At 37.9% G+C, this 71,193-nt stretch overlaps 7 protein-coding genes across 8 annotated transcripts; 6 read left to right on the top strand and 1 right to left on the bottom strand.

The window, feature by feature from the left end:
• Positions 1–10,120: 10,120 nt before the first annotated feature.
• Positions 10,121–13,784, top strand: LOC140748314 (uncharacterized). Of its 2 annotated transcripts, none has more exons than XM_073081152.1 (6): positions 10,121–10,198; positions 10,956–11,082; positions 11,662–11,868; positions 12,096–12,332; positions 12,786–13,072; positions 13,280–13,784. In XM_073081152.1, the coding sequence occupies exons 1-6, from the start codon at positions 10,186–10,188 to the stop codon at positions 13,681–13,683; spliced, it is 1,275 nt and encodes a 424-aa protein (XP_072937253.1). In that variant the 5' UTR covers positions 10,121–10,185; the 3' UTR covers positions 13,684–13,784. The 2 variants fall into 2 exon arrangements, with proteins under 2 accessions (XP_072937253.1, XP_072937254.1); XM_073081153.1 differs by lacking the exon at positions 10,121–10,198 and adding an exon at positions 10,546–10,686.
• A 6,357-nt stretch (positions 13,785–20,141) lies between these two features.
• On the top strand, positions 20,142–32,516 carry LOC140748315 (uncharacterized). Its single transcript, XM_073081154.1, has 4 exons — positions 20,142–20,342; positions 22,075–22,311; positions 26,889–27,175; positions 32,082–32,516. The coding sequence occupies exons 1-4, from the start codon at positions 20,182–20,184 to the stop codon at positions 32,483–32,485; spliced, it is 1,089 nt and encodes a 362-aa protein (XP_072937255.1). The 5' UTR covers positions 20,142–20,181; the 3' UTR covers positions 32,486–32,516.
• A 16,257-nt stretch (positions 32,517–48,773) lies between these two features.
• Positions 48,774–52,367, top strand: LOC140748152 (dynein axonemal intermediate chain 2-like). Its single transcript, XM_073080885.1, has 7 exons — positions 48,774–49,114; positions 49,575–49,722; positions 49,814–50,554; positions 50,635–50,813; positions 50,976–51,108; positions 51,268–51,372; positions 52,051–52,367. Exons 1-7 carry the CDS (start codon positions 48,918–48,920, stop codon positions 52,240–52,242), a joined length of 1,695 nt encoding a protein of 564 aa, XP_072936986.1. The 5' UTR covers positions 48,774–48,917; the 3' UTR covers positions 52,243–52,367.
• A 1,464-nt stretch (positions 52,368–53,831) lies between these two features.
• On the bottom strand, positions 53,832–57,813 carry LOC140747839 (uncharacterized). The gene is made up of 2 exons (XM_073080457.1): positions 55,828–57,813; positions 53,832–53,948 (listed from the first exon to the last, which is right to left on the bottom strand). The coding sequence occupies exons 1-2, from the start codon at positions 57,811–57,813 to the stop codon at positions 53,832–53,834; spliced, it is 2,103 nt and encodes a 700-aa protein (XP_072936558.1).
• A 2,157-nt stretch (positions 57,814–59,970) lies between these two features.
• On the top strand, positions 59,971–65,448 carry Fbw5 (F-box and WD repeat domain containing 5). Its single transcript, XM_073081059.1, has 11 exons — positions 59,971–60,489; positions 60,837–60,994; positions 61,321–61,501; positions 61,780–61,928; positions 62,256–62,329; positions 62,530–62,638; positions 62,767–63,071; positions 63,828–63,983; positions 64,327–64,492; positions 64,927–65,001; positions 65,337–65,448. Exons 1-10 carry the CDS (start codon positions 60,261–60,263, stop codon positions 64,954–64,956), a joined length of 1,557 nt encoding a protein of 518 aa, XP_072937160.1. The 5' UTR covers positions 59,971–60,260; the 3' UTR covers positions 64,957–65,001; positions 65,337–65,448.
• LOC140747837 (uncharacterized) lies at positions 65,401–67,632 on the top strand. Its single transcript, XM_073080456.1, has 4 exons — positions 65,401–65,435; positions 65,674–65,756; positions 65,852–65,910; positions 66,092–67,632. Exons 1-4 carry the CDS (start codon positions 65,401–65,403, stop codon positions 67,559–67,561), a joined length of 1,647 nt encoding a protein of 548 aa, XP_072936557.1. The 3' UTR covers positions 67,562–67,632.
• A 52-nt stretch (positions 67,633–67,684) lies between these two features.
• Positions 67,685–70,037, top strand: LOC140748274 (uncharacterized). Its single transcript, XM_073081060.1, has 3 exons — positions 67,685–68,807; positions 69,234–69,307; positions 69,819–70,037. Exons 1-3 carry the CDS (start codon positions 68,669–68,671, stop codon positions 69,993–69,995), a joined length of 390 nt encoding a protein of 129 aa, XP_072937161.1. The 5' UTR covers positions 67,685–68,668; the 3' UTR covers positions 69,996–70,037.
• Positions 70,038–71,193: the final 1,156 nt, after the last annotated feature.

Below are 71,193 nucleotides of genomic sequence, written 5' to 3'. Positions count from 1 at the left end.
GAATAATTTTTGTTTACAAAAAATGCTTAATTTTCATAATGGCATAATATAATGATTATTAACATTAGTCATAATAATTAAATGTAGTAAAATTTATTTTACTTATTACAGTAATTGTGACTATGAAAGATTTTGTACAATTTTTCATGTTATAAAAATAATAAGTGAGAAATAACTCTATTCTGATTAAACGTGAACTGGACAGACGCTCCAGTCCCTATAAGTGTATCGTGTGACTTTTCAACCGTCTGTCTTTTAACGTTTTCAGGGTCCTGACTGTTCATATAGAGGTATTATCTTTGGTGTTGACGTAGAGAATGAACTGTAAAGTGGTATGAAACGGTCGAAGTGTGATCGTGACGCCCGGAGAGCACTCGGTTAACTTTATGGCGCGATCCTGTTCGCGCGCCGGCCGCGCTCCCCCGGGATCCACGGGCATCGGAATTGGATTGAAACTGCGAACAAAAATTCGAAATGACTCGAAACTGCGCGAAGTGTGGCGCGCGGAGATCGTAGTTTAACGTAATTGTCCCCGAACTGCACACACCGCGTGGTTCGCAACGCTCTCTAGCTGATGAGGCGAATATTGTATATGTATAAGCTTTAAAATATTTTTAACGCATATTATTAGTAACTCTAATTTTAGAAGGTGGTAGAACCCTTTGTGGTTCGACTCCGGCGACACCACCGCCACATCTATTTCTGCCTAATAACAGCAGTGTTAGGCGCTGCTGTGTTCCATTTTGAAGGGTGTGGTAAGGGAAATTCACTTTTCGGAGGCGTTCCAGCTTAGTCCTCAAGGGTAGTGGCACATCTGTGACCAACCTCAGGTAGGAATATCTAATCCTATCTGGGGTTGATTACAGATGTCCATGGGTGGCAGTAGCCACTTACCATAAGGTGGACTGCATGCTCGTCTGCTACTCCTATATTATATAAAAACAAAAACCACTTTATGAATTCGAAGTCATAATTTAGCATGTAATATACCTGATAGGATGTGGTCACTGCAGCCCATGAACTTGAATAGTCAACCGCAAATACGATTGGAGTCTTCCTCGTCAGACGTCATCGGACACAGTTGCGATGCTGCTCCTGAGCTCCTGAGGGCTGAATTTAACGCTTCATATTAGTACCTTATGGCTTACACCCTTAAAACCAAAACTAGATGTTTATAGACCATGAAATGGGCGTTGAGAGCTCAAAAAATCTCATTAAAATGTTTTTATCTGAACATAGATAAGAAGTTTATAAATATTTTGACGTAAATCAAATGAATACATTTTAATATGGGCATTTTTTGTTGATATAAAATGCATTAGACTCATTATTTCGAGTATAATATATCCTTATAATTACCATTTAATTGGAATAGAAGAATAGAATAATTACAGTAAATTGTTTTGATTTTTTCCATTTTATTAAGATGTTTAAGCTTTTTGTGAACACCTCGAGTTACAACTTTTTGTAAACAACTCGAGTTACACTTCCAAGAACTTAAATGGATTTCCGCCATTTTTATAATTATTTCTATTTTACACGGTAGCCGTGTAAATAAAATGCGTACTTTTTATCATAATCAGAAATAATGCCCAACGTTTCACTATTTATCCATAGCAAGTCTTTTTATGATTGTTAATTGACGAAAACAGTAACACAAATTTGAAATATCACGCAAAACGTTATTAACTTCCTACATTTACGGTTCAAATTAAACGGAAACAAATGTAAACATCTCACAGTAAATGTTATTGTTTGGGAAATCTCTCAACATCATCTCAGACAAACGGCCGGAGTAAATTCCCGGCCATAATGTAATTTGGTTGTAAATGACAAAGATTGATGTGTTCCTCCGGGACAGCGAGCCCCGGGCCACTGTCCACTCTCGGACAACTTGGTGACGTCACTCACTAGTCAAACAACCGGGAACGGCTGACACGTCTGTCATCAAACTACTGTTGTTCTTTAAACTTATGAGAGAAATGAAATCGAACTGCACAGATTTTATAGTCTGAAATCCGAAAAAGTAGTTTATCAATTTTATCGTTACGGAATTAAATGCAACACAATTTTAAGCTATATAGTTCTGGAAGTCCGAAAGGAATAGAAAGAAACCAATGCTAAGTCTACGAATTAGGTCAAAATTTAAAAATATAAGTCTATCATAACAATATCAATGTAATTAATATAAACTGTGTCTATTCTGGAGGGTTCAAAGTAATTTATTATGTAGGTCAAGAACTGCAATACATAATACAAATAAATATTAATCGACTGTCCGTGATATCATGAAAATAATACATCCACAAACTTTTAGAATAATTCCGTAATAACAATAATTAACATGTATGTGGTCACCCAGTCAACACCAGCTCATTTTTTAAGCTTTTTGGTAACTAAATAGTTAAGAGTTTGGATTTTTAATATGTGTTAAATCCCTTGTGGTTTTAAATAACAGCTTAATAAAGCGCGATTTGTTCTAGAATGAATGAATTAATGAATGGGTGTGGTAACGGGGACATACTCGAACTTACTTAACTAGACGTTCCAACTTAGTCATCAGAGGTGACAATGCATCCGTGGACGATCTCAAAAGGATTGTTCGTCATATATGAGGTTGATTGCAGTTTTCCATAGACGGCAGTACCCTGATACAATACATCGCTTTTTTTAAATATAGGAGTAGCAGATGAGCATCCACCAGATGGTAAGTGGCTACTGCCGCCCATAGACATCTGTAATAAACCCCAGATAGGACTAGATCAAACAAAGTGTATCTCAGTGGACTATACATTATAAATAGAAAACAAGTTCAATTACTAATGTTATTTAGTTGCCCACTATTGTGAGTCACATAAGAAACCCCGACAGCATTTTGTTTATTCAGTGCAATGACATTTCCAGTAGCAAGGCCTGGGCGTGTTGGCGCGTCGCCAGCCGCCGCCGAGTCAATGCTGAGCGTGTCCACCGTATTTATGACACCACGCTCACTTGTTCACGTGTTTCGCTTTCCAGGTGAGATAAGGGTTTGATGAAGCGGTGCTTAGTGAAAACGATGGTGCTATGGTAATCGTGGCGTTTTATTTTGTAGCAAAGTGGCGTCTACCTGACGTTGAGGTTACCATCTACTGCAAATTGTATCTAAAACACCTACTTGATTTTTTTTTTTATTTTTATGACGTTAAAGTAGAAGATAAGCATGCACTCCACTTGATGGTAAGTGGCTTCTGCCGATCATGGACATCTGCAATCAAACCCAGATGAGATAAATCTTAGCTTACTTAGAGCACAGATGCGTTGCTACCACTGATGACTTAGTTAGAACGCTTCGTATCTCTCCCTTACCACACCTTTCAAACCGGAACATAGCAGAGCTAAACACTGCTGTTATTAGGCAAAAATGGTGTAGGAGCGGTGCCTCTGCAATCGAATCATCAAAGGTTCTACCTTCAAAGAAGTACTATTACTACTTCTCAGACTGAGTTGAAATGCCTAACGACTTGACTGACCTAATTATGACTGCAAGTGTCCTCCAAGACCGTGCACTGGCCCGCGTCAAGTGATAAAAGATCACGTGACCTCGTTATCACATCGCACTCAGTGTACCAGTTAATTATAAGTTGTGTTAAGACAATACGATCCTTTAGGTATAAGTGCCATTAAGTTTTATGTTCTACAATAAATCTATCAAGACATTTATTACGACATTTTATCGCATAAAGTTCGCTTACATATTATACAAATGAAAGTAGGTCTGCATCTTCTGACCATACAGTTCCACTGTGATGCTGCAGGCTAACAAACAAAACTTATATCTAAGTATATTTACCTTGAATAAGATATAACTTACTGACCCGTGGCTTGGGTAGATCGTAGTTTATCTTATTTATGATGTAGAAGTAGCAACGGAGCAAGCGGCCCACCTGCTGGTAAGTGTCTGCTGTCGCCTATGAGCATCGTAACGAACCCCAGATAAGATAAGACTCTTACATGAGGTCGGCCACAGAAAGTATATGCAAGGCCTGAATGGTTGTCACTTGCTTTCGATTCCTCTAGTGATTAAAGTTATTCGAGCTATGTGCTTCTAGAAGTATACGAAGCCGGTTTCTTCACTTTCATCACTTCGCATAACAGCGTAGTAGAATTGTGAGAAATAATCTAGGACTCAGTTACAAACAAATGCTGGAAAAAGTATGTCACATAAAGTGACCCTCAGCAGCCGAATACTATAAAGGTAGCGGCGTCCGATTCAATATAAATGCAAATGGACCGCAAGACAAACAGATTGCGCGAAATATTAATGTACACGGAGACGTCACCAACCCCTCCTCCCTCCCTCGCTCCACGCACCCCTCTCCCGCATATCTCGTCACTCCGCTTACTTTCGCCTTTCGTTTTGTTATAGGGTTACCGATATATACTTTTGTTAATTACAGTGTTTGCAGCCCGATCATCATCAACCCCTGCAACTTATTGTCTGACTCGACTTCAGGCCACCTATCCCTTTTTTATTTAGAATTAGCAATTATAAGTGCCCACTGTCGCCCTGGGCATCTGTAAGCAACATCAGATACGATTAAAGTATTACCTAAGGTCGTAGCAAGGTTGCTATTCTGAAAATCAAATTGGACTGTGAAGACTAATTTGAGATGACATAGTCCACAAACCATGTGTGGATTGGAAGACTTCACATAAATACCTCTTGCACCTCTCAGGCTTGTAAGTTAAAACAAGAATGTAATTAATTCCTAAGACGTAACTTCGTAAAATCAGCCTGTAATTGAAGCTCGGACCCATCGTGGGAAATTTATAGGTATAACTAATCCTACCAGCTAAACAGATTAAGTGGTTAGAGATTAATCAAAAATATATAACTTGCAGGAAATCTCGTTAAAATTGTCTATTCGAAACATGCTTAAATTTGATAATTCGACAGAATAATTGTTATTTATGTATGTGCGACAACCCTATCCGCCGTGGCCCTAAATGAATTTATAAAACTTGTAACTCAGTACAATTTGCTTCGGGAATGTTGCGTTTTATTAGAATTGATTGACGCCGACACGGATTTTTCATTTGGGCCGCTTAACTCGATTTTACTTGCAGATATTTCATTTAACTTTTTTTATTATAATAATAAATGAATGCGATGACGACTTAAGCCACTTTAGACTTTCTTGACGACGGAGCCGGTGCGCGGCGCCACGTGGTTCACACTTTTTAACGTTTATCGAAATCGATGTCTACCTACTTAAAGTTTTTACACCATAATGAGAAAAACATGCACCGTGATGCACCAAGATGATGATGTACCGTGATAGCTCCAACAGCATCCTGAACATGATAAGCAATACAGTAGTGAGTAGACTGTAGATTTATTTCTCATTGCAGTTTTGTACATTTAAAATTGTAATGTAACTTAAAATTGTAATTGTAATTCAAAAATAGGTCTTTGTTGATAATAAATAATTAAATTATTATTATAAATTATGTTTCTAGCAAATTCATAAATGCTTAAGTGTTTTTTTTGTCAGTCAATTATTTTCAAGCAGTCAGTTTTTGTTTTTTATATAAATATGTTTACTAATAATCTTGATACGAAATATTAAAATACTAAACTGTAAATCATAAAACTATAAATCACTTTTTAGGGTTCCGTACCCAAAGGGTAAAAACGGAACCCTATTTCTAAGACTTCGCTGTCTGTCCGTCTGTCCGTCTGTCACAGGGCTCTACCGCTTAAACCGTAATAGATAGACACATGAAATTTTGACAGAGGAGGCATAACGGTGGCAGCTGTAACAACAAATACTAAAAATAAAATAAAGTTGAATATTAAAGGGGGTCTCCAAACAACAAACCGGATTTGTTCGACATTTTTCGATCTAACTGTTAAACTGTTCTAGGAAGACGGTTGAATTTTTTACAAAACGTTTACTACTTTAACTGGTATTATAATAAATACAAATAAGAACCATAAAACACATTTTAATATAGTTATTTTAATTTTATTATACGTTGATTACGTACAATCGTCGTCCCATCGTCACCCCAACGCCAATTTGTGTGTTATATAACTAAGTATTGTTGAAAATCATAAAATGAATAAAAATAACGAACATTCGGTAGTACGGAAGCCTCCATGTGCGAGTTCGACTCGTACTTGGCGAATTATTACATTATTTTATTGATGTGTACTTCGTTGCTCGGATATTAACATTTTAGAAGTGTTTAAGCGGACGTCTGAAAGCTATTTATGATATAGGTACCTATGATTTGTCCCTGTAGTTCCGGGACCAGAATAGGGCTACGGTATCCCCTGCCTGTCTTAAGAGGCGGATACAAACTCACCTGGGCGGAGCCCGACGGGCAGTGCGCTGAGAGGACTCCGGTCGCGATCCTTTGGAGATCCCGGAGTCCTCTACGCAGCGCCGAGGACGGCCACCAGGGGGTTTTTAGTGCGGTAAAGTCCCACATAACCCCGTGTCGCTCCCACGGCACGGGTTACCTTTTGAAGGTTTGCCCCACGAGAAAAAAAAGGTACCTATGATTGTATGTGCATTAATAAAACATATAAAAGGTATATTTACCTTCATTATATTCATTTTATTAAACGAATTAAATGTTTATGAAAATGTACGCCCAATAAACCTGCATAAATGCATAATTAGAAGCCAACGCCACATATCCTAAATTAAAATATTTTATTATTCGTCCGAGCACATAATGCACATAAAGACAAAAAATATACTGCGGTATGGTATTCCAACAAAAAGCATATAGAGGTTATTAATAATTGCAAAACAAGATTTGTTCCAAAAATATTCCAATAACCTTGAAAGTTCGATGGATGGATCTCTATGGCCTCAGGTAGTTTAATTAGTGCGTTATAAATTACCTAATAGTCTCTTTTCAGCAATTATGTTTCAAGATAAAACAATGATTAATTAGCGATAATATTCCGTTCATACCTAATTAAAATTTAATTAGGCAATAGCTACATTTATTCTAATGATTTTCTTATACACATTATTCACTTTCATAAAAAAATAATATAATTTGTCAAATAAACTATATACGAAGTAACATGACATGAAAAAATTATACCTACTCACAGAATTAAACTAATGCCAGACACATCAAATATAGAACCATGTTAGCTTTGACTTTTGTAGTTTTCTAGAAATAACATATATAATTACTTAATAAAAAGAAAACAAATAAAGAAATCCCATATATTTGATGCTGCATAAAATTTAATTTTCCTAATTACTGCCCAAATTAGTGTAGAGTAGATGTTTACCGTAATTTTGGTATACGAAAATAAAATAGAAAAGAGCATATATTCTTCTATGAGTAAGTTTGACTGTTGCTACTTACATCTTAAATCAACATAAAATAGGATTATACTCCTGAAGTCCACAAGATGCATTACTATTCTAGAGGGCTACCCTTGTTATATGGTACCCATGTTATTCTTCATTGTTTACAAGTGGATCGAGGAGGAATAGCAGAATTTTGCTTTGGCTCCTGTATGTCTAGTGATATAGAATGTCGCAAACAAGTTTACATTAACTTGACCTGAAGATTTAGGGCGTAGTCTCTTAGTACCGCCGCGGTATCAAATAGCAGCTATAGTCCTATGATGATTTAATCATTCCTAATTAGAGAATTGCATCCCTACAGTGAAATAAGAAAAAAGTAAATAATAATGTAACAAACTTGTAAATAAATTCGTATTGATAAAGAACTCTTATGGAAATGCCATCCAGAATGTAGTGGCGCTTAACACTGCTCCCATGAGGCAGAGATAGATAAATAGAATACAAAAAATATTGTTGACGTAAATATAATGGAAACTAAATTAAACCAAACTTTTAATCGTACATTATTAAGGTTAATTACTTTATTATCATTATTCTTTAATTGAATAATAAAGCAGTTTATTTCCGTATGTATGTTTATAAATTTAATATATAGCATTTTAATAAAATTGAACGACATGAGCTAAAATTATTTTTTATATTCAAAGTTATTTGACAGAAGAGGCTAAAATATGGTCCACCTAATGTATAAGGACTTATGTTTGAGTCGATAACTACTCTAATTACTAAATTGGTACGGCTCGTACCAGTTTAGTAATTAGAGTAGTTCAATCTCAGAATGAATACGATTTCTGTCACCTTCTTATTTTTTAAGTCTGAAAATAGTGTAGTTAAGTAATACGACTTTATGTGCCAAAAAAGCGCACTAGGCATGCATCGAAATCGTTGTTCGCAGTTACAAAAGCAAAATGTAATTATGCGCAGATTTCTTTGGTTAGCAGACTACACACGAGCTATAATAAAAATTTAAATACTCTAGATATTTTTCATACTATACAAGTACAGTTTTAAAAAAGATGTATGCAAATGACAGTGACCACATAAATAAAAGTTGATTACCTAATACACTTTATAATATTACCGTTTCTTATTTACATACTCGTATATTATAATAACTATATATTTATTTATCTTATATATATAATATTCATGGAACTATTTATATTTAAATTATGTATACTACAATATATTAAATAATAAAATAAAATAAAATGATAAAAAAATATCCTATATGTTTAATTATGTAAAGGAAGAGTAGCTGCAAAACACACCCATTAACACACACACACACACGCACGCACACACACACACACACACACACACACACACACACACACACACACACACACACACACACACACACAAACACACAAAGACGCACACACACGCACACGCACGCTTGCAATGTTAATGTTATAAAAATAAATAAATAAATACTACAATAAATAAATAAATACTTTTGAAAGAAAGTATAGACCGAGTATGGTTCGGCCCGAGAGGAGAATTATACGTATACCTATTTCTAACGCGAAGGAGTTCTGCATATCGGTGGAAAAGTGTGTCTACCGGCTGTCTTAGATATGAACATCTACTGAGGACTTCTAGTCTCTACATGAGGACTACCTCAAGGACATTTATCATCGTTTTCAGGTAAAACCCCTTTCCATATGGACTGTTACAAATGTCCGTCCGTGGGAAGCAGTTGCAACTTCAGATAGACTGGTTATTCACTTGCTCTTTCAACCCTATAAAAGAACTGAAAGATTTGTAGATTTATTAAATAACTCACCAGTAGTTGTTTACCCTTTTACTTTAAATGTAGTCACTTGTATATTGGACTTTAAATTTAATATATTGATATTTTAACTCAAATCGTCACATGCGTCGCTACTACGGAGAACATGAAACACCTTCTTCTATTACCCATAAACTACGTGATAAAACAATTGAACAGACAGGTGTACATGCGGTGTCACGGATAATAAACTAGGTAATAACATGCATATAAGTACATTTTAATCGCCCTTAATGAAGTTTGATTATTTATTTATTAAAGGCAAACATTTTTGGTAATATCTATCGTCCCTAACCAATGTTTATGACTAAACATAAAAAAAATGTGAGAGAAACACGGAAACCCCGCACCAAGATGGTTAAGTGGATAAGTATTTTGCCTGTTTGTTTGCATCTAGTCTTTAGTAGTTTATACTTATAAAACACTGTCATAATATTACACATTTTATCGATTTATACTTCTAAACCACAGAAACATATTTAGAACTCCCGAAGTTCTGGAAATCTCTTTTGTTGTTTCCTAAAACATGAGCTTAGTTGTGCCTACTAGAAAATAGGCTGTTTACTCTGGACAGTTCATAAGAGAGATAGAGAGCCAAATTAGAATATTGTCAATAATAATAAAAAAACGGGTTGCGGGCTTTATTAAAAAATAATTATAATAAATTGTACGTGTATTATAACAAAATTACATATATGCTACTAATATATAGGTATTTTATACCTATATATTAGTAGCAAATTCGTATCATTGCGTATGATATGGTTCATATTATGGTATATAACTATATAGGCTTTTGTAGTGTATTATACTTATTGAAACACATTATCGCTATATACTAGTATTATTTTATTAGGCACGAACGAAGTTGCGGGCTCAATTAGTATTTCAAATAATAAATAATTAAATTCATGTTTCCGCACATGTACTCAGTGTAGTATAAAATCGAGTTTGCAGGCCATATCCTTAGTAGTCGCCTTCTGTTTACTACGTCCCACATAAGTAATGGATTTAGGAGGTAAATTGTAAAATTAATTTAATAAATATTGACTATATTTAATTAATTTAAATGTATTAAAATTCAGCAAATACATAGCACTAAGAAAAAATCCATACTTAAATATAATTTCCAATATATCCAATATATATAAATCCATACTTAAATTAATATTTTCCTCAATTAAAAATGTCTCATTTTAAAATTGTAACAAGTCTTGAAAATAAAAAATATAATCATGCAGTTGTGAATTCCAGGGAAGTTAACGAAATATTTTAAAAATTGTAATATATATTGTCTTTGTTGACCTGAGACTTTATATTTTTTTATTATTGTACCCGCCTATTTTAAAGAAAAGAAACATTGCATTTCTGTGTTACTTAATTTAGTATTAGTTTCGAGTGTATAGTGGTAGTGCCGTAATGGTGGTGGTATTGGTAACAAATGATAGTCTGTTCAGTTGTATCAGTGTATTATTTATTTTACGGATTACGGAAACCAAAAAAAAAGTGAGTGTATGTAGGTAGGAGATTTATTTGCGGTTCGATTCCGGAGGTGCCATAACCACATTTCTACCTAATAACAGCAGTGTTTAACGTAGCTATGTTCTGGTTTGAAGGATGTAATCAGTTCCGACTTAGTCCTCAGACGCACAGCACCTGAGGCCTACCTTAAGTAGGACTCTCATCTTATCTGGAAATTATGGCAGATATCCATGGGCAGCAGTAACCACTGATAAAGATGTTTAAGTTAAAAGAGCAATCTGTCTACATTCCAGTGAACGAGTTCGTGGACGGCCTCCTGAGCGAGGGCGCCCACCAGAAGCCCTCCGACAATGGCCACGTCGCCGACCTGCAGCACAAGATGCGCCTGCCTGAGTGGTTCGACGAAGAGAAATATGACAAGTAAATGTTTAACAGTATTTTGCTTTAAATACGATTAATTCTGTTCCATGGAACACCTGTCATAGTAAGGAGGGCGTAAGTTAAATCCGTCCCTGCTGGTTGCTGCGGCACACATTATTTGTTATACTTTTAGGCAAATATAATTCCGCATAATATGTTTCTATACTTATGGAGAGTAATAAGCTAAAATAAACGAAAAGTACATTATTCATACAAATTTTTTAACTTTAAGAGTCTGCTCTAGTACCGCACAGATTATTACTCGTGTTAATGACCGCAGGAGATAAATAAAATTATCGACGTAGGAATACTTATGCTGTTATCAGTCTCCAGGCTTACCGAGAACACAGAGTATGCAAATAATGCATATGAAATTTGAAATGAAATGAAATTTATTTATTGCATTCTTTTAAATATTCATCAGGAACCTGTTGTTTGAAACCAAATTCTTGAAACTAATTAATTCTTACTCATTCAAGAAACAGGGAAATTAATTATTCAACATTACAAAATATTAAATTGTAATCATAATATCAGACGACTTATACTGCGTTATTAATATTTTCCTATCTTCTGTAGTGGGCGTCGCTTCTTCTGGAAGTACTGCTTCGGCTTCGGGCAGAGCATGACGCTGGGACTGGCCACGGTGTTCGCGGTGCACTCGGTGCTAAAGGTGCTGATGGGCACGCGCCGCTCCAACTCCACATACACCTCCTACAACCGCTACAGGTCCACCATGATGCACGTCATGGCCTGGCTTCAGTACGAATTAAAGCCTGGGACACTGTGAGTACCAAACAATTTTTGTCCTCTCCATGGACTAAAATTTACTTTGCTATAATTACAATTGGTCGAAAACGTAACGATGCTTTGGATTCCTCTGGACCAGTACAAGGTTTAAAATTATATTTATTTCAAATTGTTGTTTAACAACGATGTGTTGACGCTTACACATTTTTTCTTCTTAATTGTATAATTGAATACAATGTACGCTTTTGTTTTAAATGAACTAGGTCTTGGCGTTCTTTGCACGCAGTGCGCGGCCGGCACGTGCGCGCCGGGAAGGCGGCCGTGGCTAAGGGCCAAGGGATCGTCTCGCAGCGCGACATGGCTCTCACCATGATGGGCCTCGTTGGTTTTGCTGTGCTTAAACCGGATAAGTTCTCCATACGCCAGAACAAGAGCGGCGATTGGGAGGGCTTCGTCCATTTCTGGAGGACCGTAGGATACATGCTGGGCGTAGAAGACAGGTTTGTTCATTATTTATTACTATTAAAAAGTAACAGGTAATGCTACATGAACACAAACAGTATCAACGCAGTCAGTGAGACTCGGCCTCTCAATCGAAGATCCCAACTTCGAATCCTCGACACACGCCTCTAATTTTTGGCATATTAAGAAAATATGATCACGTTGCTGGACCGGTGCAGGTAAACATTACTAGGAAACCTTAGAGAGATCTTCAAAAAAGTGTTTTCACGGCGTATGAAATCTAGCAATCTGCCCTTGGCCAACCTAGTGGGCAATGGCATAATCCTCTTCTTTCTGAGATCGATTTCTCAGAAAGAAGAGGATTATGCCATTTCTGAGAAGATCCATACCCAGCAGTTGGACACTAATAGGTTAATGACAATGATGAATACGTCTCTAACAAACCGGCCACTTCTAACAATCTACAATTACAAATGCCGTTTAATTTTCAGATACAACATATGTCGGAAGAACATAGACGAAACCCGCGAGGTGTGCCGCATGATCCAGGAGCGAGTGTTCGCGCCGTGCCTGGAGAACGTGCCGGAGTACTACGAGCACGTGGCGCGCGCCATGCTGGAGGGCCAGAGCATCCTCAACGCACACATCGAAACCAGCTCGTCGCTGTTTTGGATAAGATACTTAGCCGATGTCCCTGGATACATATATACCGAGGCAGATAGAATTGCCTTCCAAAAGAAACTTAGGGAAAATCAGGATGGACAATCAGATGATAAAGGTAAGATGTTTTTATTTATAAGTGGACCCCGATAAAACCTACCTACTTCAGTTACTGGAAAAACGTCTTTAACTTTTAAAAAATAACTTGTAAATATTGTACCAAACTCAGTATTTCGAACAAAGACCAAAGAATAAGCTCTAAACCCAGTAAATCTTTTTTTATATACCCTGAGATTTTCACATGTAATCTTGCTATCTGTTTCAGGAGTGGACACAGCTAAGTTAACGTACAAAAGCGCTATAGAAGGTCTTCCAGACTTGCCGCCGCGCTTCCTGCACGTTAAAGAGTTCGACACCATCGAGACGACTCCGGCGTACAAACAACTGAACTTCGTAGCGAGATACCGATTAGCGCTGAACAGCATCGAAATGGCATTTTATAATACTGAGTTAGGCCGCTTCATCCTTAACTTGATGTACCGATGGGACAATTTCATCGATTATTATTTCCCGTTTAAGGCATTCTTAAGGTTCGGTATCAGGAAAGCCTACGTGAACATGTTCGAGGAGGACCCGAAGGACGAGACGAAGCCGCGGCTCAACGCGGAGTTCACCAAGCCGACCACGTCAGACACGTGGTACGGGAAGCTGTTCAGCATATTATGGTGACACTCATGAGGAATACCTTCAGATAATAAAGTATACGTGTTTTATTTTAAATAGAACCTTAGTTGTTGAGTAGTAGTTATATTTTTAAAGTAAACTATAATAAAAAAATATAAAACTTATTACGAAATTCCTCATTATTTTCCTACAGAAATTTTAGGCATGTAATTAAAATAAATTAGTTTTTAATATAAACCGACATTAAGAGAATATTTTTATCGTATGCTCATATTATTATCATGGAAATACAGAAATGGTAGTAATGTGTATATGTAAAACGTGTCATGAAAAGGTTTTGAAGGTGATGGAACCCACTGTGGTTCGGATCCGGCAGCACCACCGCCACACCTAGTTCCTACACTAATCCTGTATTAATCCTCTATTATTTATTTTACTCAACATGAAAATAAATAATATTAGTAAATGCCTTCAAAACGCGAATTACAGTGTTTAAGTAATTTACTAAACCACCTAATTGGCTGTGGCCTTAACGATTTATAACTATCAATTAATTTGATTTATCAAACTTCTATAATAACTTGCACGAAATTATAAATACTTATCCATTTATTAATTATCTTCATGTTTGTCCTGTTTTAGGCTAAGTTTGCGAAAAAAAAACCTGATACTAATAAGTCTTAATTTGTCGATTTTTAAGCTGGTTTATATGTTTAGCTCGATCAGCTCAATTTCTTTTTAACACGCTTTTATTAGCTTGGGTTGTATGTAAGCATGTAACGGAATCTTTGAACCCCAATTCTATCCACTTTGAACGTTCATTTTAATTCAAAATTTTGAAGAATTATCAAAAACCGATGACAATACACGATTTTAATAATTTTGTACCATTGTCCTTATTAACATTCTCAGGATGCATGATTTTCAAGGCGAGATTGTTCGAGCGCCTTCGAGAAAGTTCATCGCAAGTTACTAGATTGATTTGTAGGGTTCCGTACTTACGGGGTAAAACGAAACCCTCCGCTGTCTGTTCGTGTATCACAGGGCTTTATCTTTTAAACCGCAATAGATAGACACTTGATTTTTTATAAAGCATGCATAATGGTGGTCGCTATAATAACAAATACTAAACATTAATATAATAAATAAAGTTTAAAAATTAAAAAACTTTTCGAAAACTGATAAATGGAGCACCCCACGCTTTTTTCACAATTATACTATTTACTAGATATGCGCCGAATAGTGGTTTCACCGAATAACCGAATACCGAATAATATTCGGTTTAACCTTTACCGAACCGAATATTCGGCACCAAAACCGAATAATTCGGCCGAATACAAATAGCAAAAAAGATGCCGAATACACTGAATACCGAATACCAAAAGAATATTCGGCGCATCCCTACTATTTACTGTTCCTTAATTGATTCCTAGATTGAAGATTATTTTTTTACTTTTACGTTGATTTTATCATAAAAGAGTGTAAAAACACTCTTTTATATTTTAGTTTTTTAACTATATTTATTTGGTATACCTTCATAATCTCTCACCATTAGACATATTTACATAAAATGCAATCGCAAACAAATTACGAGTAAGAAGTCACGTCACTCGCCGACTCTGCTAAACAGAATATTTTGAATTCACTTATAATGTCAGCATTAATCCAAAAAAAGCTCCTGGATTTGACTTGATCACAGGGGAAGTTATGAAGAACCTTCCGAGGAAAGCTGTAGTAAAATTAACTACCATAATTAATGCTTCATTTAGAATCCAATATGTTCCAGACTTATGGAAAGTTGCTGAAGTAATCATGATACCAAAACCGGGGAAACCGCCACATGACGTTGCATCATACAGACCTATCTCCCTATTACCTATAATGTCGAAGGTCTTTGAAAAGTTATTGTTAAAGCGTCTCAAGCCCATATTAGAACATAAAAAATAATACCAGACCATCAGTTTGGTTTTAGAGAAAAACACTCCACTGCTCTGCAGTATTCTTAGATGTAGCGCAAGCCTTCGATAAAGTCTGGCATGAAGGTTTGATATTAAAATTAAGAGAAATGTTACCAAAACAATTCTCAGAAATTTTAATATCCTATATTTCAAATAGAGCTTTCCGAGTGAGACAAGGAGAAGCATACTCTGATCTCAAGCAAATAAAAGCTGGAGTACCACAAGGCAGTGTATTAGGGCCGGTCCTGTACCTCTTATACACCTGTGACATTCCAGAAACAGAAAACAACATCTTTGCAACTTTTGCGGATGATACTGCAATCATAGCTGTTGGGAATGATCACGCTGAAGCAGCGGAGAAATGCCAATTAGCTATCAACAGAGTAGTTAACTGGACGAAGAAGTGGCGAATTAAGCTCAATGAAAGCAAATCAGTGCACGTCGACTTTACAAATAGGCTTAATAACTATCAACCTATATATATAAATAAGACACCCATACCATACGCAAATACAGCCAAATATCTTGGCATGACTCTTGATGCGAAGCTGCGCTGGAAAGCTCACGTCAAGAAAAAACGGGATGAGCTAGAGCTCAAATATAGAGCTATGCATTGGCTGCTTGGGAAACATTCCTCGCTGTCTACATACAATAAGTTATTATTATACAAACAAGTCCTAATGCCAGTATGGACATATGGTATTCAACTCTGGGGCTGTACCAAAAAAAGTAATGCAGAAATTATTCAAAGATTTCAAAATAAAGTACTTAGGGGTATTGCGAATGCACCTTGGTATGTAAGAAATGAAGATCTACATCGGGACCTTAAAGTAGACCTTGTCAAAAAAGTAATCAGTACATATGCAGAAGGTCATCAAAAAAGACTTCATCATCACGTCAATATCGAGGCGATCCAGCTCCTCGATACAACGGACCTAGTGAGAAGACTCAAACGGACTAAACCCTTTGAGCTTGTGCCATGACACAGTGTAGTGTTAGTGAAATAGTGATAAGTGAACATTATAGAACACAAGAACAATGTGTCTACTCCCTTATGTGTTAAAACAAAGAAGTGCTGTGTCAGAGGACGCCGCCTTCATTATATGATTATTTAGCAGTTTAAGTTAGCGTAGAATTACTCATTAGTCATAAATTAGGCTAGATCGTAATTAATATAAAGTACCTATTAGTCACTTGGTACTTTATACAAACAAAAAAAAAAAAAAAAAAAAAACTTATAATGTCGTAAAGATTCAGATTAATTTCATTCGCCAGCACGCGGTTTGAGAATCCATACGTTACATTCGCTCTTGTAGATGGAGTCCAGCAGCGGTGAGTAACTACACGTTACGTACACGGAAGTTATTTACTTAATACAGTATTCATTTGATAAATAACAACTTGATCATATCATTGTAATTCCTTAAAAAGCTTAGTTTGTGACGAATATTTCGAAATTAATTAAACTAACTTAGTATGAGTTTTCAATAAGGTTAACCTTTTAGAATACCAGTATTAAGTAGTAGTGAAGAAAACTACCCCGAATGTGACATAAAATATAAAATACTTCAAATAAAATTCGCTAATCGATTTGAACGAAGCTAATATCTTGAGTTAGCTCGAACGCTTTTCGAATTGCATGCTCTGTGTTTTATTTGACCTTGATATTTTTTTAAAAGATGTTGGCAGGATTCACGGTATTAAATTGCAGACAGAATACAGATAGTAGCATAGATTGGACATTAAACCACATTGGTACCGCATTGGAACAATATGGCGAAATATCGTCAAACCGACGTGAGGCTCTATATCCGGAACCATAATAAATATACACTTGAAATGTTTAGTCTACGTATAATGCTGGTTGCTATAACAAGAAATACTAAAATGAAAATAGTTTGAAAACAAATGGGATTCACCATATAAAAAACCGCTATTTTCTTTTTCAAATACAAATACAAATACAAAAGTCTTTATTTGTAGAATAAGGTGCATACATTGGTGTTACAGTCAAGAATTTTCGCTCATTCTGCCATAAATGGCGTACAAATATAATTTTAAGTCGCATTTTATGAGTTCAAATTATTAAATCCTAATTATTTCCTTCTTATTTCGTTTTCTTCTATTGAACCGTAATATGAGCATGTAGGCAGTTTAAATTTTCACATTTCATTTACTTCTATGGCTATTATGATATCAAATATTAAAATTTAAAAAAAAATGTTGGTACGGAACACTTCGTGTGCAAGTTCGACTCGGCTTTGGCCAATAATTTAATGACTAATGAGTTAATTTGTAGAATATCATTCCAGCGGAAGAATTCGTGGAGGGCCTGCTAGGGGAGGCCCACGAGCAGTCCTCCGAGAGCGGCGGCGGCAGCTCACAGGAGATGCGGCTGCCCGACTGGTTCGACGAGGACAAATATAATAAGTAGGTACTTAATGCTTCGCAAAACGATGAAGATAATTACTTTGATACGTAAAGTACAAATATTCAGCTAAATATATGCCTTCACATTTTCTTTCATATAATAAAAAAATACTGTTTGTAATTTTGAACAGTTTATCTGTCTGCCTGGCCGTCTGAAATGGCGGGATTTTGTGGGTTAGATGATTTTATAAGAACTTATTTATTTTAGAAAATCAAGAAAGAATATGTAATAGGTTCCGCTCAAAAAAAAATCCCATAAAATCTCCAGAACGCGGATTTCAAACGCGGATAAGACCGCGGGGCACAGCTGGCATCAACTCAATTATATTTTATATATTCAAATGTATAGAATACGAAAGAAAAAAAATAAAGTAAATCATTTAAATTGTTATTAACCAGTATTAACCTTTATTTCTCTAATATATCACTTATATTATATATGATAAATAATAAACATTTATGTAAATATACATAGAAATGTAAAAAAATAAAATTTTTCGTCAATTATTATTTTCAAACTAAACACTGACATACATTTTGATTTCAAGTTTATTATTTTTATGGAGCTTAGTGTTCTGTTAATGTTATTAACCTCTCTTTAACTTAATAAATTATACATTATCCAACCATCTACCATTCTGCCTGGCTTGTTAGGAAGCCTGGTAGATTATAAATGATATTTTTTTACCACGTTTTTTATAAGCTTATTAGTATGTATGTGGGTAAGTATGTATCTTTGTATTTAACGGAATCCTTTAACTCGATTGGCTCCACCTTAAACGGTCAGACTAATACATAATTTTGAACAATTATCACGAACCGATAACAATACACAATTTTTATTATTTTGTCTCCTCATCGTGACCACCAGGATTAACGATTTTCCTTGTGCTTTTTTCGCCTGGCTTTTAGGTTTGTAAACCATAACATTATTTATAATACAGAAGTAGAAAACAAACATGCAGTTCACCTAAAATTTTGTAGTTACTTTCACCCATGACATCAGGAATCAACCTCAGATACGTTTAGATTACCTGATGTTGGCTACAGATGCGTTGCTGCCCCTAAAGACTACATTTGAATGTGTCCCTTACGTCTTACCACAAACACTTACTAAATACTGATATTATTGAGCAAAATCTGACGAAAGAGTTCTAGTGTCGGTCAGCAGTGGCTTAATTAATAATTATAATAATGACATTACGATTTTTTTTAATCCATACTATAGTGACGTTTTTAATTTTATTGTAATTTTGACCATAATAATTTATTTAGTTAATTATTTTAGGACTATCAATTATAATGTAATAAAATTTTAATTATAATATTGATAATTAGCTTTTTTTTAAATAATAATAATAATGTAGTACCTATGTAATGATTATAACGATTTTTTGTGAAAATAAATATGTAAGCTGTGTTCAACTGTAATTGCAAGAACAGGATTGAACAATAAATGATGTGTTAGAAATTAAGGACCGGTGGTGTATCTTGTGTTGGTGATGGTGTACCTTAAAATAAATAAATAAATAAAAAATGGTTGTAGTGGTCGATCCACTTTCGCATGAACACACTATAACTGCAGTCGATATAATTATGGTCGATATCGAACAGTGTCTCTGCCAACCGCGTTTTACTTCCTCAACTGAACACCAACCGGTCGGGACAATTGGGAGATCATTATCATTGCGTGTATCATTATAAATAATATCTGTTCATCCTGTCAAAATATTTCTTTGTTCATATTCAATCATCCTCAGATTCCATGAGAAGGAAAACGATTTTTATAACAGAATCGGTTACGGTGGAGCGTTACGTTACGTTAATAATATTTATATTTTTATCGATAATTAATGGTGATATCATAAGGCACGTCACGATACTATACTATTTTTATTTTTTACGAGCTGTGCCCCGCGGTTTCACCCGCGTTTAACTGTAAATGCTCGGGAGATTTCATGGGTTTTCATTGGTCAGGTATTATAGTGAAATAAGTTAAAACATCAACTTCTAGTTAAGGGCCCGTCAAAATCTGTTCAGACTTTTCGGAGATCATCCGAAACAAACAAACGGATGGACAGTCAAAAATGTCATCAACATCTTTTACAGTGGCCGCCGCTTCTTCTGGGACTACTGCTTCGCGTTCAACACCAGTATGGTGTTCGGGCTGGTGTCTCTACTATCCGTGCCGTCGGTACTGGACACTCTGATCGGCACGCGCCGCTCCAGCTCTACGTACACCGCGTACAGCCGCTACCGGTCCACCTTGGCGCACGTGCTCTCCTGGACGCAGTATGAAATGAAACCTGGAACATTGTATGTATCAAAATATAAGAGCATAAGAAACGGAGTATATAAAATGTTTTGCTTCATGCTTATTTTGTTTTTGGTCAATTTTTTTTTTTTTTTTTTTTTATAATATGAGAGTAGCAGACGAGCATGCAGTCCACCTGATGGTAAGTGGCTACTGCCGCCCATGTACATCTGTAATCAACCCCAGATAGGATTAGATATTCCTACCTGAGGTCGGCCACAGATGCGCCGCTACCCCTGAGGACTAAGCTGGAACGCCTCGGAAAAGTCTATCTCCCTTACCACACCCTTCAAACCGGAACACAGCAGCGCCTAACACTGCTGTTATTAGGTAGAAATAGGTGTGGCGGTGGTGCCGCCGGAGTCGAACCACAAAGGGTTCTACCACCTAGCACCTAGCATAAATGTAATAAGTGTTCATTTTAACAGCATTAATTAAGCGTTATCTCAATTATATTCTATAATTAATTTAATCACTTATATGTAAATAAAATGACTGGACACTGCAAGCAAATAAAAATCCTATTAATTATGTCTGCTAATTCTGGAAAATGTGACGTCACTTTCATCACTCGCGTGATCACTGAACCTACTCCTGCTTAGCTACCATTTATCAGGTTCGAAAAGCTGCTCCATTTATCAGGTTCGAAAAGCGCCCCACACTTTTTACACAATTATACAATTTACTGTTCCTTAATTGATTCTTAGATTGAAAATTATTTTCTACTTTTTAGTTGATTTTATCATAAAAACGTGTTTTTTAGTTTTTTTGAACTATAATTATTTATTAATTTCTAGTATTTGTTGTTATAGCGAACACCATTATGCATCGTTTGTAAAAAAATCAAGTGTTTATCTATTACGATTTAAGAGATAAAGCCCAGTGACACACGAACAGACCGCAGAGGGTTTCGTTTTAACCTTTGAGTACGGAATCCTAAAAAACATTTACAAGAGGGCATTATAGATATATTTCAGAACATTTGAGTTTTAAGGAAATAACATTATTATTTTCTAAACAAAAAATCACGCTATAACAGTTATTGAAACTAAAAAGCAATAATTATTTGCAATCTCGTAACTTGCGATGAACTTTCTTTAAGGCGCTTGAACCATCTCACCTCGAAAATCGTTAATCCTGAGGATGTTGATAAGTACCCTTTGAGTACGGAATCCTAAAAATCATTCTACAAGAGGGCATTATAGATATGTTTTAGAACATTTGAGTTATAGGGAAATAACATTATTACTTTCTAAACTAAAAATCACGCTATAACAGTTACGCCTATTGAAACTAAAAAGCAAAAATTATTTGCAATCTAAACTTGCGATGAACTTTGTCTACGGTGCTTGAACAATCTCATCTCGAAAATCGTTAATCCTGAGGATGTTGATAAGGACAGTGGTACAAAATTATTAAAATCGTGTATTATCATCGGTTTTTTGATATTTCTTCAAAATTTTGAATTAAACTGAACGTTCAAAGTGGATAGAAATCGAGTTCAAAGATTCCGTTTCTGTTACGTAGGTACGTACATACATACATACAACCCAAGCTAATAAAAGCGTGTTAATAAAAAGAATACTAATATGACAATTAAACTATGACACACGAGAAAGCTTCTTTTAGTATAAAACAATTGTTGGTACTAACACTATTCGGAGTGACTATAAGTTTTTTCAAGTAATCCACTGTATTTTAATGCTCTTTTTTTTAGTATATTTAAATGTTTAGGTCCTGGCAATCACTGTCCACGACGCGTAGTCGGCATCTGCAGGCGAACAAGGCAGGGGCGCTGCAGGGCCGCCGGGCCGTCTCGCAGCGCGATCTGGCCTTCGCGCTCATTTCCATCGTCGGCTTCGGCATCTTAGAGCCCAGCAAGTTCTCCATACGCCAGCGCAGGAGCCAAGACTGGGAAGGCTATAATCACCTTTTCAGAACCATAGGATACCTGACTGGGTTGGAAGAAAGGTTCGTTCATTATTATTTTCAGATTTATTTTTATTGATTCGCTTAATATATTTGTGTATACGTGATATTCTTATAGAAATTAATGTAGATAAAATGGTGAAGGCCATATTTTTATACAACTAACTCCATTTTAGGCAAGACTTTATAAGACAATTTACTCACAGGCCTTATTATAATTACTCATTATAATAAGGCCTGTGAGATCAAGTTGTGATCTATCAAGGTTTTCTAATCAAGGTTTTGACTAAACTACTGAAGCTACAATTATGAAATTTGAAATATAGCTTCATTTCATAATGTAGATGCGCACTGAGAACGGATTTTTTGATATTCCACCGTTAAGGGGTTAAATGGGGGTTGAAAGTTAGTATGAAAGTCCGTCAGTTTACAAGCAAACTGGATGAAAATTCGTATTTAGCTTTTTGATACAAAGTAATAAAAATCTAATCTAAGGACTTTTCCAAAATCAACCCTAAAAGTGGTTAAATGGGGGTTGACAGCTAATTTTAAATTTTGCCAATTTGGAAGCCAGCACTATGAAAGTTAGCCATTGCCTTACTGGTTAGATATACTGGAACTTTAGTTCTACCGTTTTTGGAAAATCAACCCTTATGTGGGTTAAATAAGGGTTGTAAGTGTGTATGGAATTACCCCAGTTTTGATGTAAACTCTATGAAAATCGGTATTTGGGTTTTCGATTAAAAATAATTAGATACTTATTTCACCATTTTTGGAAAATCAACCCTTAAGTTGGTAAAATAAGAGTTGATAGCTTATTTTAAAATTTGCCAATTTGAAAGCCAGCACTATGAAAGTTAGCCATTGCTCTACTGGTTAGATATAGTAGAATTTTAATTCTACTTTTTACGGAAAATCAACCCTTATGTGGGTTAAATAAGGGTTGTAAGTTTGTATGAAAATCCCCCAATTTTGATCTAATCTCTATGAAAATCTGTATTTAGCTTTTTGGTAGAAAATAATTAAACACCTTTTTCATTCTTTTTGGAAAATCAACCCTTACGTTGGTAAAATAGGGGTTGACAGTTTAAGCCAGCACTATGAAATCTAGCCATTGCCTTACTGGTTAGATATAATGGAACATTAATTCGACCGTTTTTGGAAAATCGGCCCTTATGTGGGTTAAATAAGGGTAGTAAGTTTGTATGAAAATCCCCCAGTTTTAATGTAAACTACGAAAATTGGTATTTGGGTTTTCGATAGAAAATAATTAATCACCTATTTCATTGTTTTTGGAAAATCATCCCTTAAGGTCGTTAAATGGGGGTTGGAATTTTATTTTAAACTCCGTTAATTTGGAAGCAAGGACTATAAAAAAATGCATTTGGCTTTCCTGTTAGAAATAATAGAACTTTTTAGATATAATAGAAAATCTACCCTTAAGAGGGTAAAATAGGGGTTGAAAGTTTGTTGGGAAGTCCGCAGATTTTAAAACAAAGTCTATGAAAATTGGTATTCAGCTTTCTGATTGAAAATAATAGAACACCTATTTTACCGTTTTTGGAAAATCAAGTTCGATTAACCTATTAATCGGATTTTAAAATAAAGGATTTTACTACGGATTTTAAAAAAAAATATTTTAAAATCCGTTAATTTGGAAACAAGGATTGTAAAAATAGCATTGAGCTTTCTGGTTCGAAATAATAAAGCTTCTTTAACATCGCTTATGGAAAATCTACCCTTAAGAAGGTAAAATAGGAGTGGAACCTTCGTTTAGAAGTCCGCAGCTTTTTAAGCAAAGTCTATGAAAATTGTTAATTGGCTTTCTGATTGAAAATAGAATAGAATAGGATACCTATTTTAGTTTTTGGTTAATCAACCCTTAAGGTTATTTAATAGGGGATGGAATTTTATTATAAAATCCGTTTATTTAGAAACAAGGACTGTAAAACTAAGATTTAGCTTTCTGGTACGAGATAATAGATCTTCTTTAACAACGTTTATGGAAAATCTACCCTTAAGAGGATAAAATAGGGGTAGAAACTTCGTTTAGAAGTTCGCAGATTTTAGGCAAAGTCTATGTAATTTAGTATTCTCCTTTCTGATTGAGAATAATAGAACACCTATTTCACCGTTTTTGAAAAAATAACCCTTAAGGACGTTTAATAGGGGTTGGGACTTTATTTTAAGAACTGTTAATTTGGAAGCAAGGACTGTAGAAAATGGTAATTGTCTTTCTGGTTGGAAATGATAGAACTTTTTTAACACCATTTATGGAAAATCTACCCTTAAGAGGGTACAATAGGGGTAGAAACTTCGTTTAGAAGTCCGCGGATTTTGAAGCTAAGTTTATGAAAATTGGTATTTTGCTTTCTGGTTGTAAATAATATACCACTTATTTTTCCGTTTTTTTGAGAATCAACCCTTAAGGTCGTTAAATAGTGGTTAGAACTTTGTTTTATAATCCGTTAATTTGGAAGAAACCACTATAAAAATTATCATTAGACTCAATGAAGCATCTGATCACTGTTTTTTTTTAGATCAACCCTTAAGACGGCTATAAAAGGGTGTATGCATTATGCCTTTCTATTTACACATCTGTTTCAGCATTTTTAGCAACTCAACAATCAACCCCATTAGGGTACTGTAAGTAAAGAAAGTTTCTTTAAAAACCGTTATTGACGTTACTTCCTTTGGCGTGTCTGGAAAAAGAACAAAGTGCAGAGAGGTTTAGTTTAGGGCGAAATTCCACGGGCCGTCGTAACATATATATATAACATGGGAATGTATTGCGCGTGCTGAAGTGCAGAACAGCGGTTTTTTAGGGTTCCGTACCTAAAGGATAAAATCGGAACCCTATTACTAAGACTTCGCTGTCTGTCCGTCTATCCGTCACAGGGCTCTCTATCTCTGGAACTGTAATAGATAAACATTTGAAATTCTTACAGAGGATGCATAACGGTGGCCGCTATCACAACAAATACTTAAAATAAAAAGAGTTTAAAACAAAGACATACAACAAACTGCTATTCGATATTTTCCAACTAACTTTTGAACCGTTAGAGGTAGACAGTTCAAATTTTCACAATGTGTGTACTTTAATGACTGCTGTAATATTAAATAATATAAATTTAAAAAAAATGAAAATTTTGGTTGTACGGAGGCACCTTCCAGGTGCGGGTTGGACCTGCACTTGGCCAATTATTAGAAACGCGCAGACCTGCGGGCCACAAGGGAAAGTCGCGGGCCACACACCACCCATGGGTGTCGGGTTGCCAACCGCTGGTGTTGAATATTAGCTTGCAGAAATTGGCTGATAAAGTATTTATTGATGCATATTATGTACATAGGAATGTTTTTGAAATTCTACTAAGGAGGCAAAAGAAGTTTTATATGTATGTATACGAGAATCTTTTAGGTTCGAAGTTAGAAACGTGAAATTTCAGATAACGTCTATTCAGACAAACGTGGACGGGTGCAAATTTCATATATGATAATGCGTAAGTTTATTCAAATTGACCTATATTTTGGTATACTGATTAGGTACATCGCAACTACTTTGGACACACTGCGTGCCAACATTTTGTCCTGCCGTGGGGTATGGTTGTGGTTATGCGTGGATTAATGATGGTGATGTGGTAGACACATAGACCTTGGATTAAAATTTTGGGCTAGAACAGGGCTTCAGTATCCCCTGCCTGTCGTACGAGACTAAAGGGGGACTTCTGGAGTTACGGGCGGCAAGAATGGGAGCTCTAACCGCCCAGCCTGGAAAGAACCACTGTATGTAAGGCCCCATGTAACATGGATGGTTCCTATGGAATAGCGTAAATAATAATTATTGTATCCTACATGAAACTTATATTTTAAAGAAAGTTTCATTATAGTCCACTACTTAGAGTTTTAGTGTATGTTTCTGAAGAAAGCTTGACCAATTTAGGTACACAGTGACGAAAAAAAAAGCTTTTATTAATTAAATATTAATGCTACTTTATCGTTAAAATTGTTAAAGGTACAAATTTACGATTACAGTTATTTGTATGTCAAATAAAACTAGTTAAATAAAAGCCGAGTGCAAATGTTTAAGAATATTTAGTACATTCATTTGATAATTGGAGGAACCCAAAGTATTATCAGTCAAGATCTACATTTAAATTCCTTAAGTTATTTCCAAATTTCTAAATTTAAGACAAGAAATAAATGAGTAAAGTCGTTTGTCCACCGCACCGTCACCGAGTCGATACCGAGAACAAGTTTATTTCGGGCCGATTTTAATATTTCGTGACGGCGATAGTTTGTCCACCACGACCGACATCGGCAATTTATTTTTTTCCAGCTGTCACGCGTTTGACGGCAATGTATGGACAAGTTCCAATGTGTTTTATATTGCCGGCACATCGGCCCGACAAAAACTCAGTGCCGATCTAGCGGTCAGGTTGATCTACTCGAAATATCGGCGGCCGGGATGACGGTGCTCGGGTAACGGGCGTGCGGTGGACAAGCTGCTATAGTAAATGTATGTACGCTACTTCGACGCCGTCATTAATTAATCGGTATCGACTCGGTGACGGTGGAAAACGTCATTGTTTCTTGCAATGTACACTCCAATTACTTTTCAGATACAACGTGTGTCGGCCGAGCGTGGAGGAGACGCGCGCGGTGTGCCGCCTGATCGTGCAGCGCGTGTTCGCGCCGTGCCTCGAGCGCGTGCCGGAGTACTACGAGCACATGGCGCGTGCCCTGCTCACCGGCCTGGGCACCCTCGACGCCAGTATCGAGACTACCTCCGTCTTGTATTGGGTCAAACACTTAGCAGGCGTACCTGGATATGTTTATACCGAAGCGGACAGAATTGACTTTCAAAGGCGATTAAAAAAACATCTGAATGGAAAAGCAGATCATATAGGTAACTATGAATATTGTTTTAATCTATATATGTATATAAAAGCGAAAAGATACTCACGTTCAAAACGTATTAATCAAGGTTTTGACTAAACTACTCAAGCTACAATCATGAAATTTGAAATATAGCTTCATTTTATAATGTAGATGCGCACTGAGAACGGATTTTTTGATATTCCACCGTTAAGGGGGTTTAATGGTGGTTGAAAGTTAGTATGAAAGTCCGTCAGTTTTAAAGCAAACTGGATGAAAATTGGTACTTAGCATTCTGATTTAAAGTAATAAAAATCTAATCTAAGGGTTTTTCCAAAATCAACCCTAAAGGTGGTTAAATAGGGGTTGACAGCTTATTTTAAATTATGCCATTTTGAAAGCCAGCACTATGAAAGTTAGCCATTGCTTTACTGGTTAGATATAATAAAACTAGTTCTACCGTTTTTGGAAAATCAACCCCTATATGGGTTAAATAAGGGTTGTAAGTTTGTATGGAATTCCCCCAGTTTTGATGTAAACTCTATGAAAATGGGTATTTGGGTTTTCGATAGAAAATAATTAAACACCTATTTCACCATTTCTGGAAAATCATTTTAAAATTTGCCAATTTGAAAGCCAGCACTATGAAAGTTAGCCATTGCTCAACTGGTTAGATATAGTGGAACTTTAATTCTACTGTTTATGGAAAATCAACCCTTATGTGGGTTAAATAAGGGTTGTAAGTTTGTATGAAAATCCCCCAGTTTTGATCTAATCTCTATGAAAATCTGTATTGAGCTTTTTGGTAGAAAATAATTAAACACCTGTTTCATTGTTTTTGGAAAATCAACCCTTAAGTTGGTAAAATAGGGGTGGACTGATTATTTTAAAATTTGCCAATTTGAAAGCCAGCACTACGAAACTTAGTCATAGCCTTACTGATTAGATTTAGTGGAACTTTAATTCTACCGTTTTTGGAAAATCAACCCTTATTTGGGTTAAATAAGGGTTGTAAATTTGTATGAAAGTCCCCCAGTTTTGATATAAACTGTATGAAAATCGGTATTCGGGTTTTCGATAGAAAATAATTAATCACCTATTTCATTGTTTTTGGAAAATCATCCCTTAAGGTCGTTAAATGGGGGTTGGAATTTTATTTCAAAATCCGATAATTTGGAAGCAAAGGCTATAAAAATTTGCATTTGGCTTTCCTGTTGGAAATAATAGAACTTTTTTAAGACCATTTATGGAAAATCTACCCTTAAGAAGGTAAAATAGGGGTGGATACTTCGTTTAGAAGTTCGCAGATTTTAGAGCAAAGTCTATATAATTTAGTATTCTGCTTTCTGATTGAAAATAATAGAATACCTATTTCACCGTTTTTGAAAAATTAACCTTTAAGGACGTTTAATAGGGGATGGAACTTTATTTTAAAAACCGTTAATTTGGAAGCAAGGACTGTAAAAAATGGTAATTGGCTTTCTGGTTGGGAATGATAGAACTTTTTTAACACCATTTATGGAAAATCTATCCTTAAGAGGGTATAATAGGGGTAGAAACTTCGTTTGAAGTCCGCAGATTTTGAAGCAAAGTCTATGAAAGTTGGTGTTTTGCTTTCTGGTTGTAAATAATATATCACTTATTTTTCCATTTTTTGAAAATCATCCCTTAAGGTCGTTAAATAGGGGTTGGAACTTTATTTTATAATCCGTTAATTCGGAAGCAACCATTATGAAAAATTATCATTGGAGTCAATGAAGCATCTGAGTCACTGTTTATTTTAGATCAACCCTTAAGACGGCTATAAAAGGGTGTATGCATTATGCCTTTCTGTTTACACATCTGTTTCAGCATTTTTAGCAACTCGACAATCAACCCCATTAGGGTACTATAAGTAAAGAAAGTTTCTTTAAAAACCGTTATTGAAGTTACTTCCTTTAGCGTGTCTGGAAAAAGAACACAGTGCAGAGAGGTTTAGTTTAGGGCGAAATTCCACGGGCCGTCGTAACATATATTTTAACACGGAAATGTATTGCGCGTGCTGAAGTGCAGAACAGCGGTTTTTTAGGGTTCCGTACGTAAAGGATAAAAACGGAACCTTATTACTAAGACTTCGCTGTCTGTCCGTCGTTCGTGTGTCAAATCAAATCAAATCAAATCAATTTTTTTTATTCAAAATAGGTTCTTTACAGAGCACTTTTTGAATGTCAAACTACCACCACTTCACAAGGTGTTTCGTTATGGAGAAGAAGCGGCGAAAGAAACTCCATAACACACATCTTTTAAAAAAAGAAATGGATTTTACAATGTTAAACTTAACCTAATGGTACATGTGGAGCTGGAATTACTTCAGACCACACCGTTTTGTCAGTCAAATAATCACTTAGTTTATAGTACGCTTTTTTACATAGCGTTTGTTTAACAACATGTTTGAACTTTTTTTCTGTGAGATTCAAAATGTGGTCAGGTATTTCATTGTAGTAGCGAATACAGTTACCCATGAAAGATCGAGCCACCTTGCATAATCTATGTTTAGGAATTGCTAATTTATTTCTATTTCTAGTATTAAAGTTATAGTGGTTACTTTTTTTTCAAACATATCAGTATGTTTTCTTATATACATAATATTTTCATAGATGTATTGACTATGTACCGTCAATATGTTAATAGTGGGAAACAGTTCTCTCAGGGACTCACCACGTCTCAGACTATATATTGACCTTATTGCTCTTTTTTGAATAGTAAATATAGAGTCTATGTCAGCGGCACTACCCCACAGCAGAATGCCATAAGACATAATGCTGTGAAAGTAACTGAAATAGACAAGCCTGGCAGTGGGGATGTCTGTTAACTGTCTAATTCTTCTGACTGCAAAAGCTACAGTACTAAGTCTGCTGGACAAAGCAGAGATGTGAGGACCCCACTGGAGTTTAGAATCAATGGTTATCCCCAAGAAAACAGTTTCATTGACAGATTGCAAAGTCTCACCATTTAGAGCGACATTCATCCCCATACTCCTTACATTTGGTAGCATAAATTTAATACATTTAGTTTTATTAGAATTTAGGAGTAGGTTATTTGCATCAAACCAGTTCTGAATCAAGCAAAGAGTTTCATTAATGACGCTGGTAGCCTGTGATTGTCGTTTTACCCTAAACACTAAGGAAGTGTCATCAGCAAACAAAACAACCTCAGATAAATCCTTTACTACATATGGCAAATCATTGATATAAACTAAAAATAGAAATGGACCTAGGATGGAGCCCTGAGAAACACCTATTTTAATATTAGAGCCTGCTGATAATGTTCCATTTACTTGCACTCGTTGTACTCTATTGTTTAAATAAGAATTTATCAACTTTAGAGAATTTCCCTGAATACCATAATATTGTAATTTTAACAATAAGGTATTATGATCAACACAATCAAAAGCTTTAGGCAAGTCACAAAATATACCTATAGCATCATGTGCTTGTTCCCAACAATCAAAAATATGTCGCAGCAATTGAACACCAGCGTCAGTAGTAGAACGGCCTTTGGTAAAGCCATTTTGTATTTGGTGTAAAAGATTATTTACTTTAAACCGTTGTCACTATCCGTGGGGCTCTATCTCTGGAACCGTAATAGTTAGACATTTGAAATTCTTACAGAGGATGCATAACGGTAGCCGCTATAACAATAAATACTAGAAATAAAAAAAAGTTGAAAACAAAAACGATTTTTCCAACTAACTTTTGAACCATTAGAGGTAGACAGTCCAAATTTTCACAATGTGTGTACTTTAATGGCTGCTGCAATATTAAATACTAGAAATTTAAAAAAAAATGAAAATTTTGGTTGTATGGAACCCTCCAGGTGCGGGTTTGACTTGCACTTGGCCAATTATTAGTAACACGCAGACCCGCCGGCCCCAAGGGAAAGTCGCGGGGCACACACCACCCGTGGGTGTCGGGTTACCGACCGCTGGTGTTTAATATTAGCTTTCAGAAATTTGCTGATAAACTATTTATTGATGCATATGTACATAGGAATGTTTTTGAAATTCTACTAAGGAGGTAAAAGAAGTGTTATATGTATGTTTACGGGAATCTTTTAGGTTCGAAGTTGGAAACGTGAAATTTCAGATAACGTCTATTCAGACAAATACACGACAACGTGTACGTACGGGTCCAAATTTCATATATGCGTAAGTTTATTCAAATTGGGCTACATTTTACATCGCAACTACTTTGGACACACTGCATGCCAACATTTTGTCCTGCCGTGGGGTATGGTTGTGGTTATGCGTGGATTAGTGATGGTGATGTGGTAGACACATAGACCTTGGATTAAAATTTTGATTTAGAACAGTGTTACAGTATCCCCTGCCTGTCGTACGAGACTAAAGGGGGACTTCTGGAGTTGCGGGCGGCAAAAATGGGAGCTCTAACTGCCCAACCAGTGAGCCTGGAAAGAACCACTGTATGTAAGGCGCCATATAACATGGACGGTTCCTATGGAATTGTGTAAATAATAATAATTGTATCCTACATGATATTTTAAAGAAAGTTTCATTACAGTCCACTAATTAGAGCTTTAGTGTATGTTTCTGAAGAAAACTTGACCTATTTAGGTACACAGTGACGAAAAAAAAAAGGTTTTATTCATAAAATATTAATGCTACTTGATCGTTAAAATTGTTAAAGGTACAAATTTACGATTACAGTTATTTGTATGACATATCATATTTTTTACGCGGGCGAAGCCGCGGGTTCTGCTAGTTATAAATAAATAAAGTCTGAAATGTCCAATATGTTGCAATGTACCCACAAGTTTTGGGAAGGAAAGTTTATAGTTCACATATTGATATAAATTGCAAATTGTATACAGGAAATGTAAAAAACATTATTTCTATCATAGAAGTAAAAGCTCATTTGCGTTTTTGTTGACTGTTTCAGGCGTAGACGCAGCAAGTTTAATGGACAAGAGTGCAATAAGCGGCCTGCCAGACCGCCCGCCGCGCTACCTGTACGTGCGCGACTTCGACTGTCTCGAGACCACGCCAGCGTACAAACAACTGAGGTTCGCGGGCAGGTACCGCCTCGCTGTCAACAACCTCGTGTTAGCCGTATACAACACCGAAGTGGGCCGGTACATCCTTAACCTGTTGTTCAGATGGAACAATGCTGTAGCAACCTATTTTCCTTACAAGGCGTTCTTGAAGTTCGGCATCCGGAGGTCGTACGTGAGCATGGCCAGGGAGACCGCGAAGGACGACACGAAGCCGCGGCCCAACGCGGAATACGCCCGCCCGCTGCCGCCAGACACCTGGTACGGAAAGATACTCACCGTAATATGGTGAAAACGTAACAGAAAATCTACATTTAAATACTATGGTGATAGTTACTTCTAGTAAATAAATACTTATTGTACTGTGACGCTAAGCTTTTAAAATCTTTTTATTTAGATAATATTTTGCTAAACAGCAAGTAAAGGTTTAAAATTGATATCTAAAGACGTTCACCATGTCGTATCAGACAATATGACACTGTAGTACTACCATGAGTTGGCATCTGTAGATATAAACGTTTGCGCTTACCGCACTCATTAATCGCTCTTAAATTCTCTTGGTAGAAATTTTCTGGTTGCAATACAAAGCGAGAAAATAAAAGGAATATTACAATTTCATTGGGCTTACGAGCAAAGTTTGACTACTCCTGACTGTATAAAGCTCGTAAAAGAGCTTTTAAGCTAAGAGATGCTATACGCACTTTAGGGCCAGTTTACCTTCCCTGGTAGTTGCTTTACAGAACTATTTCGACAAGGCTCACCGCGCGTAAGTGAGTGGGGCATAACAAGCGATACTAAGCCTTACGGGAGCCCACTAAGTGGGAATACCTGTTTGATTTTTTTAGCTGCAAACTTACGTGACCCATTCTCAAGACGTTGAAGCTTACTTCAATTTGTTTGAGAAATATTTAATTCTCCCATTACTAGCTTCCCATTGAACCTCGTTACACCCTAGTAAACGAGTTTTACATCCTAAATAATTTCGCGATGAAAGGTAAATCGTGTGGCATTCTAAAACTATCTCACTTAACGTATACTCTTGGGCATTTCCAAGACATGCCCGATCTCGTCAATGCACGGACAAAATGGAATGAGGTTTAGCATCGTGCAAATTAATTGCTTTAAGCTCAAAAACAACAAACAGTTACATTATACCTATTTATTTGTGTTTGTAATTTCAGCAATATGTAAAAAAAGATATATGCTAAAAGTTTTTATTGTCAGAAGTCCCATTTATATATATTAGGCTGTTATCTAACCTGGATGGAATTCATAGCATTTACGTGGGGCGATGGGACGATAGCCCCATAAATAAGGGTGGAGTACCCGCGACCCGCTGGCGCGCCGCCAACGCGGTCACTCATACGCCGCGAAGGTCCTCTGCCACTAAATACTCTAATGCAGTCATGATAATTCCTCCGCGAGCCTATATTTCAAGCATTTATTTTCAAGTTCACCTGCATCTCTACCTGCGTAGAGTCAATCACGTTTTCTAAATGTCATTTTTATAATTAAGTATTCTGTTTGGGTAGATTTTCATCAGAATGTATATTTATTATAAAAAAATATATATTTTCGACATTATAATTTCTTGTGTAACTAAATTATACGGTGGATAAAAAATAATTAAATATACTAAAAAAACCTTATTACTATGCAAGCGGGTAAACAAGCAATATTTGTAGAAGATACTCATTAGATATTGTTGTTGCCTACTCTTAACGATAGTGCAATGATCACATGGCCTTATTAAATGCAGCATCTCAAGGATATCTTCTTTTTCATTTAAATTAACTTTACTTTCAGTTGCATTGCAATTTGCATTGCAAAGTATATAACACTGGCACTGGCACATTTACAACTATTGTATACGATACGAGTACTATTTGAGTCTACTGGCATTATACCCCGCCGTTATTAATTTGCACATGTGATACGGCGTTATAACTTGATTTTCTGATCTGATCATTTCGATATTTTCATCAATTACATTTTTGTTATATAAAAACAAACGAGCGTGCTCCCACAACGTTGCAATGGGTACTATCTTCCACGGACATCTGGAACCGACCCCAGGATAAAAAACTTATCTGAGTTCGATCAGAGCATTGCTGCCCTAGAGAACTAAATTAAAACCTGTGACATTATTACATATTACAATGACGCATTGTGTAACAAACTGAAGATTTAATAAGATTTGGTGATAGCGCCTGCAGCGTGCAGCGAGTGGATAGATTAAGCAATTATCCTGAAGATAATGACAGAGCTAAGAGCACACATTAACCTTGCCCAAGATTTGAAATATATTATCCTCATACAACATTACATGGTTTCGGTTATCGTTGGGAATCTAACTCTGTAAATTCACACACACTGAGCTTTAGTTTCTTTTACGACTGTGTAATTGTGTTGATTTATTAAAGTCATGCTGATATAACGGGACAGTTTGTTTAGCATTGTCAACTCCTCTCTTGGCTACTTAACGACTTTTACCATTCTATGAGCGTTTATAAATCACGCGGTAGATACGGCGCCCGCTCCTACCGCCGCCGCCGCTCTCGTACAAATGGCTGTCGTTTATTCCTTCGCGTTTCCTGTCAGCACATATTCCTTCGGCTTTTTTCATAGGAGCCGTGATAGTCGCTCGTAAAATTATTAACGCATTAGGAATATTGCTGTGGAGCGGCTTTAATAACGCAGCGGCCGGGGAAGCTGAAATTAAACTCCGACTCGTCCGCTCTTAAGCCGGCGCGGGCGGGAGGCGCTGCACGGCATATCTTAAAGAATAAGGCGTTTCATTAAAAATAATATAATGAAACATACATAAATATTTAAGGAAAATCTAAACAGCCTTCATTTGATTATTAACTAATTTACATAATTAGTCACTAGTATCTACATCACTGTGTTTACCTTTAATTGTCTGGTAACGTAGTAACATTCGATGAAATGTTTATCTATTTAATTAAACGTTTTAATTATAGTCCCGTACTCCTTAGTTAGGTTGATTTAATAACCGTCTTCACGCTTAATATTAAGTAATTGAATATTTCCCCTTATTCGTATTTACCCTTGATACTGTTTGATAACAAATCCCAATTATTGATAGATCGATTAGATCATCGATTTTACAAATTTTTAACCTCTAATCCCAAGACTTTGGTATGATTATTCATCCATATTCCAAGGTATCACAGATGTGGCACAATTTGGAAAGGGTCGCAAGTAGAAAGTGGAACTGCAGTCTCTAGTGGAATCCGTAGGTACACTTGATACCATTTACAATTGTGTGAAGTTCTATTTTTTGGTTAGCAACCGAACAGAAACATGTCGAAAAACGATATAATTTTGATTTGTTGTCCAGCTATCCATCCAACAATATTATTTTAATTTGTTTTTCAAAAAACCATAATAACCATAAAACAACAATAGTAAATAACGTTTGTCTCATAATAAATGATTGAACAATAATAACATAAAATAAGACTGTTTATTATTTAACAAACATCGTAGCCGCCTGCTTAAAAACAATAGCTTCTTGTTTAAGCAAACTCTTAAATATTCAGTTCTGTAGTGGCGTGTTAAGATGCAGAACAATGAAGTTGTAGTTAGCTATCGGAGCGACGGCGGAGCGTGATGCAAGTGCGGAGAGAGCGCTCGCAACAACAGCAGAGTCGCCGCCAGGACTCGTCACACCGGGAACTTATTTATACAATTTTTTTGTCCATTAATTATGTATTTTTTTTTAAATTGATAATATGGATAATTTAAAATATGAAAACTAATTAGACAATTTTTTCCGACATTTCATTTCGACATTCGTGTGTTTTAGTAATGTTAGTTAGGTTATACTGAGTCTTGGATCGGTTACAATAAAAATACATCATCAATACATCATATCATCATGATAAATACGTCTATACCTACATAGACGCTTTTCAATAAAACATAAGTCTACTTACACGAAATGTGAGCCGATAGCAGCGGCAACACATCTATTTCAGTTTTATAATAGGAGTGTAGCAGATAGTTCTGCCGCATTCCATGTAGGTATTTTAAACGTTGAAAAGATGGCAATATACCATAAAACGCCGAGTCACAAACGAATTAAGTAAGATAAATTAATGTATACCTCCCAGTGTATTCCAAACTTTACCATCAACAGCTGAAGTGCCTTCATCGACAGCTCGCAGAACTGCACAACACGCGATAACCGACACAAAGGTCGGCGAGGTGCAGTCGCGCTGCTCTCAGCGGTATCCGCCACCGCCGCCACCGCTGCCACTGTCGCCACTAGCTTGCAATTGATGGCTATCTTTTTTGTATTCTCTATTGTTTTAATCTTATTTGCAGTTGTCGTTGTTTTTTAGAACGTTTTGATGAACTAATGCGATAACTACACTGTAGAATACAGGGGTTATTCTATAGTGTAGTACCTAATCTTAATAGATCCGTCAATGTTTACCTCGATCCGTGAATTAAATTTAATTTACTTATTCATAGTTAAATGATACTAATGAATATTAGAATTATCAAAAACGACTAAAATGATGTTTCCGTAAATTATACCAGTAAATTAATCCCATATATGAAAAAGATTTTTCTTCAATACTTGTGAAATACTGGTAAATTGTAATGATATGTAACTTGTTCTTTTTATATAGTATTATGTAAAGCCTGCGGAAGAGCAGAGAATCCTAACACAGGCATGTTTTGCTTAAAAGGAGGCCCTAGCCACTTATATTGTAATGAACCTAATCTGAAAAGTAATAAAGTATGTCTATTCTATTCTATTTCTATTCTATTCATTCTGTTAATTCATGATTGAAATAACAACTTTTTCACTTATAGTTACTTTTAGGAAAGTTATACATACAAAAACTTCGGCGAAAAGTTTAATCGATTCGTGGAATGTTTATACAAAAAATATCGTTTTGCAAATTTATTTATTTATTTATCGTTACATCTATCATCACAGGTTTTCTTAACCTAAAGCGATAGAGTAGCCTTAATTATATGTTTTCAGACCAATGTTATACCTTACAAAAAGTACAGAAAATTATTTTAGTTACACTGATGTAGAATTCTAATAAGTAGGTTACTGAGCATAAAATTAGAATGTTTGCTCTATACCTATATTACTAATGTAGCAACTATGTTGTGCTGCTACAGAGAGAATTATAATCTACATGGTAGTAACATAAATACCGGTATCCGAGTTCAGATAGAATTTTAGCCCTTTTGTGATAAATGTAATTTGCCCGTGAATTACATACAGTTCTTTCAGTTACTACAGACTATTAACTTAGCATTTATACTACATAAATTATATTTTCCACAAATGCCTCATTTATGATTTTAAGATTATTTGTAAGTAAAAATACTGATAATACCTTTATCATAATTAAACTCGTCATTAGAAGCATAGCCAAGGAGAAAAGGCGTGAAAATGCAACACAATGCAGCCACGTTATATTGCGTATATGCCGGAGTGTTTCAGATGTACAGTGCACGCTTAGATTAACTGCACTTGAACAATGCGGGGGAGGGAGCGGCCGCGCGGCGGGAGGGGGGGGGGGTGAAGCTGCGCTGCATAATAACTGCCGTGTCTTTGAGTTGCAAATGTTATTTCTACTTTAACGGCTCAAATGTAATTATTCCAGCGCTACGTGTCGCCGGACACTCGCGCAGATGTACTCTAAAAAAGAAATTGCTCAAAAGATTCCCTTAACATGTATATGCATGAAATTACAATATATCCTTCACAAGTTGACCTCCCTGGGAAAAATGCATTCATAATTTAACTAGCAGTCATAAATCATACCGGAACGCCAAACACGATTCTATTAGACGATAATAAAATCTGAAGAAAAGTAATAATAATATGTCGAAATTATATTATTTCATATTGCATTGTATATTATCAAAAATACGCCCGTGGGACTAGGGGCGCTACATTTAGAAGAAGGCAGAAATTCGGACTCTACAAGAAATTACTGACAAATCTAGGAAGCTCTAAATGTGATATTCACCTCCCATTTACCTAGATATTGTGCAATATTTATACAAAATGAAGTTATCGTTACATTCGTCTGTTATTAGACCTTTTAATTAAATGTCATAGATTAGTAAAGATTATTCACTCCTAACAAGAAAATGTACCCAGTTTTGAGAATTGAAATAGTTGCGTAAAAAAGTTTTGCCACGTCTCCGTGCTAAAATGTCATTAAAATATGTTTTTGAAATAATTATTTATTTATTATATAAATTACGCAGTATTAGTTATTTATTCGTAAATTTTCTCTAAAAATGTTTTTATTTGTCAAGAATTAAAAAAAAAGAACTTACTAATAAGCCGTTTGTGGCTTCATTTAATTTCAGGGCGGCAAAGTATCTTTACTAATCTATGTTAATTGTAAGTTCTTTTTAGATTTGATTTCTGCATATTTTAAGACAGACCAAACGACATTGATGTAACATATTTGTTCCGTTAACTGAAATTACGCAATGCTTCTAATAATTTATGTAATTTCTGTTTATTATTATAAAGCAATGCAAAACTTAGTAACTAAGTGTTTATAAACTGAGGTAGAACTGCGAAGTCAGCGCGTCGACGCATGCATTGTATCGGAAAGTGGCACACAGGTGATTGCTATTGTTCCCCGGCTGTCGCAGACACGAGGGTAAGGGGGCTAGGGGCTCGGGCGTGCTCTGTGCAGCACGCGGGGAGCTGATGACAAAGCGCACGCATTGTTCGACGCGTGCGGGACCCGGTTACAGCACAAAGTCGAGTCCGCTACTTCACGTTGCAGATGCAATGGAGCCACGCAACCAGCGGGGATAGCAACGTTATTTCTTTTTTTTAACTTTATGAAGTCTTGGGACTTGAAGGTTCAGGTGGTAAGGTGGTTTGACTCGAGACGTCAACGCCACACCTTATTTCCTTATAATAACAGTACCTACTCAGCTTTACTAATTTGAAGGAAGTATGTAGTAAGGGCGATACATTTAAACATAAGGTTCGAATTTATTCCTCAGGGTAGCAACGGATTTGTGGCCGAACTCAGTTTAAGGGTAAATCTATCTTATGAGAAGACGATTAAATTAAACATTGGTCCGTCCGTTGAAATATGTAAGCAGATAAAAAAATAATAACAAACATAACTTAATGGCATATTTTGAAATGATAAACACAATACTTTAATTTATTTATTCAAACCTTTCAATTATTCCTGGTTACAAAGGAACGAACCAATGGTAAAATGAGACATTATTTACTGAGACATTTTTCTAAATTGTAATAGAAATGGTGGTGTCCGCACACCTCGTAGCTCCACGTATCCTGAACCTCTCATTACTGGTCGTCCGCTGCTACGCGCCGCCGCCGCGCGCACGCCCGCCGCAAAGATATGCAATGCCTTTGACTACTTTCCATAATAAATTCGAATACATTCACATATTCTACTAAATGTAGTCGCATATGATACCCCGAAGTACTACATGGTACTATAGTTTAATCATTCCAAAGTTTTCCTTTCTAAATATGTAACGTTTATATGAACAACACGCCTCATAAATTCTTTATGAATGGTTATGAATCTTGCAAGCATAAATATAGTGCTATCTCCGTGGTCGTCTGTGACGCTGATTCACAGATTCAGATTCAGGCACAGATTCAGTCGACTCCTTGATTACAATCGATTTTTAAGTCGATGAAATGTCTCACATTTTTATAGGTATTTTCCACTATTTAAAGGACATGACATGACATGTCAAGGCGAAACAAATTCATATCGAGCTTAACTTTATATAAATATATTTATACTTAGTAGCTTGATAGAAATTGGAGCATTATTTACGAAACCTACAAATCGTTTACTAAAAGCTTTAAACACGAACAGCATGGAGGGGAAGCTTTCAATATTTATAGCGCTGAGCGCCGCGAGAGCCGCATGCTCGAGAGAGCCGGGAGCTCGCGAGAGCTGTTGTCTTCGAGAGCCGGATACGCGCCATACGTCAACGGGGCTTGTTTCGTAGTTATTATTGCAGTTTACTCATTATGTACTACGGATCTTACAAAATGCGAGAGTCGGTGCAATTTTAGAAATCACAAAATTTACGAAATAAATGATAAGAAGTACCTACTAATGTCAAGTAAAACTGTACACGTTTACAGTTTACACGTTTAAATGGACCCCTTAACTATAACTTGTGAATAATTGCGCAATAACATTGTACAGTTGCACATTGTACGCGCAAATATCCGAGCCATTGCCGTCAGTCACGACACTCACGACACTCGCAATGCACTGCAGATACCACCCATGACGTTGTGGCAGACAACTGAACGCATAATGGTTGAGTTGCGACACCCATACGACAGCTTGACCACCGTTTGGTGGAAGTGAACAGGACATTGATAAAGTGCGTTAAGTCTTGTATGAGAACATTTTCTGAAAATATTAGCTCTGTATATCTTGTAAACGATGATAAACGACGATACACGATACATCTACCTCGGAAAACAAGTAGGATTCAACAATAATACCAATGAGCTAGAGGTAGAGCGAAGATCAAACATCACTTGGAACAAGTTCTGGAGTTATAAAAAAAATTTAAAAAGCAATATACCAGTAACGTTGAAAAAGAAAATTATGGACTCATGCATTCTCCCCTGTCTAACTTACGCATGCCAAACATGGAAATTTACTAGAAATGTTAAAAATAAAATAATAAAGTGCCAAAGAGGTATGGAGCGTAGTATGCTAACAAGTAATTAATTTAAAAAATCAAAAACCCGACTGCATCAAAAAGGCTGAAGTAGAATTTGCAAAAGCAGTGAAATAGGCATTTCATAATTAATAAATTGCAGGTGCTTTATTAATTTATATGTCAAGTATTATATGTAATAAAATAATAATAAACATATTATGATACTAATTAAATTACAAATTAACTAATATTAAAAAATAAATTAAACTTATAAGATAAAGATATCGTCCAAAACTCCAACTTGTGGCATAGTGCCCAGAACGCTGGCAGCGTTGCCTCGCTGTATGGCGAGGCTAATTTTTTGGGCAAAATAGCTGCCAGCCCTCTGGTCACCCGAAGCGAGGATAAGCCGATGGGACAACTCTTTCATGAAAAGTTTCATGTCAGCCGACCACGGACCCAACGTCTCAATTGCAAGCGCCGCAAACTCATAATCTTGTATAATAGTAGCATATTTGCGGCGCTTGAGAAACTGAGCGCGGTCGGCTGCTGCCCCAACACTACTGCAGGTGTCATGTATGTAGGTTGGGGCTAGAGTGTCCACGCATGTAACATCCCACACCAGGGCGCGACCCAATTTCCACGGCACAAGAGTCGCACCATCAGGTCTCTTGCCGTCGTCTCTGCACAAACCACTCGGTTCTAATGAGGCTGGAACAGAGACGGTGACAAGAGCTCTGCGGATTAAGTCGTTTAATGTGCCATGTCTATATAAACGGCCAGCGCTCCTGGAGCAGGACAGACCATGTCGGCCTTTCTTATCCACGCTTCGGCCACATGGGCAATGATGAGGTTCGCAAATCTTGGCACCAAGCCGGAGACCCACTGAAATTCTCAGTGTCGAATCATCCAGAATGATGCCAAGATTTCGGGAGGGAAGTGCGTGCAACCAGTGGCCTGAGTCTTCTCCGGCATTTCATTATTTTTATCCAGAAAGCCAAATACAAAGTTTCATAGTAGGTGTCTGCTTCAAAAACAAAAAATGTTCAAACAATATTATCCTATTTTATTTTATCCTCGTAGTGTTCATTTACGCTATATAAAGAACCTATGTGTAAAATTCCAGCACGCTTAAGTTCAGCGGTTTCCCTTTGCGTTGATCTCTGGCACATCAACTCTCTCATTTAGTCAGACAGTCATCTCGATGTGTATATACGAGTATATATGTACTAGCTGACCCGGCAAACATTTTGTTGCCATATAAATAAAAAAATGTTAAGGATGAACAACCCTTATCACTTAGGTGTAAAAAAAATAGATAGTGGCCGATTTTCAGACCTACTGAATATGTATATAAAATTTGGTGAAAATCGGTGAAGTTTCGGAGGAGTACGGTCACTAACACGAGAATTTTATATATAAGATATATTATATAATGTATGTGTAATCTCCTCTTAATTTCCTTTATTTTGACACCCTACTCGATAGGTTTGGTTAACTTTTTTAAAACGTGTTACTATTTCTCGAAAAAATTCACCATTTACGGTCTATAAAATATATAACTTCAATAAATCAAAGTTTCGCTCATTATTTTACCTCGTTAGAGGTAGCATTTCATTATTTTTATCCAACAAGCCTGATACAAAATGTCATAGTGTTTGCTTCAAAATTGACGATAGTTCAAATGAACTTTTAACCCTTATTTTACCCTCTACGGGGTTGATTTTTCGGAGGGAGATAAATAAGTGCGTCCTTATTCCTATCCAGAAAGCCAAATACAAAATTTTATAGTAGTTGCTTCAAAATTAAAGGATTTCAAAAAAACTGTTTTCCTCTATTTTACCCTCTTAAGGGTAGAATTTCCAAAAGGCCTTTCTTAGTACTTATTCAAGCTATATAGAGAACCTGTGTGCAAAATTTCAGAACTGTAAAGTCCTTGGTTTAGGCTGTACGTTGATTTCTGAAAAATGAAAAAGTCATTTAGTTAGTCAGTCAGTCAGTCACCTTACTGTTTTATATATATACAAATATGTTTTTATAATCTCCGTTTAATTTCCTTTCATTTGATATCCTACTCGATAGGTTCGGTTAACTTTTTTTTTTTATTGTGTTACTATTTCGCGCCAAAAATCCGCCATTTTGATTTTTTTTTACTAACACCTATCTAAGGACACTCGGGTCATTGAGACAAATATAATGACACTTTAACTGATGAAATTCATCTAGCCGTTTGTTAGATCGGATCAAATAAAGAAAGACAAACATACAAGATACGCGCGAAAAACATAACCCTTCCTTGGCAGTCGGGTAAAAATTAAGAAAATACATAAAATAACACACGTAACAAAGGCTATAGACGCGTTAAGTTACGCACAAAAGTTAAAACTGAGATGGGCCGGACATATAGCACGTTTGGAAAATAAAAGGTGGACACTGTGGGTGACTACATGGAATGGTCCTTCAGGCAAGCGCCTCGTAGGTAGACCTTATACACGATGGGAAGATGACAATAAAAAGATCGCAGGACAGAACTGAGTTACAATGGCTAAAAACCGGGAAAAATGGAAAGCTTTGGAGGAAGCCTTCACCTGAGGGGGTCCATGCAATAATTAAATTAATAAAATGTCAATATTATATAATAAAATAATGTATAATTTAATAATAATAATCAATTAAATAAATTGTCAAAATGATAATAATGTAATTATGTAAAAATAATTTAGCAGTTCCTATTATTACGTTAAGCTGATTAATAATATAAGTAAAAAATGTAATAATTTAAATTTAATAATTTAATTTAATTTTATACATAAAAATTGTAAAACTGTTAATTGTAAAGATGTAATGAGCATGGAACAAAAGGCTTTTTAATTTTTTTTTTATTTTATTTATTTATCTTGTAAACATAATGCCCGCTGCTGGAGTATGCTAATATGGTTACGATTTATTACATTTTGTTTGATGTGTGAATATTAGATCAGTGTGTGTATTCGCGTACCATATTGGTTGTATGTCTTCAATTAGTTTTTTGTTATAATACAGAAGTAGCAACTAAGCATGCAGTCCACCTAATGATAAGTGGCTACTGCCACCTATGGGTATCTGTAATCAACCCCAAACAATATAAGTTTTCTACTTAATATTGGCCACATATGCCATTCCTGAAGACTTAGTTGGAACGCCTCGAATGAGTATTACCTTACCAAACCTACAAATCCAGAATACTGATGCGCTTAGCGCTGCTGTTATTAGGCATAAACAAGTTAGTGGAACCTCTGGAGTTGAACCACAAAAAGTTCTACCACCATTAAAATATATTGTGACTTTCGACGCCCCATGTTTTACCATCACTGTAAACATTAATATTCTGCGAGCAGCTTTAAGCTGGTTTTAAAGTGGATTAAATTGCACCTTCGCGCTTGTCAATGAATTCATGGATATGACAGAGTAGTGCAATGTGCCACACCTTCAACGTGTACTGTTGGTTTACATACTTAGTTAAGTTTAGTAAAAATCACAGCAATAAAAATCCTTAGCAATTACTTTAATTACTTTATTTAATTAGTAACGTTCCAGCCCTGACTTACTGTCTAAATATGAGGAATGTAGCGTTCCAACTTAGATTTTGCGGGTATTGTAGTAGAAAGTAGGATGTAGCAAATACAGATTATACGTCCTCTGATAGAATTTTACAAAAGAAGATAGAGGAATGTGTATTGCAGTTTAGAGTCGTATTGATCACAAAGCATATAAAAGTACAATCATAAATGAGAATGCCCATTCTTGGTACTGATTTTTCTCATGTGTCAAAATGAAAGTAATATTAAAATTATTTTTTTGATTTTTTACGACGTTTGTCGATCAGAATAGTTTCTTTGAACTGGGATTCCATTTAAGATAAAATAAGAAGAAATGTTGATTGTTGTTCTTATAAATTAAAATGGCGGTATTTTATACTCGGAATTCATTATTTTAGGTTTTTAGGATTATTTTAGGTTTTGTTACCTACTACTTTTAAAAGTAAATGGAATATGTTAATCGAACTACATTATAGGTACCTACTATCAGTTAAAACCGACCATCAATCTATCGTCGGATATTTTCGATTTTGAGGTTATGTGACATTTCGGTAAATAACTTCAGAACCCGGGTGCTGATCTAAAAAATAATTAGTGGTGGTAGTATTTGGTTAATTATACATCGTCCACAACAAGTTTCAATTTGATGCAACCGGACGGCGGTCCATACTTTCATGGCCATTGTCCTTTACTTACTTTTTTTTTAGTATCGCAATTACTACACTAAAGTCTCGTATACTATTTAATATTCGTCGAACGAGCATTTGCCATATATCGTTGTACATTGTAATGCAGTACCTATGACCCCGTGTTTTCACGATCGTTCTAAACCATCACAAGCGGCAAACGTGAGAGTAACGCTTTAACGCCATTTGATAAACTGTAATGGCCCGGCATCGCTCCACGCCAGTCCACGCTGACTAACGAATAGACTACTATGGCCGGCACACTCCACCAACTTATTGCTGCTGTAGAGTCACACATGTTATGTACCAGTTTATCGTGTTTTTTATTTCAATTTGCTATCGTCGTCGTCAATTAGATTTTTTAAAACTTTAGATATTTGTAATTAATTCTAAGGCGTGTAATTATCCTCATGATGGTTTCCTTCACCGTTATAGCGATAATGAATTTCTCATAGGTTTCAAGCATGTTTCAAGTGATAATTAATTTCTCATAAACACTTTGAAAAATCAGAGTTTCGAATTTAAGACCCACGATTGAAAGACAGAGTTTGAAACACTACACTATCCTGTAAGGGTTATTTTTAGGATGTTGTTGCAAGTGAAGAGTTAATCCAGCGAATTGTATTCGAGTCGCTGGACAGGTCTATTTGGTCATAAAATTGTTCGATTACTTGTACGCTTACCTAACGTAACAAGGACACGGTGATTCAAAATAATGTCGTAAATATCCGAACAGATTAGGGAATGGCCCTACGTTTTATATCTATTGTAGCTGCCTCGTACTCGTAAAATAAAGGAGCAGACAGACCGATGTAACAAGGGTAGGTAAAATCATTTTTATGTGACATAGCGCCTCTCGCGGAGCCGGATTGTTCGGTTTCAGTTGGGAATACGTCGTAAAAACAAATTCACGAATTTCAGGGATTGCTGAAAATATTCCAGGAGCGTAAAGTCTGAGGCTCGGTGGATCATAAAACTGTCCGCGGCTGCTGGCGACCCCGCCTCCCGGCACCCGCGCACCCCCGCACCCCTCCTCGCCCTGACGCAATTATCAAGACCAAGACATTGCAATCTACTGTTACTGTCATATTCTAAAAATAGCTGGAGGTGAGCGATAAGGCACGTATTAAGAGACTCAACGTCCAATTCCATAAATGAGAAGTAACGATGATGATGATTTTTGTATGAGCCCAAGTAGCAAGTTTTATTTAAACCAAATCAATATATATCACAACTTGACAGAAGAGATATCTTATGCAAAGGTATGGAAGTTACAGGTACATTATTATTATTATCGCAATACTTATTTCAACAATAGGCATACTGGATAACGATACCTGTTAACTAGCTCAAACTAAAGTCGTTATCTAATAATTCGTCGCTTATATTTTTAATCCAGCATGAATGATGTGGTTGGCAGTAATCTGGAGTGGTACTTACGAACCCTACCACTGATCCCAGGAGTTACGAGTTTGTATCCGCGGGCAATAAATTGTGATTGATCTTAAACAGGATAAATGTTATAAAACAGAATGATACGAAATGGTGATATACATAGATACCGAACCTCTCTTCAGTAAATTGCGCTCATTTTTTATTCTCTTTCCATTCGAGTAACGACGTTGTTGATTCGTTTATGTTTTCTTTTGTTTGCCTTTGAATTATTTATTGTGTCACAGTAAAAATATTGTTCTCCGCGAGACCGCGCGTCACTCCTGCTTAGGCCAAAGAGGAACAACCTGGAATACATATTTTATATCTGCCAGCAGGATCAGTCTACTCCAAAGTCATACCTGAGATTTCGTTTAACATAAAAGTCGCCATTTTCATTTATCATTAATCTTTTATAATATTCGTTGTCCTTTTTAATATCACTTCCATATTACCTATTATTGAAAAATAGGTAACCACACCTTACCTATTTTATATGTAATATGACTTTTTTTATTGAATAAGAAATACACACAGCAGAGTGACATAAATATGCAGGTATGATTTTTTACATCTCATAATAGTCTATACTTTTACGGACTTTTATTATCGCAAGAATGTATTGAAGCGCAAAAAATTATCACTTTTATAAAGCGACCATCTTAGTATACAGGATTGCCGGCGCGGGTACTTCAGGTATAATCCTTGTAGTTCCGGGACCAGAGTAGGGCTACGGCATCTGCCTATCTATCTGCCTGTCGTAAGAGGCGACTAATAAGGGCTTCCGGGGTTGTGGGTGGCAAGAGTGGGAGCTCGAATCGCCCGGCCAGCGACGCCGGAACGTACGGCGGTATGTGTGGTCGCATACCGTTGTGCACACCAGACGAAGTGACGAGCGTAATGCTTACTCCAGAAGAGGACTCCGGTTGCGTTCCTTTGGAGATCCCGGAGTCCTCTACGCAGCGCCGAGGACGGGCACCGGGGAGATATTAGTGCAATAAGAATCCCACATAACCCTGTGGGAGCGATCCCACGGCATAGGATAAGTACCTTTTGAAGGTTTCCCCTTTGTAAACAAAAAAAAATTTACTTCAGGTAGAATCCCACTTCTATGGGGATTAGTTACAAATGTCCGTAAATCGCATATCTCACTTACCGCCAGTAGACTTCATGCTCGTTATGCCTGCTAAGCAATAACAAAATATCCCTCTCTCTATACATTATTTTGTACAGTCATCAGGTTGAAGTAACGATAAAAATCACTACTCCAATAAAATGTAACCCTTCAAAGCCACTATAATAATAAACTTGAGCCAATGTGTAACAAACAAAATTGAGGCCAAATACGAATAAATAGCAATTCATCTACGTACGGTTGGTACACCGTAATACAATATTTTTTAAAGCGGGAACGGAGTCAGGGTCGAGAGCTATTGAGTACAGTTTGAAGTTTGTTCAGGTGGGGGTGAGGGTGGGAGGGTAATTGGAGGCTGCACTCCTCATGCCCCGAATAATGAGAGTTTATGACGCGGAATCGCAGCAATCGTGCATACCTCATTATATTATAAACTCCAACAGTAAGCACAGCCTACCGGATTTAAATGGAGTTTCCCTTACCAGAGTTTAGACCGTCGACACCGAATTAGCTCTACAATTACAAGATTAAGGTATCCTGTCTGCCCTCGCATGAAGCTAAGCAAGCTACAAAATGATTCAAATATAATTCACGCCTCAAATTTTTGTTTAATTAGTACGTATGGGAGCAGAATGCTCGTGTGGGAGATCTCCCTATGCCAAAGCGGCGACCCTAAATTGGCAAATGGAGATCTCCCGCCGACCTAGATGACCATTCCCGTGGAAGTCCGACAGTCCCAGTTCGGAGCTTGTATATGTACAAGATGTTGTGAAAACTTCGATAACGTGATTCAGAAACGTGTAGCGCCATCTCTTAACTTCTGTCAAGTTTTACAGATGTAAATACATGACGATCCTTTATATAAAAGTAGGTATTATTTTTAGTATGTTTTATGCATGTAAAAACTAAAAATGTTAAATAAAGGTCTACAATAATATGCGCAAAATTTAAAATCAACGAATAATACATTACAGTCTTCTTCATAAACCTACGTAGCAGGCTGGCGAGAATTCCCTGCAATTTGTCATGCATGATAGTACAATAATATATTAGTTTTCATAACTGTCATACATTTGAATAATTTTAGAGATCATAATATTCTCCGAATAATCATTACAATCGTGTTAAATATTTGTATATACATTTATATTTATAATAAAATAATTTTAATAATCGGTATCGATGGATATAACATACCAGTATACGAAGGTGCGCTGCAACTTCGGCCGGCAGCCGCTGTTCTGCGAGCAGGGCCCCGCGCTGGTGGACAGCGTGGCGCCCAACGTCGCGGAGCAGCGCCACTACGGGCTGCGGAACCCCGTGCACCAGCTCACGCAGCACACGCCGTGCTACTCCGAGCACTACGTCAACACCATCCGGTAATACCTGCCTTGCCGGTCTCGTTATACCGTCAGTACCTACACAAGGCAATTGGGTACTCTCAAGCTGCAAGTCCATCCACCAATAACCTAGCTCAAATTAAACTGCATTATATTAGAAACAATTAATAGGGTTACTAGGTCTTCTTTCGTTTTTATTCACATAGAATAAAGCATGAGAGAAATAAATAAAAAAACAGGCAATGTTTTTACTTGATCTTTGCCACAAGCAATAACATTATGTTATGCAAAATGGTTTTGGCTTTTAGGTATTAACTATGACTCTCACTTTTGGATTTGGCTCAGATGTGAATTCAATATTAACATATACAAGCTTTATTTCGAAATTCCGTAAACAGTAGCACGTAAATATGTAACAAACAACATTAAATTTCACGCGACCCACCCTTTTAGGTAACTCCTATTGTATTGAAATGTAATATGAACAATTCGATAACAGCGCCGAATACACAACCACGGGCGCTAACCACGCCGAGGGTGGCTGGCCCAAGGATGTCAACGTGGTCGACCCTGAGGCGACCCAGCGCTACCGCCGCAAAATAGAAAAGGACGACAGCTACATACACTGTGTCATGTCTCTCGCACCGGTAAAACTCATTATGTAATATAGACTTTCCTTCTCAGTTATAAAACAAAGAATATTAGTTTACTAGCCTCGATTTCTATATTTTTTTAAAGGGCATGGAGCATTACGTGTTACAAAACAACGCGATCGACATGTACCGCACGTATTACGCGGAGATGTCGACCCTGCCGGGCGTGGAGCGCAACAGCTGCCGCACCGTGAACGTGTACCGCGACGCGGCCGGCGCCCCGGCCCGCCCCGTCAGCTCCATCAGCTGGCAGCCCGACGGCGGACACAGCTTCGCCGTCACCTACCTGGACCTCGATCTCAATCGCAACTCGCGCGCGCCTATCGAGTGCTATCTTTGGGACGTGGAGAACGCTAACAGTCCCGAAGTCATTTTCACTCCTCCGTGCGCAGTACTGGACCTTCAGTTTAACCCGCGCGATCACGCCACGTTGGCGGGAGGCCTGCTGAGCGGTCAGGTCGGCGTGTGGGACCGGAGGCGCGGCGGAGCGCCCACCGTCACCTGTCCCCCGCACGTCGCCCACCGCGAGCTCGTCCGAAACGTCCTTTTTATAAATTCCAAGTCGGGTCAAGAATTTTTTTCGGGCGGCCCAGATGGCGCATGCAAGTGGTGGGACATTCGCAATATGAGCGAGCCCACCGACGAAATGATCATCGATGTCGTCAAGTCTTCCTTCGACGTACAATCCATGGCCACGGCTAACGGGATATCCACGCTCGAATACGAACCGACGATTCCTACTCGATTCATGGTCGGCACCGAAAACGGTTACATCATCAGCGGCAATCGCAAGGGCAAAACGCCGATGGAAAAGTTACCGGCCAAGGTAAACGTATATACACTTAATATTATTAACTAGTTAGTGTACGTTTGAGCGCGGGATTGATGTGGATTTTTTTGAGTCAGTACGAAGCGCACGTGGGCCCAGTTTGGTCTGTGGAGCGCAACCCGGGCTTTCTGAAGAACTTCTTGTCGGTGGGCGACTGGACTGTACGCGTGTGGAGTGAGGAGTGCCGCGAGTCTGCCGTGCTATGGTCGCCGCCGCACCGCCAGAAGATCACAGCCGCCACCTGGAGCCCCACAAGGTCAATTCACTATTTTCTATATGACTTTAATTCTAATGTATTTTGTTTTCCTATCACTTTATGCATTTATTTATTGATTGTCCATGTTATTAATTTAATTAATTCGCAAAAACAAATAGTAATATATTTATGAAGCGGTTGCAGCGTTATATTGTTATGCAGATTGTCGTTGATGCTGGTGACGCAGTGGGACGGCGTGCTGGCGGCGTGGGACCTGCTGCGGCGGCAGCACGTGCCCGCGCTCACGGCGCAGCTCTGTGAGGAGCCGCTGCTACGCGTGCGCATGCACGAGGCTGTACGTTTCTAACTTTAACCATTAAATAACACTGAACACGATGATATGCTTAAATAAATAAAATTACCTGGCTTGAATGGCGCCGACCTTGAAATGTCGTTCTGTTTTTATTAATTACTGATGCGTAACTCATATGCTAAAATAATGTTTTATTTAAAGGGCTCCCTAGCTGCATGCGGCAGCCGCAAAGGAAATATCTATATGATCGAACTCTCACAAAGTATGGCGCAGTCCGATAAAAATGACAAAGGATTATTAACAGCGGTAAGTACATAAATAAATAAGTCTTAAGATATTTCGTTTTGAAATAGAGAAAAATATATTCTTCATGTTGTGCGTGTGTGCGCTTACTCAGTAGTTAATAATTAGAGGTGCCCCGAATATTCGTTTGGTATTCGCTATTCGGCGTATTCGTCATATTTTTTACTATTTGTATTCGGCCGAATTATTCGGTTTTGGTGCCGAATATATTCGGTTCGAGTATTTCTATTTTCGTGTGTACACAACATGGTACAGGACTAAAACACAAAACTTCTTATGTAAGATTTATGTTATATTACAAGTCAAACTCAAATCCTATGAAGAATGTGTTGAATAAAGCTAATAAAATAAAGCGATTAAACCTCAAATCAACATTTATTGTGATACCTCAATACAACACATTTATTACTTAATCTATAGTTAGTACAGTGAACATTTATTTTATGCCTTAAATCAGTATTTATTTTTAAAACTCAAATCAACATATTAAAGTGTTAATGAACACACATAATTGACAAACTGACAATAAAGAAATGGTTAACCGAATAATTCGGCCGAATATTCGGTTCGGTAAAGGTTAAACCGAATATTATTCGGTATTCGGTTATTCGGTGAAACTATTCCACTATTCGGCGCATCTCTATTAATAATGTTGCAACACGTATTTGTAAATGTGTGCAGATGTTTGAGCGCGAAAGCAAGCGCGAGCGTATCCTGGAGGCGCGCATGCGAGAGATTCGTCTGAAGCTGCGGCAGGCGGAGGAGGGCAGCGTGGCGTCGGCGGGCGAGCAAGAGCCCGTCGGCGACCGCGACCTGGCCGACGCCGCCGCCGAGTACCTGCAGGCCGTGCGCAAGGAGCTGGCCGCAATCTAGCCCTTTTTAATCGCATCCTACCCGCACTCTAACGACACTCTAGCACCGCTCTTGCTACACTCTAGCCGTGCTCTACCCGTGCCGTAGGGCGCCGCTCATCATGCAGTGTGACGCATAAAGCTCTAAAGCTTTATGCGTCACTTAAGTAGCTTAAATTATTATTCCAGACGATATCTCCTACGAATTAAAATCTAAAACTTTCCTTCGTGTTACGACTACATAGTTGTGTAGATCGTAGTTAACCAATTTTTTAACATGAATATATATTGCATAATGAATATATAAATACTCTTATACTTTGTTCCTAATTTCCAACAACATAACATATTATTATTGTTGGTCCTGACTGTGATATGCTTTACATTCTTAGAATTAATGTACATCTTATACTTACTAGCTATGGTAAAGACGTATTATGTTATTTTAGAACAAATAGTTTTAAAATGATTTTTTATTATGAAAATGAAATTGTAGATAATAAATAATTAAATTTTTGTTGTCATTTTATTTTTCTCTACCAAATAAGGTTTTAAGGTTTAAAATAAGGAAATTGGCTGCGATGTTATGCTTATTTGATATGTATGTATATGGATGATGTTAACACGTCCTGTCCAGAGTATTTGGTTTGGGTAGTTGCGACGTCCAATTTTTTTTTCGGCCAAACTGTATTATTTTTAGTGCATAAGAAGTACATTCAAGTTATTTTCCAAAAAATATTAGCTAAAACACCCAAAACCCTGAATTTCAGCATGCATTAATTCTAATGCACGGACGTCACAGCTAGAATGTTGTGCAATACATATAATGCATAGATATGAATTTTCGTAATATTCATAGTGATGGGCTTTATTGTCTTCGGAATTAGGTTCACATTTGTTTTTGGAGTGTAACGAAAAACTGCGTGTGCACTGTTCGAGGTTTTTATTGCGACTAACTATGAAATAACAAATCGTGTAATATATGCATTCAAATCACAACATGCCGCCCACCAAAGGACGACTGTACTTTACAAAACAGATTTCACATCATATGCTAAAGTTTTAGTTACTTTAAAAATTATTCATCATAATTAATAGGAAAATCACATAGTTTGCCTACTGAGCGTTTCACAATTTCACCATGACATTTAACACTGTAAACACGCGTACAACCGTCTTGTCCAGGATGCTTTGCAGTTATTCTGCCTAATGACCATTTTCCAGGTGGAAGTTGCTCATCTTTTAGTAGAACAACATCTCCTATGTTATATTCTGCCCTGCGTTGTAGCCATTTAGATCTTGTCTGCAATCTTGTTAAATATTCGGTTTGCCACCTATGCCAAAAATCTTTTACTAATTTTTGCGTCAATTGCCAACGGTCCAATCGATTTATATTAACGTCTTTAAATTCAGGTGTAGGTATATTAACTGGCGCTTCCCCTATTAAGAAATGACCAGGTGTAAGTGGTTCCAAAGCATCAGGGTCACTAGTATCAACTGGTGTCAAAGGTCTTGAGTTTAAACAGGCTTCTATATCACAAAGTGTGGTCGACATCTCTTCGAAAGTTAAGTTGCAGGTAAGTATTCGACGTAAATGATGTTTTGTTGATTTCACGGCTGCCTCCCATAGACCACCGAAATTAGGACTATACGGCGGAATAAAGTGCCATTGAGTCCCTTCTGATGAAAGGAGTTCCTGTAGATGACCTGGAAGTTGTAGTTCTGCTTCTGCAAATGCATCTGCTAAGTCTTTGTTTGCACGGACAAAATTCCGACCTTGGTCACTCCAAATATGAGTGCATTTGCCCCTGCGTGCCACGAATCGTCGAAATGCTCCAATAAATGAGGCTGACGTGAGGTCTCCAACTAACTCCAAGTGAATAGCCTTAATGGACATACAAATGAATATGGCAATATATGCTTTATTCTGTGTAGCTCCACGTCCTCTCGACATTAGAATTTTCAAAGGACCAGCAAAATCGACTCCACAGTGCTGAAATGGACGTGCAGGTGTTGTACGAGCCCTTGGTAAGTCTCCCATCAGTTGGTTTTTAATTAGAGCCTTTTGTCTAGCGCATATTGTGCATCTATGAATATATGCTTGAACAGTGTTCTTTGCTCGTATGATCCAATATTTAGATCGCAGATAAGTCAGGACGAGCTGTGCACCACCGTGCAGTGTCTTCTTGTGTGCGTCGGCGATTATCAAGCGAGTAAGTTCGTTTTTATTTCCAAGTATTATCGGATGTTTACTATTTTCAGGCAGGTTTGAGTTGCGTAATCTACCGCCCACCCTGAGGATATCATTTTCATCAAGGTAAGGGTTCAACGTTTTTAAGTTACTAGTTTTTGAGATATTTTTGTTTATTTTTAGGTCATGTATTTCATCTTCATACTCTCTCTGTGCTATCTTGATACATTTGTTCAAAGCTTCGTTTAATTCTGTTGTGCTTATTGGGTGATCTTCAGTGTTAATAGGATTTATCTTGATACGTAGAAACCTGATGCAGTAGGCTATGACTGTTAGAAGTTCGTTTAAATTGTTATAATCTTCAAATCTAATTATATTTTCTTCCTTTACTTTTACATTTACTTGTGTGTTCCTCATTTCTAAGTTAGTTTTAGTAATCCCATGTGGCATTTTATAATCTATTTTTTCATTCTTTAACCATCTTGGCCCTTTCCACCAAATTTCACAGGTTTTTAATTCAGATGTAAGTATTCCACGTGAAGCGATGTCCGCTGGATTGTTTTCAGACATGACATGATACCATTGCTCTTTGTTCACGTTATTCAAAATTTCAACGACTCTATTGGCGACAAATTGCTTCCATCGCATCGGGTCTCCGGAAAGCCATGATAACACTATGGTGGAATCGGTCCATGCGAATAAATTTGTGGGACTAATTCTCATCGCCTGTGCTACGTGTTTTAATAATTTTGAAAGTAGAACGGCACCACACAGTTCCAGTCGGGGTAGTGAGACTGTTTTTACTGGAGCGACACGTGTACGTGCAGCAAGAAGTGCAGTTGTTACATCACCGTCATTGTTTATTATTCTGCAATACGCAACGGCTGCATAAGCCCTTTCTGAGGCGTCACAAAATCCATGCAATTCTATTGTATTTTTATTTGTAGTAGTAGTATTTATCCATCTGTTAACTGATATGTATTTTACGTTTTCATAGTCTTGTCTAATTTCTATCCATTCTTCTTTTAGGTGTGTAGGAAGTTCATCATCCCAGTCTATTTTTTCTAACCATAACTTCTGTATTAAAATCTTCACTTTTATTATGCAAGGTGCAATCCATCCTAAAGGATCAAATAATTTTTGTACGTCGGATAAAATAGTACGTTTAGTAATTTTTTCAGATATTTGAGGTAAGTTTAAATTGTAGTTGAATTGATCGTTTTCTAAATTCCAAAGAATGCCTAATGCTTTTATAGTTCCATATATATTTAAATTTAATTCTACTCGTGTTGATCTATTTTCCGGTTCAATTGTTTTCATAAATTCTATGCTATTTGATGACCACTTTTGTAATTCAAAGCCGCCTCGCTTAAGTATTTCTTTCAATTGCTTGCTTATTTCTATGGCTTCTTGTACATTGTCAAATCCTGTAAGCAGGTCATCAACATAAAAATCTTCTTTAAGAATTTTAGATGCAAGTGGATAATCAACTCCTTCATCTTCTGCCAATTGCATTAATGTTTTTACAGCGAGGTAAGGTGCTGGTGCGGTTCCGAAGGTAACGGTAAGTAGACGATATTCCTTTATATCTTCCGATGGATTCCCTCTCCACAAGATGCGTTGGAAATCAGTGTGCTTTTTCGCTACTAATACCATTCTGTACATTTTTTTTAGGTCCGACACGAAGCAAATGGCGTGCATTCTCCATCGCATAATTATACTTCGAAGATCTTCTTGAAGGGTTGGTCCAACTAGCAATTCATCATTCAATGATATTCCATTTTTATCTTTACAGGATGCATCAAATACTACGCGGGTTGGAGTGCTTTCATTATTGGCTCGAATTACTGCATGATGACTTAAATAAACTGCTCTATTTTCATATTCGTTTTCAGGAATTTCTTCAGCGTGATTTAAATTTATGTATTCTTCTATAACTTTAGTATAGTCTTCTTTTAGTTTAGGTATTTTTTTAAATCTTCTCTCTAATTGCAAAAATCTTTGTAAGGCTATTTCTTTGCTGTTACCATCTGGTGAATGCTGCTTTTCTGTTTTAAATGGTAAGTTCACAATATATCTTCCGTCTTCGTTTCGCTTGTGCGTCTTTTCATATATGTCTTCACAGATCCTTTCTTCTTGAGTAAATTTTCTTTCTTTGTCGCTGTCTAATTCCCACATCATTTTTAACATATTGTTCAAATCAATCTGATGGTGCATAACTATTAAATTTTGTGTGTTCGGATTTTTGTCTTCAATTTCACCAAATAAAATCCATCCCAATGCTGTATTTTGTGCACATGGAGTGTCTGGAGGCCCCTTTATGATGCCTGGTTGTAGTATAGCTGAGAATTCTTTTACTCCCAGTAGCAGATCAATGGGTGCTGATTTGTAATACGCAGTGTCGGCTAGTTGTAAATTTTGTAAATGTGGCCAGTCGACAATGTTGATAGATTTAGTAGGTAATTTAGTTGTCACTCGTTTTGTTATTACATATGCATCTGTAGATAAACTAAATTCCTTGTCGTATGTTGAAAGTAATTGAAGTCGGACGACGCTATTGATTTGAGTTTGTGTAGAACCGACTCCTGTAATGGTACCTCGAACTTGTTTCTTTTTCAATCTAAGTAATTGAGTTGCACGTTCACTGATGAAAGATGCCTGGGAGCCTTGATCTATCAGCGCTCGCAAGTATATGGTGTGTCCTTGTTCACTTCGTACCTTCACCATTGCAGTGGCTAATAGAGCATACGTCCGCTTTGCTTGAGTATGAGACGCCATCATTGTATTGACTTGGAACTCACATTCTTCTACATTTGTATTGTTAGGATTCGGTGGCTGTATTTGTACGACATTGTTATGGACCACTGGCTCCTCCGTCTTGGCTTGGTGTAGAAGACTATGATGACGCTTGTGGCAAATGCGACAGGACATTGGCAATCGACATAATTTAACCGAATGGCCTATCAGCAGACAGTTATAACACATGTTTTTGTCTTTAACATAATTGTTTCTTTCGATTATTGACATCTTGTTGAATTGTTTACAATGGCACAATGTATGATTTTCGTTACATAACACGCATGTTTTTACTGAAGGAGATGAAATGTGGAATGTTCGTTCTCGTGGTTGCTTCGCTCTAGTCTTCTCAGATGTTGCTGCACTGGTTATCGGAGTAACTAACTCGAGCGTTCTAAATTTTGACTCTAAAAAACTCTTTAAGTCATTCCACAAAGGTAATTCGTCCGAGTTATTCTTATTGTATGCAAAGTTCTCCCATTCCTTGTGTGAGTCTTGGTCCAATTTCTGAATGACCAGAAATATAATAATAGGATCCCAAGACTCGGTGTTGACTTGTAAATTCTTTAATGTACTAATGCACTCGGTTGTAGTGTCCAGTAACATTTTTATCTGAACGGCGGACTGAACAGGTATCTTCTTTTGTGAAAATAATCTTTTCAGAAGAGAATTTACAATAACTCGCTTATTACCGAAGCGCTGTTTCAACGTGTCCCACGCTTGTGCATAGTTGGAATCTGTTATTTGAACATGTCTGAGAAGTCCTTCGGCTTCGCCCGCTATACTTGTTTTCAAATAATGAAGTTTTTGTACATCAGAAAGTGACGTATTGTTGTGTACTAAGCTGATGAATAAATCTTGAAAGGTGGGCCACTCATCGTAAGATCCCCTGAAGATAGGTAGTTGGATTCTAGGAAGCCTAACTTGTTGTGATACACATCCCACCGAGTCATTACTGCTGTTTTGCGATGAAGTATGTGGCGACTCCATTTGTATTATTGCATCTTGTATGTCAGCCTTAATACACAGGTACAAATCTTCCAATAGGCTGAACTCGTCGTTTACAAAATAAGAAATTTCACTGCGCTGCATTTGAGGCGTAATTTTAACGAGGGCTTGATGCGTAGAAATAAATGTCTTCCAATAGTCTTCAATGCATTCCATACGAGCACGTAAGTATCCTTTCGTTAATCTACTCTTCGGGCATTTTTTCAAGTTAATTTGTGTCTTCTTCAGTAAATTTGCCGTATCTTCTAATAAACTAAGTAGTTCCATTGTATTAGTAGCCATAATTCCAGATAGTTCGTTGCAATGATGTAGTTAATAATACGATGTAAAAATTTTCCACTCCAGATTGAACAAAAAATAATCGTAAACAACTTGCAGAAATAGGTAACTTCGATAACTCGTTTAAAATGATCTTTAAATCTTCATAATACGATCCAAAATATTTGACTTGGCGTAAACAATTTTTTCATTAGGCTCGAGACCCTTTCTTATCTCTTCTATTGTCTTGCGTTTTTTGCTCGTCGCTGGGAATGCGGCTCGATCACGACCACTATGATGGGCTTTATTGTCTTCGGAATTAGGTTCACATTTGTTTTTGGAGTGTAACGAAAAACTGCGTGTGCACTGTTCGAGGTTTTTATTGCGACTAACTATGAAATAACAAATCGTGTAATATATGCATTCAAATCACAACACATAGACATAATAAAATATTTTTTCACACAATGCTGTTAAACAATAGAAGATCTTGTTTCTATAAGTGTAGTGAATGCCTTTCTGATCTATAATAAGTTACACTCACAGTCAAAATTGAAGGTTTTAGATTGTTATCAAATCATCATAAAGAAATTACTAATGATGGTAACTGAAAACATTTCAAGTTCTAGTTCTGTGAGTTTTTTACGTGCTACCCGTCACAAGTTAATGAAAATACCCAAGAAAGCTAACAGAAAAAATTGGCAAAAATGTTATACCAATTGCTCGCCACAATTTATAACCGAATGCCTTCCATGTAAAAAAAAACATTTTGCTTACAATGCTATAACGATTCTCACTAATTCACAGTAGATTTTATTGAAATAATAATGTTATTTATTAAGTCAGTTCTTGTTACCTTACTCTTGTGTGTATAAATATAAAGTTTTATCACAATTCCATCATTAGTTTTAAAACTATCGACAATTAAACAACTAAATCCGGAAGAAAATTTGAAGTATGGAGAAAATCGAAAATCGCGTAGTATGGAAAAAACGACAATGCGCCCGTACACAAAAGCCGTATTGCAACAGGCTGCCTTGCATAAGGTGAGCTTTGATATTTTAAATCACCCACCCTATAGTCCAGACCTGTTACTAGCGCTTATTATCTCTTTCCAAAAATAAAAAAAAGCTTCGTGAAAATAAATTTTCTACAGACGAAGAAGTTAAGGACGCAATTTTTCCGACAAGGACAAAAAAATATTTATGAGGGTTTAAATAAGTTAATACAAAGATCTGAAACATGTATTCGTCTTGCAGGAGAATATGTAGAAAAAGAAAAATAATTTTGTCATTTTATTTTCCCTCCTTGTGCCTCATTCGGTGAACTTAAAAACGCCCCTTCGTAACATTAAAATGTAATATGAACTGTGACAGAATATTTTCGTGTGACCTTTAGCTCTCACCACGTGTGGAGAGTGCCGCCGCCAAAAATAACTCTCGCTGCGGACCGCCGCCCGCGCCGCCCGCGCAGCCGCGCAGTCGCGCCGATTCGCCGCTACTGCTCTGTATCGCAAACCTAGTCACGTCTGGTGCTTTCGTACTTGCAGCTAGCATAGCGACTTAGCAAAATATTAAGGGTATATCCCCACTATAGTATCTGTTATCGTAAACATTGGCCAACATTCGCTCCGATCAAATAGTGAAGGAAACAATCTTACAGTTACATTACGATTCTACCTCCAACGATTTATTTCAAAGCATGTTCGATCGGAGCGATCGGGAAAATAATTTGCAGAGCAGAGCGGTTGTAGCAAAAAGGATAGCGTATAAGTGTGCGATAACAAGATGGAGGGAAGCGTGTGGCAGGGCGCGGACGGGGAGTGCGCGGCGGCGCTGCGGTGCGTGTTCTCGTGGCTGCGCGCACGCGAGCTGTGGCGCTGCGCCGGCGTGTGCAGCGCGTGGCGCGCCGTGGCACTCGACGACGCGCTGTGGCGCCGCGCGCTGCGCCCGAACACGCCACCTGCCGTTGTACGCGCCTTTGCCGCCGCCGCTGCCGCAGATCGACACGGTCAAGGTGATAACCGAATTTATAGATGTGGAACCGCATGATGCAAAGAGTATGAAAATATCGGTAACAGACAGCTTGCCAATATCATGACGCGTTTGTAACCGTATGCGCGGTTGATTGTGGCTACCGGCGCGCAACTTTGATTAATTTCCTCGCTTGGTTTAACTGTGCGTTACTTGCAATTATGTTTCACAGAGATTTGAAGTTTCTTGCATCGCTTCTTTTCAATGAAATAGCGAACCCGTGGTAGATTTTTGACTAAAGGGTTCTACATAAATTAGCGTTGAATTCAAGCATTTTGTTTTTGATAATGATAAGTGCTTAAATTACATTGGGGGCATTGGGGTTTACAGAGAATTCATTAAAATGGTCGTGGCGACACGAGTTCATGCTGAGCTCAGTGCGCTGGGAGCGGCGCGGGCGGCTGGCGGCGCACGGTCCGCTGCTGCACGCCGCGCTCGCGCCCGCCGCGCGCCGCCTCGCGTTGCTCGCTGAGGATGCCTCAATATCCGTTTGTATTATATCGTTATGTATTACGAGCTGTGCTTCGCGGTTTCACTCGTGTATAAAAATGTAAATTCTCTGTAGATTTCAAGGGTTTTCAGTGTTTTTGTTAAGTTTAATTAATGAAAATCGGTCCAACCGTCTTAGAGAATAGCTGGAACAGACAAACAGACTGAAAATAATGTTTTTGGTTGTAAGTACCTTAATACTTTCATATGAATCTTTTATTTTGACATCACAAACAAACATTTTCTATTTTATTTAATTATATGGATCAGTATATAAACGATGGTAAATCAGCATAATGATAAGAATGATGATATACTTTTACAGATTTGGGAGAAAAATGAAGGAGAATCCTGGCGGGAAAGCTGGTCGGGTAGCGTGATGGCGCGCGGGTGGCGGCGGGCGGAGACGGCGCAATGGGCGGCAGCTGGTGGCCGGCTGCTGCTTGCCGGCCCGCTGGCGCTGAGCGACCGTTGGGAGCTCGCCGTGCTGCAGCGAGATGATGACGGTGATTATATGGAAAACAAATATGGAGTCAAGTGGAAAAAGATTATGGACACTATAAGACGTTAAATGTGATATAACTCTGTCTGGCTTAACTGCATTGGTATATCACGATATGTGTGGGATTCTTGATAAACATGAAACAAAATATATGTACTTACTATTATACTCTACATATCCGTTGCCGGGGGTCTTTTATAATTTTGGTCATAAGATTGTTTAAGTTACATTACTACCGCGATATTAGTTATCAGACCCTAAACGCGTGATATATGATTCCAGAAGATACGTGGCGTGTGGTGTGCCGCGCGGACGCGGGCGCGGGCGGCGCGGCGTGCTGGGCGAGCGCCGCCGCCTTCCTCACGCCGCGTCTGCAGCTGCTGGCGCCCGGCCTCGCCCTTACCACCGTCTGGCTCAACACTGTCTCACAAGTAACAACATTCATAATTGTAATATACCTTGTAATATACAAGTACTTTTATAAATAATTTACTTGCTGTTAGAACCTTTTGTGGTTTGACTCTGGCGATACATAATTTTCCGAGGCGTTTCAACTTACACTTCAGGGCTAACGGCGCATCTGTGACCGACGTCAGGTAGAAATCTGATCCTATCTGGGGTTGATTACAGATGTCTATGAATAGTAGGCACTAACTATCAGGTGGATTGTATGCTATTTTGCTACTCTTACCTATATTATAAAAAAAAAACATGCGTAAAACACATAATTTTCATATTATTTTCATCTAACTTTACAGGAAGCGAGATCGGAATATTCCGGTGTCACCACGCCCCTACTTCGTATATTCAATGAGTCTGCTGCGCACATCTCGTTAGTGTCTAATCTGAATTATTTGTGTGTACAAATTAATTAGAATACTATCAACATTATATGTGTATGATTTGTTTTTGTTTTTTTTTAGTTCACGTATCACTTCGTCCGTTGTCATGTTAGGAATTACGAAGTGGATAATGGGAATATTCTGTTATATTTCATGCAATAATTTGTACTAATCATGAGTTTGATTTCAGCCATATAGCTATGACAGAAATGCCATCCGTTCCCATCGACACGCCAGTAGATGACGATGTTAAAGAAGAGTACGGACCGAGAGCTGAATATTACATTGCTGTAAGCGCCGTAAGTTAATAGGTTTATTTTATATAATATGTTAATACATACATTTATCTTCATACTATTATTACTAAGTTCCAAGATTTTTTTGATAAATTGTTATGCATCTACAATTATGAATATTGTACGAACAGACGAACACATCTCAAGAGAACGCAGACCGGATTCTCGTGGCAGCAATGGGGGACGTGGGCGGGCCTCGTGGAGAGTCGCACGCACTGGGTGCCTGGCGCGTGCGCGCGGAGGCGCTGCGGCCGCCGCCGCTGCTGGCCGGCGCGGGGCTGGCCGAGCGCGTGCGCCGCCGCCGCCTGGCGCGCGCGCTGCCCGACCGCGAGGAGTCGCCGCCGCCCGACGAAGACACCGTGCGCGCACTCTGCACCGCACCCGACGACGTCTGCTCACTCGGGGCGCAAGTGTTAGGATTAGTTATACATAACAGGTCTGTATGGATAAGGGCGATTAGAATTACGTATGTTGGGCACTTTTGTGTACTATTTAAAGACAGTTTAGGTTCTAGAACCAAATTATGATGCGCAAGTGCAACAATCGGTGACACCACTAAAATTATTTCTAGAGATGCGCCAAATATTCGGTTGGTATTCAGTATTCGGCGTATTCGGCATCTTTTTTACTGTTTGTATTCGGCCGAATTATTCGGTTTTGGTGCCGAATATATTCGGTTCGAGTGTTTCTATTTTCTTGCGTACACGACATGGCACAGGACTAAAACACAAAACTTCTAATGTAAGATTTATGTTATATTATAAGTCAAACTCAAATCCTATGAAGAATGTGTTGAACAAAAAAAATAAAATAAAGCAATTAAACTTCAAATCAACATTTATTTTGAAACCTCAAGTCAACACATTTATTACCTAATCTATAGATAGTATAGTCAACATTTATTTTAAACCTTAAATCAGTATTTATTTTTAAAACTCAAATCAACATTTTAAAGTGTTAATGAACACACATAACTGGCAAGTTGACAATAAAGAAATGGTAAACCGAATAATTCGGCCGAATATTCAGTTCGGTAGAGGTTAAACCGCATATTATTCGGTATTCGGTTATTCGGTGAAACTACTATTCGGCGCATCTCTAATTATTTCTGTCTCATTCGTTACGTTCAAATAAATGTTGAATCGGGCTCAGCCATGGTTTGTACATGATGTCGTCACCGGTTATAAAACAGGGGTTCGTGCATATGGGTGAGCACAGCTTGCGGCGCGACGTGTGTGACGCTGCCGACGCTGCGGCGCGTGCTTCGCGTATCGCTGCCGCACGCCCCGCCGCCTGCCGCGCTGCCGCACTACGTCACTCCCGACGTCAATGACGATTTTTTTGTTACGTGAGATGCAATTCTTAGTTTCAAGTATTTTTAAAGATAACAGTTTATTAGATTCATTCGATCACAAACATGGTGAATCATAATGATTTTTAAATAAAAATGATTAATAATTGTGTTGGTGTCTGCCATTGAACTAGGTCAGTACACGGATCTAAGATAAACTGTCATAAGTACATGCCTACAGAGCGGACTTACACACCTTACAAATACAGATAGCACATGTGCGTTTTGTAAATGTTTGCACAAACAGAATACACATGTTGCACGATTTGGAGCAGAAGTCGTAGAATCGTCTAATCCAACAGTTGCTATAGATTCCATAAGAAGTTGATTGTTGCTGCAGTCCCGAGGGCGGCGGGTCGGGCGTGGTGCGCGTGGTGGCGGCGCGCAGCGGTGTGCGCGGCGCCGCGCTGTCGCACGCCGCGCCCGCGCTCGCCGCGCTGCTGCCCACCGCCACCTCTGCGCCTGCGTCCGCCGTTCTGCTCGTACTCGCCACTGATGCTATACACGTAAGCTTTTACAGGTGTTATACTTAGACACCTTTATACTATATAAACGAATACTGAAGGTGTTAAAACGCTTTGTGGTTCGACTCTGGAGGCGCCTCCATTACACCTGCCACCTTTGTTCCGCTTTGAAGGGTGTGATAAGGAAGACATACTTATCTGAGGCGTTCCAACTAAGTGCTCAGGTAAAACAACGCATCATCGGTGAACATCAGGTAAGAAATCAATTTTCCTCGTACACTGCCGCGTCTCAGATCTCAGCATCACCAACATCATATAGAACGGTTGCTCGTTGCTCCTCTGTCACATAAGCGATTGAGGATCAATAAAATTCGAAGGAGTACGTGACCACACTATGGAATTGACAACTTTCTCCTGGTTTAAAGTTTAAGTCTACCGTTGCCACTTGATTTTTAATATTTTGTTTTAATATGCAGATATGGGAGGGAACTCGACTTCCTTTATGATGAATATGAATGAATTGGATAAGAAAACTGAAAACACCTGTCACGGTAAGAATATATAAATTTTACACGTAATAATTACTTAATTTTACATGTATTTTACAAGTAATTGTAATTAGGAGATTTAGTTTTATCTCACAAAGCAACGGCGGCTATATTTTGAGTACCTTGCTTTAATATTCTATATATTAAATTATTGTAAAAATATTTTATATTAATAATATTATATGTGTATATTTTGTTGTATTTTGCCTTTATTATATAAAATTACTTAAATATTAGAATTTATAATATTTAGAATACAAATGAGTGGCACAAATTTTATAACCATTTTTCATTATGACCTTATTTAAGACTTTCTTTATGTTTTAACACGACCGAAGCCGTCTAGTTCAGTAGCGTGACCCACTGGAAACGTCGCTCGAACGTAGCGCAACACACACCGGCATGGCGGTGCCTTATCCTTTCTACCCTGTTCGTCGGCTCGCATTATTAGTAAGTTCCCTTTGACCTACCTATATATTATATTGTATATTATTATTATACAGACATGTAAAATACAAATATTTAAATTATAAATGGTACATCTTATAACACCACTTGTATCGGACAACGTCGTATAAATATATTTAATGTAATGTAAAATCATTTTACATTTAATATCTACTAACTTATATACTAACCTAGCTAAACTGATCGATTGTCATTATATTATAATAGAAATGGCAAGGTGCACGTTCGACGACGCAAGGACCGCGCTCGTCTTGCGAGGACGCGGAGCTGCCGCCGTGCGCCCCGCCCGCGCGCGCGGCGCCGCCCGCGTGCCGCGCCGCGCCGTCGCGCTGCCTGCCCGCGCTGCGCGTCACGTGCTGCCCGCCGCGCGCGCGCGCCCGCCCGCCCTGCGCCGCGCCGCCGCCCGACCCGCCACTCACCTGCCACACCTCACATGCACGCACCGTATGAATACCTTATACACTTCTCCCTAAAATTGCACATATAAGATATTTTTTACATATTATTAAACAGATTGAAATTTCCTCCTACTTTCCATAGCTAAAGCTATTTTTAAAGTCTTTTTTTTTCATGATTAGGAACATAAAAAATACACAGGGAATGTCATTGTTATATTACATTGCAGATCGATAAATCTAGAATCTCATCGGGATGTTCCCACGCCGGTGCAGCGTCGGAAGTGGAGCAATGCGGCGCAGATCTGGATCGTGTAGCGCGCCGCCTGGCCGCCGCCGCGGCCGCGCGCCGCGAGCACTACGAGCGCGAGGCGGCTGAGCACGCCCTCGCTGCGGCCAAAACGCATGCCCCCGCTGCCTCGTCCTACCGCCTCGCCGCAGGCCGAGAATGCGTGCGAGCCACCGACGGCTGCGATTACACTATTTCGAAGAACACGGAACCGAAACGACATCGCACCCACTGCGGCCCCGATCGAGAGCCTCCCGCGCCACGTCCCGTCGAGCTCGCGCCTACAGACGCCTGTGAGATCAGCCGCGGACAGCGGCTCGACCCGTGCGGGCATCGCCCGCGAATCTTGCTCGAAATAGATCGCAATTCGACCGTTTCTTCTACGAAGGAACCCTCCGAAGATGATCCTGGTGCCTCCAAAGCAACACCTATCGTCTCCTCTACTATAACTTCGCCGTCATCTAAAGTAGGTTTGACCACACGAATCATGGAAAGTTTAAACTTGAAACGTGACAGTAAAGTTTCATGTTCTAAGTCAAAGGTTGCAACGCACTACACGGATGAAAAAACTCCTAGTTGGTGTTCGAGCCCTCCAAAACCAGCAGCTGTAGCGGCCCGCTGCAGCAAGCCCTCCATAGTCGAACAATTACGTCGTCGACCTGGCGGAACGATCGGGCGTCGTTGTAGTGATACTAGAAATAATTCACGATGTATGCATACATCGACGTTGTCAATGACGAGTGATAAATCCTGCAATACACCCACTGATTCAGCGGCAACTTCGGTTGTCCAAGATCGAGTTAAGGATTCAGGAAAACAATTGGAATCAGTCTTACGGGAGCGTTCTCAACATAAGGAAATAGCGCGTGGTCGTGTGGTAAGCCCGGACGGCGAGCCTGGAAGCGCCGCGCCGGGCGCCGGCCAGCTCGAGCTGCGCATCCCGCCCGCGGCAGACTCCGTCCGAGTTAGAGTGGCTTTAGATTTTGTACCATTACAAACGGGAAACTGCATGGTACCTGTGGCGATCACTACGAATGCAAAGTCTAAAACTTCAAATTGTACACGGTCACTCTCTTCAGTTAACGATAATTCGTGGCTTTCTATTAGGAATATTCAAAAGAAGTGGTCTGGTTATTGTAAAAATAATAAACCACCCACATGCGGAAAATCTGCCCCTGATAGGAAAGCCCAAATGCAGCCTACGTGTGCAAAGAATTCTCCTTCGGCGCACCCGAAGTGCGGCCCTCCTGACGTCAGCAGAACTAGCAATAAGAAGACTTGCGATAATACTCCGAATTCGAACAAATCCAGTAAAGAGTTCAAACCCAAGCCCCCCTGTGGATGTCCTCCGGGTAAAAATATACGTCGTGTTTCATCTGCGCTACACCCCACTCCGATAATTCTGTTTTGATTCCATCTTAATACCGGCAAACGCCATACCTGTGTGTGTGTATTATAATAAAACGAAATTTTAAAATGCAACTTGGACTCATTTGTATTCAAAGGAACCTAATTGTACAAAAGCTTACTTTTCTTAAATATTTCAATATCTTAAATTTGTTTTTTTTGTTTAATGTGGCCACAAATTTCGCTGCATTAGTCAGTATTCGCTTTGTGAGATTGTCTTGGCATAAACTTATTATCTTAAAGTTGTTTCGACGGACAGAATTTGTCAAAACTTCAATTAGTAGGTACCTACTATGTTTCTAAGCACATCGTCATTCAAAATGAAGTATTATTATGGTGTTTTTTTTATGGTCCGCGTGGCGGCGGGCGGCGTGCGATACTCAGAAACAAAACTTAATTTGTCGCGCCCGAAACAATGACTAGCGCAGCGCGTCGAACGTCGCGTTCGACGAAACTCAAATCGATAACACTAGCGAATCGCTCTGCAAGTCCTCTCGCGCTCCAACCGTCCCCGACCGTTCAGAAAATAAACAACGATGGATGCGAAAGAGTGTAAGAATTGCAGCTGGCGCCGGCCCGCGGAGCACGCGATCTCGGGGGTGGTTGATTGCGTCCGGCGTGTCACAATGCGCTATTGTTGGGCACGCTCGGAAAAAGAGAAATAAATAGGAGCACAAAAGATGACGTTTTCTTGTTATAATGAGCGCAGTACGAAAAGCGAATAATTTCATAACGTGCATTGCAATTCACGAAAAGCGCTGCCAACCCACACACAGTTACAAGGGAATCTAGTCGCCACAACATCAACAGCATTTGTTCAGTTCCTAATTCTGTTTAAGACATTTCACAAACATAACGTTATATTTTGTAAAATCTAATCATAATTAGTTACTGTGAGGCCTGTGCGAATTTCGCGTAGAGCTATCCGTAACAATTCTGTAACCAATTGACTTATTATCAAATGTTTACAAGTATTGATAAAATTCAAATACATGGAACTAATCATAATAAATTGCACGCCGCAATATAAAGTGTGCACTCGTCCGACGCGGACCGCCGTCGCCACCGACACCGCCCGCCACCACCGCCGCCGCCGCTCGCCGCCGCCGCCATGTCGCCCGCCGTCCGCGCGCTGCTCGCCGCGGCCGCCGCCGCCTCGCTCGTTGCTGCTGTCATCGCCGGCACCGAGGACCCCTACGACCCTGACATATATGACCCTGACCGCCAATACGTAACTAAACTACAAAAAGGTTAACCTTTTCTAAGAAATAATTACAAAAAAAAATTAAACATGTTAAATATACAAACTATAATTGTGATCTACAAAATTTCACATTAGGTATGAAAAATTCACTTATAATAATAATATACAAAAACATAATCACCCGAAAACACGTCATAACGTCTACCTGCATGCCAAATTTCAGCCCGATCTGTCCAGTGGTTTGGGCTGTGCCTTGATAGATCACTATGTAGTCACCTTTGAGTTATATATATTTAGAAACCAGTTACAGGACAAGTTTAGTTTTTATAAATGAGCACTCTACACTTTAGGGCGTATGCTAAAGTTTCACGGATGCACGTAGCGGGCGTCAGCGCCGAGCGCGTATAATCGTTTACGATATACCTTAATTTAAACCACGGAAAGATACTAATACATTTATTGACTCGAATAGGGCCCGACAACATGTTCACGACGCACGGGCCGGGCACCATCGCGTACGGACAGTGCTCCCACGACTTCGACGATGTGAGTATACAATTATACATACTTATAGTCATACACTTACAAGACCATATACATTTACATTCTGTACGTGCGGCCAAAACCTGCGATTAATTCCTAAGGAGTCCACCGAGTTCAGTGGTCATTGTTGTCCATGAAATCCTACCACCGAGTCATTAGTATTCGGCCGTCTTATTAGTAAGTGAGCAAGTTGATCACATATGCGTTAAAGCTATTAATTTATTCCTAATCATACATATTAAATTGGAACCTGGTATTGAATATATTTGGTTTGCCACAGAACACCCACAGAACTGCACTGCAATTCTTACCTAAAAAGCAGAAATGAGTGCGACGACAGTGGAACCACAAAATCTTCATTCTGACCTTTACAATAAACGAAGCACCTTTATCTATACAAATAGAAGATAAAGTTGAAATGCCGAAACACACGTATTTGAAAACCGTGTGCAGTAATAGTTTTGTAACGTTATTATTTACAAGTGTTAGTAATGAGTGTGGCTGATGGGTTCAGATGCTGCACTGCGACAACGGGGTGCCCCCCGAAGGTGTGAGGGTGTCAGTAGAAGACTTTGAGCCCTTCCCGGTCATCAACATCGCCAACAGCCTGCGACACGCGCGAGTGCAGCGCGCCGAGCCCTGCCGAGGCGAGGCGGTCGTCAGAGTGCAACTGTCCTGCTCGTTTCCATAATATCCCCCGTCCTAATTAGCTCTTTGCCCTCCACGTTGTTAACTACCTTGTTAAATAAATGTTCGCCAGCAAATGATATTTTGATAACTTTTCGGTTTTCATCATAGGCACATGGGTTATAAAATGTGACAAGAATTACATTGAATAAATTATTATTTATCCAAAAACAAAAAGCTCGACTGTTAAAAAAAATAACTGAAAAGTAAAAAAAACTTTTCATAATTTGCTTTATATACGAGTTACTACTCACTACGAGTAGTAACTTGATGTTACTATTTCAATAAATATTTTATCTAAACATGTTTTAGCAACATTTTTTTCCTTTTTATTAATAAATCCATTTTATAGTTCAATAAAAGCTTAAAAAAAAAATATTGCGTAATTTTATTTAACGTTTGAAAACATAAACTTGTAATGACATTAAATCAGTCAAATTATTTCCAAGATTAATGATGCGTGTAACTTAACTACAAATTAAAACGATTATCTAAGTTTGATTACATTGTGGGGTACAGCATTCAACCTCCTCTATTTTTCAATGGGGATCCAAGTCTATACATCTGAATACATACATCGCCGAAAATTACATTCACTAGAATAGATGATGATTAATTATTACTAGTACAAACACAGGTATTTTACAACACCAGATACATTCTTTAAGTTTTATTCAAATTGCATCAGATTCATTGCATTCAAGTGGCATCAGAGTTTGAGAATTTCTTTACTAATTTTAACAACTAAAACTCTGAAATCATCTCCTATTTCCGCTGAAAACATGCTTAAACAAAGTGTACATGAATGTAGCACACGATTTGAATTTTCAGTTGTTAAAGCGAATGATATCATTAATGCCTTCAATAGTCTTGATTCTAAGAAAACGGCAGATCTATGGGGGCTCTCCGTTAAAGCCGTTTCTTCCATTATCGGTCTTATTGCACCGCACTTAGCTTCTGTGTTCAATGCTTGTGTTACTTATGGTGTTTTTCCTGACCTTATGAAACAAAATAGAGTGATTCCCTTATTTAAATCGGGATGTAATACTGATCCAACCAATTTTCAGCCAATTTCTATTCTACCAACATTAAGTAATTTTTTTAAAAGGATTATTTTAAATGAACGGCTGAAGTATTTTAATAAAAACAAAATACTTCATGACAACCCATTTGGTTTTAGAAGGAATCGCTCTACTATACAT

This window comes from Epargyreus clarus, unplaced genomic scaffold (genome assembly GCF_041222505.1).
Source record: "Epargyreus clarus isolate Ecla_fem2 unplaced genomic scaffold, WU_Ecla_fem_2.2 ptg000015l, whole genome shotgun sequence".
In the NCBI taxonomy this organism is placed as follows: Eukaryota; Metazoa; Arthropoda; class Insecta; order Lepidoptera; family Hesperiidae; genus Epargyreus; species Epargyreus clarus.
Note: the sequence above shows the minus strand (reverse complement) of the source record. Positions and strands in the feature narration are given on the sequence as shown.

What these genes read in the sequence shown, in the direction of transcription:
- LOC140748315 (XM_073081154.1), top strand. Translation starts at nt 20,182, where the DNA reads ATGGTGTTCGGGCTGGTGTCTCTACTATCCGTGCCGTCGGTACTGGAC. An exon ending in CTGACTGGGTTGGAAGAAAG is followed by an intron (nt 22,312 to 26,888) that starts GTTCGTTCATTA and finishes ATTACTTTTCAG; the next exon opens with ATACAACGTGTGTCGGCCGA. An exon ending in TGGAAAAGCAGATCATATAG is followed by an intron (nt 27,176 to 32,081) that starts GTAACTATGAAT and finishes TGACTGTTTCAG; the next exon opens with GCGTAGACGCAGCAAGTTTA.
- LOC140747837 (XM_073080456.1), top strand. Translation starts at nt 65,401, where the DNA reads ATGGCGGTGCCTTATCCTTTCTACCCTGTTCGTCG. An exon ending in CCTTTCTACCCTGTTCGTCG is followed by an intron (nt 65,436 to 65,673) that starts GCTCGCATTATT and finishes ATATTATAATAG; the next exon opens with AAATGGCAAGGTGCACGTTC. An exon ending in ACACCTCACATGCACGCACC is followed by an intron (nt 65,911 to 66,091) that starts GTATGAATACCT and finishes ATTACATTGCAG; the next exon opens with ATCGATAAATCTAGAATCTC.
- LOC140748274 (XM_073081060.1), top strand. Translation starts at nt 68,669, where the DNA reads ATGTCGCCCGCCGTCCGCGCGCTGCTCGCCGCGGCCGCCGCCGCCTCG. An exon ending in CGTAACTAAACTACAAAAAG is followed by an intron (nt 68,808 to 69,233) that starts GTTAACCTTTTC and finishes TGACTCGAATAG; the next exon opens with GGCCCGACAACATGTTCACG. An exon ending in GCTCCCACGACTTCGACGAT is followed by an intron (nt 69,308 to 69,818) that starts GTGAGTATACAA and finishes TGATGGGTTCAG; the next exon opens with ATGCTGCACTGCGACAACGG.
- Fbw5 (XM_073081059.1), top strand. Translation starts at nt 60,261, where the DNA reads ATGGAGGGAAGCGTGTGGCAGGGCGCGGACGGGGAGTGCGCGGCGGCG. An exon ending in GAGTCTGCTGCGCACATCTC is followed by an intron (nt 62,330 to 62,529) that starts GTTAGTGTCTAA and finishes GTTTGATTTCAG; the next exon opens with CCATATAGCTATGACAGAAA. An exon ending in TCGCCACTGATGCTATACAC is followed by an intron (nt 64,493 to 64,926) that starts GTAAGCTTTTAC and finishes TTTAATATGCAG; the next exon opens with ATATGGGAGGGAACTCGACT.
- LOC140747839 (XM_073080457.1), bottom strand. Translation starts at nt 57,813, where the DNA reads ATGTTACTGGACACTACAACCGAGTGCATTAGTACATTAAAGAATTTA. An exon ending in TGCTTACAGGATTTGACAAT is followed by an intron (nt 53,949 to 55,827) that starts GTACAAGAAGCC and finishes ATGCATTTGCAG; the next exon opens with AAGCAGAACTACAACTTCCA.
- LOC140748152 (XM_073080885.1), top strand. Translation starts at nt 48,918, where the DNA reads ATGGATATAACATACCAGTATACGAAGGTGCGCTGCAACTTCGGCCGG. An exon ending in GTGTCATGTCTCTCGCACCG is followed by an intron (nt 49,723 to 49,813) that starts GTAAAACTCATT and finishes ATTTTTTTAAAG; the next exon opens with GGCATGGAGCATTACGTGTT. An exon ending in ACAAAGGATTATTAACAGCG is followed by an intron (nt 51,373 to 52,050) that starts GTAAGTACATAA and finishes AAATGTGTGCAG; the next exon opens with ATGTTTGAGCGCGAAAGCAA.
- LOC140748314 (XM_073081152.1), top strand. An exon ending in GACGAAGAGAAATATGACAA is followed by an intron (nt 11,083 to 11,661) that starts GTAAATGTTTAA and finishes TATCTTCTGTAG; the next exon opens with TGGGCGTCGCTTCTTCTGGA. An exon ending in TGGACAATCAGATGATAAAG is followed by an intron (nt 13,073 to 13,279) that starts GTAAGATGTTTT and finishes TATCTGTTTCAG; the next exon opens with GAGTGGACACAGCTAAGTTA.